Source organism: Amblyomma maculatum, chromosome 5 (assembly GCF_055883805.1).
Source record: "Amblyomma maculatum isolate TAMU_Amacu chromosome 5, ASM5588380v1, whole genome shotgun sequence".
Taxonomy (NCBI): Eukaryota; Metazoa; Arthropoda; class Arachnida; order Ixodida; family Ixodidae; genus Amblyomma; species Amblyomma maculatum.
Window position 1 is genome coordinate 79,802,025 of NC_139348.1, and position 53,312 is coordinate 79,855,336.

A 53,312-nucleotide genomic window follows, 5' to 3' on the forward strand; every position below is an offset into this window, starting at 1 on the left:
TTCCCAATTGGGAAAGTCAAGTCAGTGATATCCTTGACTGAGATGTGCACAGATATACATACCTCTATTAAGAGACAACAGTGAAAAATTTAAGTTCTTATAAAAAGTATATGCCGCTTAATCTTATTGATTATATCATGTTCACTCTAAGTGCAGGCATAATTAAATAAGTTAACTCTGAATAACAAAAATGTGTCACTGGTCCCAGCAGCACTGTTCAAAGAATGGGGTATATAAGTCTGCAACCTGTGGATATATACATTGAATCTGTATTAGTTCCGTGTGTGTAATGCTTGCTTGTTTCATATATGATTTCTGTAAAAAATTGTAATTTCATTCCACTTGTATAAGTTGGCTCCCCTATAACTTCTGGACACAAAAATTGAAATTGCATTTCCATTCTTTTTTTTTCAGCTATGTGAGTTCAAACCATTTGGGCTCAATGGGTATGCCATTTGAGTTCAATTGGTGAACCATTTGGTCTTCATGGGTGACCTATTATTTCCAATTGGGAGCACCAATTCATATCAAATGGTCAGGCCCAATGGGTGGCGAAAACACAATTGGTTTTTGACCCGTTCATTTCAATTGGGAAATTCCCAATTGGACCCATTGACTTTTTTTGACTGGGACACTCACTCACTCACTCACTCACTCACTCACTCACTCACTCACTCACTCACTCACTCACTCACTCACTCACTCACTCACTCACTCACTCACTCACTCACTCACTCACTCACTCACTTATTTTCCCAGTTAACCCGGTTCTGTGCTAGCTGCATCCAGTTGACCCCTGCGAACTTCTTAACCTCATCCGCCCACCTAACTTTCTGCCGCCCCCTGCTACGCTTTCCTTCCCTTGGAATCCCATAAGCGACCATCGGTTATCCTCTCTTCGCATGCCCATTTCGTCTTCTTAATTTTCACTAGAATGTCAGTATACGAGTTATCTCTGACTCACTCTGCACACATAGTTCTCTGAGTTGTCTTCCCCCTCGGTTAGCCTCCACGTTTCAGCCCCATAGGTGAGTAGTGCGTGTCATGGCCTAAACAATGTAATAAAAATTTTCTTGTTCATTCATTTTATTTTAAGTGCGTTTGCAAGCGCCTGTGGAAATCCAAATTCTTCAAAGCGTTTCGGAAGGTACACGACGTAGAAACAGTAGAAATTACAGTTCTCTTTCTTTTTTCCTTTTTGTTCTCTTTTTTTTTTTGTGATCCTGTGTCTTTCTTCAAAGTGGGCTTTCTTCCCTCTTCTAAAAAAAGGGCGTTCCCATGATGTGCATCAAGTTTCGATTGAAGCCTAGCGGTCCATGTTAAAAACTATATCCGGTTCCGCTTATTTTACCTGCGACATCTCGCGGCTTGTTGCGAAAGCTCATCTCCGAGTCAACATGGCGGTTAGATGTTGTACAAAATTATAGCCCGCTGCAGATGTTTCTTCGATTCCATGCTTTTCAGGTAAGGCTGTCTCATGTGAGCGCTGCCGCACAAATTGCATGAAAGTCTGTAGATGGGCGTTACTACCGCGGTGCTGTCACTAGTCCCGTCATTGCGTTTATATGGCCCGAGGAAAGAAAGTGGTTCAATGACCCAAACGTCGCGTCGCTTCTAGGTTTCATTTTCGCAATTCCTGCATCGGGATCCGTTGAATCACTAATCTGAAGCAGAACTTGAGGCAGAACACGAGTCTTCGGACCGTCCTCTGCCGGTGGTCTCTGGTTTGCGAGGTGTGCGCCTCAGCTTAAAAGCGTACAGTCTCGTTACAGTCGGCAGTGACATGGTTCGCTTTTTTCTTTTTTTCGCTGGACCGCCGACTTCGCAGTATACGTGATTCGAATGCTGTATGACTGTCGCACGGTTCGCGTCACTTGTCGCTCCACTCTGCGTCCACTGGACATCGCTACCAGAGCGTGCCGGTGCTCCGCGCCGTCACTGCTTTTTATACGTTTTTATTTCTTCAGTCCCCAAAACTCCGCACCCGTTCCAGTGAGATAACAACTCAGGGGCCGACGATGCCGCTAAACCGAAACGCGCTAAATGCCGAACCGACCTGACACAGTTTGTTGCGGCGCCTCTCACGTAATGCGCGACCTGATTGTAATTTCTTTCTCCTCGGTAAAGGGGAAGTTCGTTAAGCGTATTGGCACGACTTGATCGCCTTGAAGTGAACGAGGTTATATTCTTGTCGAGGGCGTGCTGGGCGCTCGTGAGATCCTATTTGCGCGTTAAGTCTCAGACTGCCCGGAGCTGTGTCGGTGAGACGGGGTATCGTGTCTCTTACTACTCGTGTCTCTTACCACTCGTGTCTCTTACTACTTGTTTGTTTTGCGCGCGACCCCTGCTTGGGCCACCACTTCGCATTTGCTATGTTTACATTTTTTTTTTTTTTTCATTCTGTCGTCGAGGCTGCCTTTGCAAGTTACCTTTTCCGATATAGCCTGGGCTCTCGGCGATAAAAAGAAATTGATGCGAACCGTACCGTGCGCAGCTGTTTCTGCCCGTAGCCTCGCATCTCTCAGACAAGTTGTGGTTCATGACAGGATTCAGCTGTCGGGAGACGTTCTGTATCGGGAGCCGTACTTTGATGGGGGCATGTCAGCTGCTCTCTTGACTCCCAACTCCTAGGGACCGTGCCAGATCTCCTGCGATTTTTGTTGGTTCGTAAATTTTCAGAAAAATATTGTTTGCATCATTCGTCCTCATTTGAGCCACTGCCTGCTTATTAGCAGGTGTGTGTCCAGTCATGTTTTTTTAGGCAGCCACTATCAGCACTTGAGTGAGGACTGCTTAGAAAAATTAATTAGCAATGTCCAGGGCACCCCGATGTGTCAGGAAACGCTCACAATATTCTTCATTGTCTCACGCTGGCAGTGACAGCCGTGGATATTGCGCAGCACTGGTGCCGGAATGGAGGTCACAGGATGGCACCTTTTGAAAGGCTGTCCACAGTTTTTGTTTGACAAAGGTGCAGGCGCTTGAGGCGTTACGCTGTCACGGGTTCTTTTGTGCACAATTTGCTCAGTAGGTGTGACGCAGCAATTTGAAGGATTGTTTGCAGGCTGGGGCAAAAGTAGACAGGCTTTGTTACAGTGCTGTAAATGCACTTTCGCACCTACTGGGAAAAAGGGAGGAGTTGTTCGGTGATCCAGGAAAGCTGTGTTGTCGGTGCTGTTATTGTGTGTGCCCAAACCACCCCTCTGAATTTCGACCAGGCAAGAACATATCAGCATGCCGTGTTTACTAGTGTCTGCAATTGTGTGCCCAGATGCTTTGTGTTGCTACAAGTGGATATTTGCTGACTGAACCACAGTTTGAGTTTCCCTGAATGACTTGGTTGAAGTTTAGTATGCTAAAATTTTTAGGTTTCAAATTTCAATTATAGACCCTTGTTTCTTGTATATGGCATTGCTCGATCTGTGCAATGTGAGGCAGGATTCTTCTATTTCCACTATAATTTTATAACATATCTCAGTCAACGTTCAGTCCCTTCAGTCATGTGGCTTTCACTATTTCAGACAGCGTGGTTGAAGGACTTAGGGTACGATGAAGGAAAGGACGAGAAAAGGCTTTCGTTATCAGGCCAGAATTTTTAATTTTTTTTGCACTGCAAAGTTTCTGCGAAAATTGTCTAGCTTTCCTTTGCAGAAAGTTTTACTAACATTAACTTGCCCGACTTTGGTTTCTATAAGAATTTTAGCTCCAGGATAAAATGTGTTGCGAAATGCTGTTGAGCTGCCAATAGGTCCTTTTCTTTTTTAAGATTGCTCTCATGTCAGGAGGGACAAGCATTGAAAAATTGTGAGGGACACTTAAGCTTTGCCTTTAAGGTATGATGTGATAGCGCAGGCTACCGGCTCACATGTGAAACCCTGCTCTAACCAAGCTGTATCAACGTACCTGCATGGCCTAGGGATAACTTGAATGCAAGAGTATTGGCAGGCTGATTGTGATATCCCATATGAAAGGAGAGGCCTGAGTTGGCAGCTCCTGCCAAATGTAATGTCTAGAAGCCCTATGTCCAGTTATTGCTCGGCCTTGTCAGCTGCCAGCTACTGTCTGCTGGCATCATGCTTGTGATTTCTGGCTCGCAACGGCAACGCTGGTGGATGGCTGCTGACACATGATTTTTGGGGAATGGGGCCTTTAATGCTACCACACTGAAAGTGAAAACATATGTTGGGGACTAGCATATAAATGTATTTTTTTCTTAATCTTTCAAGCTGCTTTAATGGTAAACACTTCTAACAAATGTAGGCAGCGTTGAAAGGCTGGTTAGCTATATCTTTCCTTCTGTACCTTTTTGTTACCTGGTTCACAGTCAGTTGTGAGGGGAATGTTGCCATGGACTCCTTAATTTGGCAGTGCATTTCAAATGAGATACAGCATGTGATAAAGCTGAGCAATGTATGTTGCTGGATGAGTTGGTAGAGCATAACGAAAAACAGCGCTAGTGGATGAAGGACAAGAAAAAAGACTACACACAATAGCGCAGGTGTTTGTCCTCCTTTTTCTTGTACTTCATCTGCTAGCACTGTCTTCTGTTGTGATAAAGCTTCCTCAAGTTTTTGGTTTGGGTGAGTTGGTTTAGGTGAGGAATCGAGACCCGCACAGCAGGAATGTATTTGCATACTTAGTTTAGTCTTTTCAGCAGACAGGTATCTTGGAGGGGAGTGTACAAAAGAAGGAAAAAATGTGCGCCAAATAATGCGAAAAACTTTCGTACTGATAAGACTGCTGCTATTTGGAAAATGTGAGCTGAATTTTCACAGAGAGGAGTGTATTCCCACTTTGAAAGTGTTCAAGAGCGTAAGTGATTTTCTGAAGGCTTTGCTTGCTGCGAGTTAAGGTTTCTGTAACAGTTATCGGACATGCCTGCGACAAGTGGTTATTTGTCATTTGCGAGACTTGTAGCCTGGCTCCCAGAGAGGGCCAGATCGATGTGAGACAGGAGCAACAAGTTTGGGGCAGATGCGAGTAGAAAGCCGTGAGCAGCTATCTTTTTCATGTTATCGCTGTGTGTTTGTTGCTTCTATCTTAAGCAGGGTGTGTTATCAGGAGGTGTGTTGTCAGGCGCCACGCTTGACTCATTGGGTGGATACCTCCTCACTCTAGTCGATTGTGTTCTTGCTTTCCATTGCCTGACCTGTCTGTATTGCTTAGTTAAGCATTAGTTAATGGCGTCTTTGCTGCCGAAGCCACGTTCGGATTCAAACTGGTGTCGGGAAGAGACATGCACGTGCGGAAATCGGTTTGTGCCCAAAGTGAAACGCTCCAAGCAAGGTAAATGTGAGCTCCCATCTAATCTGCTGTCAGCCTGGACGTCTGTTGTGCTAGTGGTAGAAATATTTGGAGGGTCTCCTAGAGCGACTTCTTGTGCATAGAAGTTTTGGCTCACTTATAGTCTTGGCAGTCGGCACTCCTGCTCATGTCTCGCACATTTGATTACGTGAACGTGAAACTTGAAGTCTACTTTGTCGCAGGCTCTCTGTAATGTAAGCGCAACTTGACGCTGGGATCGACATATGCTGTGGAGAAGCAGCATGCATAGTTAATATGTGGCATTGAATGTACTAGTTAGTGAAATCATGTGGTCATATGACAAAAACATGTGGCATCGAGGTCCTAGCGACGTGGGGGTGTAGGCAAACCTGCAGCGTGCATACTCTACACCAAGCGACTTCGTTTGAAACGAACTCGGATGTACAATCATTTTGGAGAGTGTGAGTCACTTTTGCTGAGAAATATTTTTGTTTCTACCTAAAGATTAGTTCTGTACTTATTCAGCTTATTCTCTGTATGGAATAACCAGGCAAAGTGCTTTATCGGCGCTGTCCTCCATGGCAACAGCAGCGCGGCTACTGGGAACTACAGTGATTGATTAAATAAAATAAAGATTAGAAAGTGCGAAGTAAGAGAAATACTAACTATCTATGCTTTTCAACTTCTGGGCCAATAGCTCGTGCATGCAAAGAGGGGGACAACACTGTGGACGATGAGAAGCAGTGTTTTTATATATGACAAATGTTTTGATGTAATTGCAGCTTTCTCCACGCATATTCACTCTAGATGCTGGAGAGCGTGGAGGATTACTGGAAACTTAAGTCAGTACAGTTACTTTGGAAAAAGAAAAAAAAAAGAAACCAAACTCTTCCTTCGTTGTAACTTCACTAAGTGCGCTGCCGACCTGCTTTATTCTTGATGAAATGGACAGAGTTGAGACAACGTTCAAGATCTTGCTCCAGAAGTACTGCATATATGGAGGGTCACAAGAATGCTTTCGTTTTGCTGCCTTGGCTTTAGATATATGAAGTTAAACATTTTTATTCAAGTGCACGTCTTATTGTGCTTATAGCCAATGTCACTTTGGGATGCTAACTCCAGTATCTCACATACCATACTTAATTTGATTGACCAGAGTAGTGGCCTTTGGCGTGTTATTTTGTGTACGCATCAGATTATGAAACACCTTTAGTGAGAAAGTTCAGGTAGTCTAGAAAATAGCACCCTGAAACTTTTTTCATGATCCTGGCTAGGTTTATCACTTTTTGGCACCAATATTGAAATTGTCACTTGTTGAATCTCTGTGAAAGGGATGGGAGGGAAAAACTATGCATCTTGCGGCTTCTCAAGTCTGATGTTGATTCAGCAACGTTGCACGTGCAGCGGCTGGGTATGACTGTCGAAAGTGACTGGACGCAGTTTCTGTGTCCTTTTCTGCGTAAACAGATGCTTAGACTGTAGGGCAGGTGAAAGAAATCTAACGGTGTCACCCCTTCATTCGACTTATGTACTAATGGATTATCGTCTTGAAAGCTTGACCAAGTGTATACGAGCCACAGGTTTTTAGTCTCCTGCTATTCATCGTGCGACTGAAGAGCAACAATGAGGATTCTGAGCCACAAATGGCAGTGAGCAGTGCCATACTTAGTCACCAGAAGTTTTACTGATCAGAACAGCAAAAGAAGCCGAGAAAAAAAGTTACAAGGGTTCAACGCTGCTGAACCAAATATTGACCGAAAGCATTAGCTGCGAGTGACCGAGTGTTCTTCCTCTTCTCTATTTCTTCTTCCTCAGCCCACATATAAAGCCCCGCTTTAAGCAAGCCGTATGAACGTGCCTTAGTGGCCTATAGGTGTAACGTGAATGCCAGGGTCCTAGCAGGCTGATTCTGACATAACCGTCCCATGTGAAACGAGAGACCCAAGTTGGCAGCTCCTGCCTGCCCATCTCTCGCTTTTGTGTCACGTGGGGTGTGACGTCACATGCTGCGCCGTAGCTGCGACCGCGCTATGCTGACTGCTTGAGTTGGTAGCCCAGCTCTCACCCTAGTGTCATGTGGAGTGTAACGTTGCAGCGTCAGGTGGGTGCGGCCGCGCCGCGCTGAAGGCTCGAAACCTAGAGTAGTATTGCTTTCGCAGTAAAAACAAAAACAGGACTTACTAAGGTAAAAGCAAAACTGATCTAACTTTTCATCATGTGAGCATGTGTGTCTGCTGAAGTGTCACCTGTTTCTTTTGGTTTGCCTTGGCTTTTGAGGCTTTTTTGAGTGCATATCACTGCCATGTGCTCCTCAGGGGCACAGGCAGTGTTAGCAGCATCCTCATGAACATTGGCACCCAAGTGGACCGGTTTGTGGTGCTGAATGTGGAGACCAATTAGGTTTGCATGCTTTGTAACATAATGGCAGGCCGTTCCCGAAGTGGGTGCCAAAGGAAACTGTAGCGAACCTGGTTCAAACTTCGTGTCTGGTATTGAAGAGCTGTGCGTACATTTCACACAGTATTTACCAAGTATTTACCAAATGTAAGCAGGGAACCTGATATTTTGAATATTTTATAGCACTAATATTTGATTAGTTGAGCGACACAGATAGTAGGGTATGCCATTAGAAAAGGTTGAACTTTGCATGTCCCTGCTCCTAATTAGCTAGTTGTGGGGAGGTCAAGATTCAAATCTTGCGGCTATGAGACCGACGCTCTCCCGACCAATCTGTTAGCCCCGTGCTGCTGTTGGAGCATGCGGTACATGTGTGACGAGGTTGTTTGCTAAATGCTTGCTGTGCTGAAGGCGGCGACAGTGGTGCACGGTAACGCAAATGAACAAGTGCCACAGGTGTCTACTCCCATTCTGTGTTGTGTTGATTGGTTTTAGCGCAAGTCTCGAGACAGGTTGTTGACCTTTCTCCCCCTCCCTTTCTTGATGCAGCAGCAGCAGCAGTGCGATCCCTGTGCAGGGAGGGTGTCCCCATGTACCAGTGTCTGAAATTTGTGGACAGATTTATCCGCAAGGACCACAAGCCCGGACTGGGCTCCACCGCTGGCTCAGGTGAGGCACTGGCGACTCTTCTTCCTTGCCTTTATCTCGGTTAATAGTTTGCTCCTACTCGCATGTCGTCATTCATGATTCTGCTTGTTAAGATTTTATAGGCCAGTGTCTAAGGGCGAATGCCGATGGCCAGTGTTTCTCTGAGATATTTTTAAGCAGGTACGAGGTCTCGAAAAGTCGTCTTTTATTTTTCAACTTATCTTGTTGGAACTTAGCATACAAGTGCAGAATAGAATGCTGATTTGAAGTTTGCACTTTTATCTCATCTCAAGGCAAAGATGTGGCAAAATAACTGTCCTAATTAGGTAGTTTCTTATGGACTCTTATGGCAATTTCTCATTGAAAGAGACCTCTTTTAGGAACATAGAGGCATTTCAAAGGTACCACCAATCATTCTAAAGCTTTCCCTTTTCCTTAACTGTGATCTACTAGCAATTAGACTAAGTTTTGGCTGATTTGCCACGTAAGGTTTTCAATCAGACTTTTGGTATTTATTTATGATAAAGAAAATGATATTAATATTATTAGCTTTAGCATGTGCAGTGGACCATTTGATATGTATGTTCCCAAAAGAGGTCTTTTTTTAATGAGTAAGTACCGCAATGGCCCGTAAAAATGGCTATATTATTTTGCCATATCTTCTCTCTTTGATGAGATATTTGAAATGTGAATGCATATTTGAAATCGGCATTCTATTTTGCACTTGCATGCTAAGTTTCTAAATATATGTTGAAAAATAAATCAAACGTTTTCGAGAGCCTCTTCCCCCCTTAAGAAGGCTACATTTGATTGAAATGTGAAACATCTACACATTTTTTTCTTGTCTGCATGTGCTCTTGCTCTGAGAGAAGGGAGAGAAAATGATTTCGAATAGACTTGTGGAAATGATTTCGTCATAACCAGTTTTCATCGCTTCTTTTATGGCTCTTAAGTCGTGTTTAAAATAGCATTTATTTACAACGGTGCGTGCCCGTACTGCCTTCCATACCTGTGTTGTCTGGTAACTTAACGCATGGGTGTTATTGTGTATTTTCTGTGCTACACGACCTTTTTTGCCATTTGCTTACCAGCTGTAAACTGGGTTGGCTTTCGACTATTTTATGCCTCATTTGGCTGGTACCACGTTTTCAGAGTAACAGTTGTGCCTGAATTAAAAGAACCTGACCTAGCAGCGGTCTATGCGAGTCTGCCTGACTGAAGGTGGGGTGAGATTGAAATGGCTTTCAGAGATTGGCTGGAGAGTGGTTTTAATGCTGTGAGACTTCCTAATGTTGGTGCAGCTTGCATTAGAGCTCAAAACTTGATTGAAATTTGATCCATTGCTTTCTTCGTTTCCACCTATGTACTTATTTTCTAATATCAACTTGATTGAAAACTCTGAAATGTATTGCATGGCAGTAGAAGTAGTCATGCTGTAGAACAACAACTAGATTTGTGAGCTTTTGCTACTCATGTAAAACTCATGGATAGGAATCTATAGACAAATTTGTTTCCTTGCGACTTACGTAGTTCTTGTGTAAAAGGCAGGTATAGCTCTAATAATTCTTTTTTTTTTTTTTTGAGAAAAATGAAAAATAGAAGTTGTTAAAACACCTGCCTTTTTGACACGACTACAGGAATAGAAAAACAGCACTTCTGAAGTCATGAGCACCTGGAAGCTAAAGACATGGTCTCAGAGAAGGTGCTGATTTTAAAAACGAGTTTTACAGAAAAAGTGGGTAGTTAAAAATGCAAATGGGAAACGCCCAATTTTGAATTTTGTTTGACCGTGAAAAAATAATAAAAACATTTTTTGTAGTTGGGAATACCCAAGGATATTGTTTTTGAAAGCTAATGAAAAGCTTCATCAGAAGACTGCAAGCTCTGAAAGCATATATTTTTGCTTTTATTTTACAAAGTAAAGTCTCGCTTCACCTTAGAAAGAAACCTTAGAGGCTGTTCTGTATACTGAGCTGGTAGCATTAACGTACATCTTTGACCTTTCCCCCCTTCCAAATCCAAATCCTTTATTCAGTATTTTGTACAAAAAATACTAGGGCAGGAACAAAAAGCTACTGTACTAGTAGCTTGATGGGGTTCCTGCCCCTGTCTTGGCATGGGTGGAAGGCAAAACCATCACACACACTCAAACACAACATCGCGTAATTATGCACTTGCTCGGAAAATAAGATTAACAACAGCAATAAAAAAAAAGGAAATACAGGACATTGAAATGCACACTTTGCACGAAATGATTGTTTGGAATTCATTGTAAAAGAAAAAAAAAACAACAAAAAAAGAAAATACAGGACATTGAAATGCACACTTTGCATGAAATGATTTTTTGGTATTCACTGTAAAAAAATAAAAGTAAAAAACAAAAGTTAGTTAGGCGTCCTAACTTATTTTCACCTTGACTGATGTGCCAGTGTTTGATGGCTTGCGTACAAGGAAGGCTGCGCGCCTTCCTAGCAACTAGGTTGGGAGTCTCATTAGATCAGCTTACACTATCTGGCCTCTCATCGTGCAGCATTTCATCATATCGCACACATTAGTCAGTTGATCATTTGCTGACACTCCTTGTTTTTCAGAATCACTTGAAATTTTCAGCAAGAAGACTCCGTTTGGTTAAAACAACCAAACATGAGTAAGCATGTGAGCAGAGAACTCTGTCGGGCTTTTCGTTTTCGTCTTGTTTTCGCTCGCCTGGTCGGCCGCCCCCGAAACCGGTGCGGCTGTTCCAGCTGAGACCTTGGCGGGACTAATGTTGCTGCTGCTGCGCAGGTGGCCTAGCAGGTGCGGGACAGGTGTACCACGAGCGGCAGGTGAAGGAGCTTTGTGCACTGCATGCGCTCAACAACCTGTTCCAGGACGGCCAGGCCTTCACCAAGGGCTCGCTCGACGACATCTGCCACAGGTTGTGCGTGACGCCCCGCTCCTAGTCGGCAACCTGTCCCCTCTCCCACATAACCCGCATGCCTTCTGCATGTCTTCCTTTTACCCTTGCATGTCAGATATGGGGAGAGCGTCTAATACCCATGTTATGCGGAGTAGTTGTAACTGCTGCCGATGCCGAGCTTTCCTAAGTAAAACGGCACGTGCTGCCATGGACGACTGAAAAGGCAGGGAATGATGCACAGCTCTAATTCGAAACGATTTCCTTCTGTACAAGGAACATTTGTGTGTATGTTTTAGCTCTTTGGGTGTCAGTGGTTGCGTGGCCTAACTAAGGAAGCGTGCAGAGCCAATTAGCGTAACACCCAGGTTGTATGGCTGTCAAGCCCCGCTTACCATTGCCTTCAGTCGTACTTGAAATGGTGATGCATGTTAGTTGCATTTTTCGGCATCACAGAGGTTACGCAGCTGCGGTTTTGAAAGACACGAACAGCTGCAAAGCAGACGCATGACACAGTGCCGACTGACATTTTTTGTAGGTACAGCAGTTTGGGGGGGGGGGGGGGGGGGATGTATTTTCTCAAGGCTCTTATTATTCTCCAGTAAATAAATATTAATAATAAATTGGTTTACAGGGAAGGAAATGCTCAATATCTGTCATACTTCCTTTCTTGGCTCATCAGTGGCGTGCGCAGAAATAGCTATCTGCAGAATGCGTGACCAAAAGGCAGATCCAAAGCCATGCCAACACAATTTACATAGACAAAAAATAAAAAATACCGAATCCAGCCATGACTACTTGGCTATAACAACAAAAAAAAAAAAAAAAAAATAATAAAAGAAGAAAACAAGGCTTTTGCCTTACTGCACCTAAGCAGTTGTGCCTCCTAGAAATATTTTTTGTGGACACCTGAACCGCGCTATAAGGGTAGGGAGGAAGGTGGGGAACATTTTTCCGGGTTATTTAACATGCACTGACATCGCAGAGTACATGGGTACTTTGCTTTTAAAACAAGATAGGCGAAAAGCAAGGCATCCATGGGCTGTGTGATGTCATTGCACGTTAAAGAACCCCAGGTAAAGCCGCATGAACCAAAGCAAACCATTTTCAGGTTTCCGTGCACGGCATGCCAAGAATCCGTAGGAAATAGTTTTGCCATGGCCAGTGAATAATTGTGCACTTTTTCCAAAGTCCTCATATTGTCACTTTGTGACTGCTTTCAGTGTGTCAATGTTGCACTTTTGGCTGGTCTCTGCGTAGGAAGTTATGTAAATAAATTGGCGCACTTTTGCCCCGCTGTGGTTGTGCAGTGGTAAGACGCCTGACTACTGTGCCGGAGTACCCATGTTAGATCCCGACCGCCGGCGGTTGCATTTCGGGGGAAGCAAAACGAACAGTTGTCCGTGTGCTGTGCGATGTCAGCGCACCTTAAAGATCCTCAAGTGGTTGAAATTACTCCGTAGCCCTCCACTATGGCTCCTCTTTCTCTCTTTCCTCTTTCACTCCCACCTTCCTCCCTTCTCTTATGGTGTGCTTCAGGTGTCCACAGAACAAGTGTGACAGATACTGTGCCTTTCTCTTCCTGTGAACCAATTATTATTATTATTATTAATAATATTTAGGCGCTCTGAACTACTCATACTTTTAAAGCAGGCTCACAAGGACATATATATATAATCGATCTGTAGCTAGGGCTGTGCCATAAAACTCAATGGTGTTTGTTAAAAGGGAAAAAAAAATTTCTTCTAAGGCTACTGCGTCCATGTAACAATACAAGATTCAGTGGCAGACCTACCTGTATGACATGGGTGTGAGGTGGTAAAACAACCTTGCATTGAGAAACAGATGCAAAGCAAAGAAAGAGAGACATAAAACAAAGCTCATGAAGTTGGTCTTGTCTTGGCTGGCTTTGTTTCTCTCATTTGTCATACTGTTTTTACCTTGGAATCTAGACTAGACTTTTGCCATGTTGTGCCCATGTTCTGTGTGATGTCGTGCACGTTTAAAGAAACGAAGCCCAAGGGTTTGAAATACTGGAACCTTTCCCTTTGTCTCTTTTTATCCCTACCCTCTTGGTGTGGTTGATGTGGCCACAGAGAGTTGCTTTGTCTTTCCTTTAACCAAGTCTCATTCTTTTTTATTTCTGTGGCATGTGAATAAAGGTTACTGTCCAGGCGTGCCTAAGAAGCAGTTTTGTTTTTGTTTCCTTTCTCTAACAAAGTTTTCTTGTGGCCGAAAGGTCCTTGCAGTGCTTTTGCAATTTTTAGTGGCTGAATTAATTTAATGCGGGCGCCTACCTGCAGTTTGTAGGACTGTTTTGACTTGTACGCTTGTGTCAAGTGAATGAGCAAAAGGAGACTTGGTGCACACAAAATCTCGCCAAGTGTATGGTAATCTTGACGCTGTGACAGTTGTTACAGAATTGTTACGCTATTCTTTGCCAAACGAGCAAGCAAAAAGTAACATAAAGGGCGCTTGTGGACGGCTCTGTGGCCACTAAAGCATAGGGTGATGCATCCGGGTGGTCCTCGGTTGCCCCTCCCCTCTTTTTTTTTTTTGTCGTGCAGCCTGTCGCCCGACCACCTCGTGAACCCGCACAAAAGCATGCTGGGCCTGGGTAACTACGACGTCAACGTCATCATGTCGGCACTCCAGTTGCGTGGCTATGAGGCCATCTGGTTCGACAAGCGCAAGTGAGTGCACCGTCTCGCCACTGCTGCCCTGTGCTGCGAAACCCCACACTGTAGTGGCGCTAATTTTTATGGGCTTCTTGGCTTCGTGATTTACTTGGGGAATGTACCGTTTGGTGTGAGGGTGGAGAGCACGATGCATTATGCCTGTCAACTTTGCGACTTTGTTCCAGAGCAGAGTAAGAAGGTCTGGGAGGTACGGCTTTTAACATAGAACACCGTTTTTCGCTTCAGGGCATACATTCCTTTATATTATATCATTGATTGCCATTTTCTGAAATTTATGGAGATAAAGTGGGTTTCGGAGGTTGTGTTTTTGAGGATTCCAATATGCTCTGAAGCATCGCATTGTTGACTTGTTGCAGGATGTCGCACGTTGCACACAGCTTTGGAATTTTCTGCTGCTGTTTCTTATTCAGGGATTTCAAAATGTGCGTGTAACCGGGCATGCACGTGTAACTATTATATGATAGCGAAGAACTAATTTTGCACTAAGGAATTGATGGTGAGGCTACGTGAAAATGGCTTTTCGGCGTTATTCACCAACACGAAACCTACACATTGAAAAAGGGGGGAAAGTGTGCTCGACCCCTCATACTTCAGGAACTTAGAGTAATCATTGGATGAATGTTCACATTGGAATTGGCCTATAAGGTGGTTTTTATCATGACGCCACAGCCAGTTAGCATTCATGAATGAATTGTAGTGTTACTTCCTGGGTACCTGACAGCCTTGAGTGGCTTTGGGACGTTAAACACTATGAAACCAACCAGTCTAGTGTTCCTTCCGTGCTGAATTTAATGTGTTGTGTACAGTACCTGCCCAGCAGAAAACTTGCTGGAAAGCTTGTGTAAAAGCTACTCCTAATTTGGTAATGTATGCTTGCTGATATGCTTTTTAAAAAATGCGGGAGTTGACGACCAATTTTTCGGACTTTCAACAGACCACGAAAATGTCCGAAAAATTGGGCAGTCCAAAAAACCAAATGTGCACCAAAAAAGCTCAATTTATTTACCTTGAGGCAGGAAAAAGTCATGAATGCTTTTCTGCAATACGCTTCGCTTCCGTGATAACAGGTCCGCCTGAATTTCAGCTAGAGTCGTAGTGTCGCCATAAGCCGACGAAAGGGTTGCAACCGCTTGCATCAACTCGGCTTGCGTCGGCTGCGCTGCTGCCGGTGAGTCATCATCGTTGTCGCTCTCCGACTCTGCAAGCACTTTGAATAAGTTCGGCATCTGTGAGCCCAGCGCACAGTTCCAACTCGTGGTCCACGTCTGTGAACTCTGAAAACGAGACGGTCGATGGAATTTCGACACCTGCAGCGCGAAGTTCGTCAACGAGCTGCTGACTGCCTGACAGCTGCTCGACGACGCTCTTCTCGTTCAAAGCAGCCGACTCGTCTTTCAGCACAAATCCCGCGTGGCGGAAGCAGTTGCGCAGCGTTGAGGATGCCACTGACTTCCATGCATCGGCGAGCATACTAAGTGCTCCAAGCAAATCGACAGAGTAGGTTTTCCCCACTGTCGAGGCACACCTCCACACGCGAGAGCAAGCGTGACCGATAGTTGACCTTGAGGTTTTGGATCACACCTTGGTCCATCGGCTGCAGGATACTTGTCATGTTAGGTGGCAAAAACTTGACGCGCACAGCCTTTAAGTTGTAAATGTGCCCGTGTGCAGCGCAGTTGTCAACGAACAACAAAACTCGGCGGACTTCTTGGCCAAACTTACGGTCCAGTTTTCGTACATACCTTTCAAAAAGCTGCCGAGTTATCCAGATCTTCTTGTTAGCCTCATACAAAACAGGCAGGGTCTTTACCCATTTGAAGCACCTTGGGGCTTTCGACATGCCAATGACGAGCATTGGCAGTTTTTCTGTTCCCGGCATGTTGCTGCCGGCCAAAACTGTAACCCGCTCCTTACTGGGTTTTCCACCATGGCAGGGATCACCAGCAAAGGCAGGGGTCTTCTCCAGCATAAGCTTAAAAAAAAGTCCGGTCTCGTTGCAGTTGAAGTGTCGTTCGGCAAGTAGTCTTGTAAGGGCGACTGCAGCTTCTCAGAGCGGTAGTCCGCGACAACACTCAAATCAACAGCTGCACTTTTGCCGCACAGTTTTTTAAAACTGAGGTCGAAACGCTTCATGAAATTTCGTAGCCAGCCGTCGCTCACCTTAAAACCTTCAATGTTCATTTGAAGTGCCATCGTCTTAGCTTTTTGTTTGAGGAGGCCACCGGAGACGGGAACCTTGCTGGCCACTGATGACTTGAGCCATATGATGAGGGCCTCCTCGAGCTTTGGGTAGGTGCCTTTGCTTACATTCTTCTGATGACACCCAGTCGACTTCTCTTCTGCTTCCAAAATCTTCTGCTTGCTCTTCCTGTAGTCCGAAATAGTTTGTCTCGAAATCTGAAACTCTTTCGCGACGTCTGCCTGTGATGTGTGTGAAGCACCTTCCACGAGCTTCACAATAGCCGCTTTCTTTGCCATCAACCTGGTGAGGTACTTGCCTCGCTTCATGGGTGCCTTCGAGGCCAACGACAACATCGATCATTGCTTCTTCATTACGAACCACTGGATCACAACACCGACTCCGTTGCCGCGTTGCACGCAAAAAAGAGAAAAAAAGCTCCTTATAAAATCCGGAACAGCTTCAGAACTGACGCCGGTTCAATTAAATGCGAGCTACAGTAGCGACCACGGTAGCGACAGAACGCAAAACGATCACGGCTAAGCCTACTCGCTACGCTCGGCAACGCATGTGAAAGGCCCAGTAAACACACAGAGGAATGGGAGGGTATTTTTGCAGGTCCTGAGTGCGCAATCACGTGACACAAAAGTGACGTAGAGCTACGTCACTTCTGCGTGTCCTGCCGATTTTTTTTTTGTCATTTTTAAAAATTATTATTATTTTATTGGGGTCGTGAGAAAAGCGCTTGGCCGTCGGAGCGCGGCTTCGAGCTGGAGGCGGGAAAGCATCTAGCCGTCTGCACTCAACAGCACGCACGCTTTATTTTTTTTCCCCCCTTATTAGGGGGGAAAGGTTGAAAGGAGGGAGCGGGCAGGCTAGCCAGAGTAGACAACGTGGTTTCAAATGAGTGACGGCTTGAAGCTGCCCTTGGCAAAGCAGTGGGCGCTTGCTTCCTTTTTTTTTTCCCCTAGCTGTAAGGTATGAACTGGTTTGGCCTGAGCGGTAGCGGAGGGAGTGTTGAAGATTTGCTGTGCACGTGTACTTGGCTCACTTGGCCGTTTTGCACCTTAAACTTTACGCCTCAATTATGTGAAACAACTATATATATATATATATATGTGTAGTGACGTAAAATCGTTTGCCCATAAGATAAGTACCATCTTGTATAATTTCACAGCTTAATTCCAAACGTCAAAATTTACACGCAAGATGCTCTCATGCAGTTAGTTATTTACTTTTTGCCACTACAAAACTGCATGCTTATGGGCGCGCATATGTGCAAATAACTCATGTGCAGGTACTCAATATATTTGCGGCCCCGCATAAGGTCAGTACTCTTGCATGTTTTCATTCTAGTGAGGAAGCAAACTCGCAATCTCTGCAGCGTGCTGCGAAGAAGCAGATTCGCGACTCGAAGTCCTTGCGTCGCTTCGAATACCAGCTCTAACCCCGCCAGACCACCGGAAGAAAGAGAACGAAAGCAAAAGACTGCGAACGCACAGAATCTGCGCTCACTCATTTCCCCGGGGGAGGAAAATTCTGTTTTTCTGCTTCCCATATATAGTCATGTTAGTCATGTCAGCACTGCTTGGAGCCATGGGGGAGGGGAGAAGACTGTGTTGGAGGAGGAGCCATGGCGTGGACAAAACAAACTGCCGCTGGCGTTTCCTCTTACAAGGAAAAAAACAAACAAAAAGACTGATACACGCACGTGACGTGTAGGGTATGTGTCAAGTGATTGCGCATCGACGACCTGCAAAAACATTCTCCCCAGAGGAACAGGCAGTCGAAGCGATCAAGCAAAAAAAAAAAAAAAAAAAAAAAAAGGAACTTTGGCAGCGATGTTGTTCCGGAAGCGGAAGCTTCTAGGCGAATAATATAGCCTCAATCCAGCGTCAGCTCAGCAGAGGAGTGGCACGCAAGGCTGGCACCGGTTTCGAGGCTATAGAAGGAAAAGTAAACAAACAAGGTGGCGGCGACACCGCTCAAAATGTGGCAGTTGGGGCCCGGCTGACGCTTGAAATGTCTGAAAAATCGAATAGCCCTCCCTAGAGTGTCCGAAAATTTGAGCCGCATAATACATTGACTTTGTAAGGTATGTCCTGGGGCTGGCAAAAAGTCCGAATAATCAAGCATGTCCGAAAAATTGGGTGTCCAAAAAATCGGTCTTCGACTGTATCCGAGAAAAATAATAACCCGAACTGCTCGATTTTGAAACCTTTAACTGCGTAAAAGTGTATATTAGCGTATGGACATCAAATATGAGCAGCTTCTTTTTTACCTTTCACAGAATTCAGTCCATATTTGAGTTGCCCGAAGTGCGGAAGAGATTTAGTTACAAATCCGGTTCGTAGAAGGCAATGAATGATAAACAGGATTGCTTCTTTGGCTTTTTCTTTATGCTTCGCCTCTTTACACCAGTGACATGTGGAGAAGCCATTGTGGTGGCGTGTAGTCACCGTGCTTTTTCTTATGGTGCGTCCCCTAGACCCGGCCCATTCATATGCAAGCAAATCATTGTAGTTATGAAATGGTTCATCCCTATTCCCCCAAGGTACTGCAAAAACACTACCTCATTTCTCCTCATGGTCATATTGGCGTCTCTGTATGTTGGCTTGTTGGCTTTTTGATGCTTCGGCCCTTTGCACCTTGGCACTGCAGGAAAGCCACTGTGGCGGGTAAATGCCGCAGATCAGTTTTTCATGTCACGAGCACTGCTTAGCACGTGTCCGGTTGATCGTAAAACAGATTATACGTCCAGAGTTTGTTGAAATTTTGAATGTAATAAATGTTGAATCACATTATTCAGGAAAATATTAACAGGAAGAAAAATTTCATAACACTATGGGAGATGTTTTACTGCCTGCGATTTTGAGCGTATGAACCGGGAAGGTATCACCGAGGCTCTGCTGTAATTTGAAAAAGGAAAGAAAATTGCCGAAGTGCAATTACTCATTACACATTTTAATTTTCCTCACATGGCATGTTGCGTTTGGATCTAACCAGATCCCTTAAATGACACCTACAAACTGTATACATAATAAGGTTTGCAATGCAGTCAAAGAAATCTAGGGGGAAAATGTGGCTTTTGTTTAAGGTCCACAGCTGGTTCAATGAAGATCTACCCTTACGTTGCTCTTCCTGATCCTGAAAATGCTTCTACCAGAGGCAGATATGTTCCCTTCCTTATTTGAGGTGCCTGTACCCTTCACTGCACCATTTCTTGCCTTCACCGGCGGTCTTTGTTGCCTATGTGTAGGGACCCGGCGTGCATCGACTTGAGCAAAATTGTGGGCTTCATCCTGAATGTGCCGAGCGAGATGAAGTTTGGCTTCCTCCAGTTTCCCCTGAGCCGCAAGCACTGGATTGCAGTGCGCGAGGTGGCCGGCACCTTCTACAATCTTGACTCCAAGCTCGAGGCACCCATCGCCATCGGCAAGGTCAGTGGGGCACCTCTTTTTCAGACTTCTATCTGCTGGTGGGTGCCCTGCCTCCGGCTGGGAACATGCTCGAATGCTGCTTGTGGAGGCGTCCAATCTTAGCATTGTAATCATTGCCGCTTGTGACTTGTCGTCAGAGAGGGATGATGCAGGCAGGTGTGAGACATGTTCTAGTCACCAGGTATTTTGCTACGTTCTAGGCCAGTGCAAGTATATTCGATAGTTTTGAACATGTGGTCAGACTCAGGTGCAGCAGAGAGCTTAAAGGGACAGAACACTGGCCAAAATATGTCATGAGATTATGGTGGAGATGAAAAGATCTTGCCTCATATAGTACAGATTGAGCACTACAGTGTCAAAGAAAAGAGGCTTTACAATTTTAATTTGCAATTAAAAATAGCATGAAAACAACCGAGGCGCTATCTAGCGGAGAAACCCTAGTACTTTCACTGTAGCCCCCCACGTGACTACATGTCAGCAAAATATTGCTGATTTCCGTAACTGCACATTGTTCTTTTTTCTTCGAGGAGTGCTTGCCATAATTTATCATATTTTGTGCTCTCTCCAGTGCGTCCTTAAATAAAAACCACCCCTGCTTTCGCACTGCGAGAGGTATGCTTTCAGGTGTTGCCACTAGATGGCGCCACAGTGTTTGCAATTTCCTGAATGAAGCAATGACAGTGCCCATTAAACTTTCGTCGACGAGGGCGTGCATTATTGTGCCGTAACAGCATTGAGTGTGAAACTGAAAAGGACGTTACTCTATGCAAAAAAATATCTGATTACTGTCTGGCGAGTGAAAGTTGTATTTTTTTTCGGTACGGCTTTTTTGTCGACCACCAGTCTTCATCGCGGTCGCTGCTCCTGGTTTCCAGCACTGGACTACATAAAAACGGGCGCACGCATTGATCGAAAAATTCCTGGTAAAAATTTTCTACAGCGTTTCTAACAAAACCTTTATGGAATTGAACATTTTAGACATCAATCTTTCCAGTGCGGCGAAAAAAAATCGAGACCTAAATTTCAGTGTTCTGTCCCTGGCGACCGCTACTGCCAGTGGTCGCACCCGCCGCGACAGTGATATCGCAGGCCGCAGATGAGCAGAAAGATAAGCTCAAAACAGAAAAAGCTTGAACTCGCGCCAACTCCAGCAACGAAGTGGTAGACGGATTGTTTTCGTGACGATGACGGCAGCACGGTGGACAGTCTGCTTGGCGAGGCGTAGTTCATGATCGTCAGATCTAAACAGTTTGCCGAGATTGGCGAAGCGTAAAACATACGGCGGCGATATTGGCATTCAAAAAAGTGAACAGGGATAAGAAATCACCGTCAAACTTATTTATTCTCCAATGTGTAAACTGCGGGACATGTCGTCTTCGTAGAGCTCGCCGTCCATTTGCGTCGATCGGACCTCGTTCATAGTCCTTAGTGAATGCACTTGCTTCCAGTGTATTGCAGAGCACTGGGGAGCAGCAAACAGCTCCATATTACATTTCTTTTCCGCAATAAACGTTCCTCACCGCGGTCTTGATGCGAGGACGTAGCAAAGCGACTTACTTAAAAAAAAAACAAAAAACGCTGCCTGCATGTGACTCGCACAGCCGAAAAGTGACAACTGAATGTGCTGCAACTGCAAGTCAAAATGAAAAAGGCGACACTTGGACGTTGGAAAGCAAAGAGACTACATTCCTGAAGGTTTCTAGCCGTTTTAAATTGTAAATGTGTGCATTGCACCAGTGAATGTCTGTTAAATAATCCCGTTTCTTTTTTGCTCTTTTCTCAAAACATGCACTGTCGACCACTTGCAGTTTTGCGGCCTTAATATGTCGGCACCTATTGCAGATAGAGTAATAATTCTTTTTTCAGCATGAAGCCAAATATGTAGAGCACACAATGTTGCAAGTAGAGTTTTTAATTGCTTGTTCAGAATTTTTAAAATGGCTTTTATTTGTGACCATTATATGCTATATTTTGAACTTTCAACTTTGTTATGCAATAAAACAAGAAATAATTGCTTAATCAAAAATTTGCTTGCAACATTGTGTTCCTCATTCTTTCTAGTGTCCAGCAATGTGTTTATCTGAAGTTTTTCTTCAGTGGTCATTTTGTAATTGTTCTTGTAAGAATTAGACTAATTGGTGTAATTATCTCATGAAATAATTGGAACACAAAAGAAATAATTGCAGTTTTGGAATCTGCACAAAAAGCTACACAAACCCACCAAGTTGCATCAATTTCGATTTATAAATAACAAAAATAGTTTTAAAAACAGTGTCCCCCCTTAACATCGCCTGTCTACATACCGCAGAGAAGCTATGTTAAAGGAGTATAGACACCTAATTTTTATGATTGCTTTTTATCGTTTCTAATGATGCCTAAGGTAGTACTGTTCACCGATCGCCACGTCACATTCGCCTACAACTGATGAATAATTTATCCTCAAATTTCTTTTCCCAACAGCCAATCGAGGGCTGCAACGTCACAATCAAGTCTAGGTCGCGTGAGGGATGAAAATACAGCGATGTAATCATTCCTGTGTCATTTGACTTCACTGCAGGGATTAAGCCAGCCTGCCTCAAGAACAGGAGTCAGTACAAATGGAGAATGGATGATTATACAGTCGAACCTCACTATAACGAGCGCTGTTATAGTGAATTATCGGATAAAATGAACTAAAATTATAGTTTAGCTGGTCTGCTTCATTTTTATGGGAGTTCTTTCTGTATAACGAAATGAAAAGTTCAAAATTTGATGCTAGATCGGTTGTAACTAAGCAGTTTTCTTTTTGTACTAAAACGGCAATATAGCGTAAAGAAGCCAGAAAAACACCAAGAAATGCAAATTTTTCAATAGATTGAATACCCCGCCACAGAAGTGTGTTTAAATCATTCGCGCGCCGCGTCATCTAGTGGCGGCGACAAAAACTAGCGACAACGGCCCAGCCCATGGTCTCAGAGATCACACTCCCGCACCCGGTGATCTCGAAAGTCATGAACAGCCAGGGCTGGATTCAAGCATCGCTGCCGCCGCCGCCGGCAACTGCTGGCAGTCATGTGACTGGCATGTCATCATCACTGTCATGTTATTCCGTGAACCTCTGCCACTCCGATTGACCCGTGCATGCACGCTGCACTCTCGGAGTCCACTGGCTCTGTCACGCTAATTGTGCGCAGACAGCATACCTTCTTGAGTATTCATTTTTGCTCTCCGGCACGGAAAGAAGGGCAAGGTTTTATGTTTTTTTCCAACCTTTTAACAAAAAAATTTGCGCGTTTTCGCACCTTTGTGTTGTTCATATTAGTGCACATTTTGTTTTTTTATTAGCAGACGTATTTATCAAATTTGGGCGTGCACTTTTAAAACGAACATCGGATATAATGAACAAATTTTTGCGCTCCATACTGCTTCGTTATAATGATGTTCAACTGTATCAACGTCTTTTCCCGCGCGCCTCAAGATTTGATTGTGACGTCGCAGCCATCTCTTGGCTGCTGAAACCGAAACTGCTGAAAAAAGAAAATTGTTATATATTACTTGGCGGTTGTAGGCAAAAACTACACCCGGATCGATATACAGGAATGGATAATGCATCATTAACAAGAAAGAAAATTACAAGGGTTCAATGCTGCTGAACCAAATATTGAGCGAAAGCATTAGCTGTGGGTGACCGAGCGTTTTTCTTCTTTTCTTTTTCTTCTTCCTCAGCCCACACATAAAGCCTCGCTTTAACCAAGCCGTATGAACGTGCCTTAGTGGCCTATAGGGGTAACGTGAATGTCAGGGTCCTAGGATTCTGATTCTGACATAACCGTCCCATGTGAAACGAGAGACCCAAGTTGGCAGCTCCTGACAGCCCACGTGGGTAAGACGTGGCTACCGGCCGCGCTAAGCTGAAGGCTCGAAACCTAGAGTATTATTGATTTCGCAATAAAAAAATGCCGCCAAAATTTGGTGTCTATAGTTGTTTAATGCTATTGCATCTTACCCTTAATGTTGAAGCCTAAGGGCCAAATTTTAGAAGGCTGCTTACCTCGGGGAATTTCACCTCACGAAGCGCTCCTTAGTTAGGGTGTATTTAAAAATTATACTAAGAAGGGTGGGCTGCTCTTGAGACATTCCTTCTGAGGTAAGTAGCCTCCTAAAATCTGGCCCAAAGTGCCCCCCCCCCCCCCCCCCCTGCCTCTTTTTTTTACAGCACTAAAGAAGTTTTTCCACAAATGCCGAGGGCAAAATCAAAATGGGGCAGCTGAGCATGGGTTACAGGACTTAACGAACAAACTATAGGCACCTGGTACATGCATTCAACGTTACTTGCGGTGCTTTTTGAGTTTCATTTCACTTAATATTTATGATGTGTTCCAAAGTGCTTGGATTTTATGAAGCACAGGATTTCCCAAAAGCACTCACTTGATTGTATTTTATATCTTTGATTCTGGTTGCAACATTTTGTGTGTGCATGCTGTGAAATTTGTCATCGGCATGCGTTCATCTTGTATGTCCAAACGTCTGTTGCCAAAGAAAATTAAATTATAAATTATTTGGTGGTTGTAGGCAAAAACTATGTCCGTATCGATATACAGGAATGACTAACGCATCTGTTATCTGCTAGAGGTACGTATTCCACACACACACACGAAAAAATGGCCGAGGTTTAACTTCGGTTAAACCTAGTGCGAAGTGAAAGCTGAAGCATGGGGACGCAAATGCGGCGGCGCCTCCTCGTACAATGCACTGGTGGCCTGACGTGCTGCCTTTCGGGCAGCCTCACTCTTACGCCTATTCTCTAGGTGAACGGTACATTTTTCTTTGGTTTCTTGAGCTTACTAAAATGTCTTAGTCGCATTCCATCGTTAATCACGGGCCGTCTTCAGTGAAGCAGGACTCGAGTCTCTCCTCCAGCTGCTGTCGCTGCTGCTAGCGATCGACACTAACGTCCGGACACTACGGACGTTAAACGTGCCTGTCTCACGACGGCATATTCACGGTGTTTAGCCAGTTGTTTGGCGCTCTGTTACTCTGTTTCCTGGGTAATTCATTTCCTTTTCATCTCGTTCCGATGTTAATTCCAGGCCTCCTCCTGCTTAGCACTTGTCGCCGTCCATACTGCTGCCTCAACTGTGGTTGCGGCGCACGCGAGCTCTACTTCTCAATCCTCCGACATACTATCAGGCATGCGACACAGCTGGCGAAGCGAGCGAAGGCGAGCGCAACGATCAGGCAAGCGGTGTGACGTCATACGAAACTGCGGCGGCGGCGAGCGCGCAGCGTCCGCCAGCTATGCCGGTTGCTATGGAATGGCTCAAGGCCTTTCTGTGCCTCCTCGGAGCACCAGCACAGTGAAATCGCAAGTTCGTGGCCAATGTAGCTTTCACTACAAAAGTGAATTTGGCCAACGAAGTAGCATATGAGAGAGTGGTCCTTGAATGACATGGAGGCGGCTGATGTGAATGGTTGCATCGGGCCGAGATGACACCGTATGCGCACATGAAGTATTATTGTAATGCGGAGACATGATTAAGTGAAATGGAAAACACGGAATGACGGCATATTCATGTGTTGCAGTAAATAACCACTCATTGAAGCAAACCACTCTGCAACCGGCTGCAGGAGGTGCCAGGCACATATATGTGTTAGTTTGTCCAGATGGTTGCAGCTTCATAGACATTGTCACTTCCTGGCAAGGGAGCCTTTTCTGCGGCAGGCCACAATGGAAGAAATTGTCAAAAGCCAAGGGCATGTGCAAACATCGACTAACCTTTTAGCGATGGATGAATGGCACGAGCTCGTCTCCCATGCATTCTTTCAAAAATGACCACTCGGCAGCTTTCAATGCTGTTTCTAAAGCTTTACATGGTCAGGAGTGATCAAGAGGGATCAGGTAGCTCATCTTGGATGGGTGGCATTCTGTGCATCACCATGGTGCCCACCGAAATCATTCTGTCTGGTACCTCCGATATCGAGAGCTGTTGTCACAATGTGCGAGAAACAGGGTCAGAAGTATCCCCAGCTCTCTCAGCTTGTATGTGCTTTATTTGTTCCTCCCATGTGGAAATGCTTGTTGCAAACATGGTTTCAGTGAGACCAAACACCAAATACACTCGTGCACGTTCAGGCTGCTCTTGAAATTGTGACCATCAACAGCATTTTCCAAGTGACAGCATAAATGAAACGCTTCAACAGTGATTCATGTGCAGTACCTCTGAGGGGGAATATGCTGAGGGCAGTAAAGTATTCACACTTGGCTTTTCTCGGCCGTCAACGGCAGGAGGCAGAGGCCAGTGTTAGGACAGGTGAAAAAGGTAACTGTGCCAGACAATGCAGCTGCTGAGAAGAAAGTGAAAGAGAGAGGAGAAAAAGCTGTGGTCGGAAATGGTCCTGGAATTGTTCTAGGCAGTGTTGGAACCGAGATCCTCATCAAAGCAGGAGTGGCTGGATTTCAGCAACATACTATAAACTGAAGCTAATCTCATAAAAATCATATTAACCCCGCCGTTTTAGTGCAGTGGTCAAGGCACTCAACTTCTGTGGCCGAGGGTGCGGGATGTCTGCGGTGACTGCTTTTCGATGGAGGCGAAAAGCAAGGTGCTCGTATGCTGTGCGATGTCAGTGTGCACTAAAGAACCCCAGGTGGTGGAAACTTCCAGAGCCATCCACCACAGCATCTCTGATAACCTTGCGTCACTTTATTGGGGCATTCAATCCCACTAACGAAATCAAACCCAAAATCCATAATAATGAATTTCTTTTGTGTGCACATTCTTCTCGTACTACCATGTGACAATTATGTTACAATGTTACAACAACGAAGGGTTCACATGATCGCTAGGGAATGGGTTGTTGAAAAGTTTTGGTGCGACTTGCAATTTTGAGTGCAATACTATTGGATTTGTGCACCGATCTCTGGTGGCGCATCTAAAGCCTGCCTCTTCGTCTCTCTCTGCACAGTCTCAGGAGTTGCTGCAGTATCTCCGGGAGCAGATCAAGTGCAAGGACCGCGAAATCTTCATCGTGGTCACGCAGGACATCGGACGGGTTAAGGGCTGCTACGTCGAAGCCAGGGCAACGCCACCTCCGCGGCAGCCTTCACAGCAGAACATGGTACAGGCGCGCGACCACACGTCACGGACGAGCTTGCGGCACAGAGACTCCTCCTACCAGTGAAAGCGCGCTCGGCAAGACTTTCCAAGTGCGCGTCCACAATGTTCCGGAACTGCGAAACGTCAAAAGAATTTCGACCGATCACCTCTGCTGCAGTCATCGCCTCGAACCGCGGGCACGAAACGCCGCATTCCTGCTGTGGCGTCTGTGCTGACAGAGAGTGCCCGATGGTGGATGACTAACTGGTTCTTTCAGCTGCGGCGACGAGGGGCACCCCCTGTCTGGCGCCTCTGTTGCCAGACGGCGCGAGCTTCTTCAGCCGTTCTCTGCCCTTGTGTCGCTGAAGTGAAGTTGGCTCTCAAAGTTTTGTGCGCAGGTGAAGCTGTGAGCAGCTCGTCCGCTTCTTCGTCCGCCACTTCTCCGCACTCACGTGCCTGCTACCTGGAGTGATTCGCCGCTCTGCCTTGCTGTTTTCTCCCATCATCGTGCGTCAAAGCGCCGATAGCCCGATCAAATGGACAAAGTTTTTCTTTTTCGAGCAGTGCCTCTATCTGTGCGTGCAGCAACGAATCTCTGTCGGTGTTGTCAATTCGTCCCGGGTGGCTTGGCTTGAAGACGTGTGGCATTGGGGGTGAAGGGCTGATTCTTCTCGCCTGTCGCGGCCTGTCCTTGGTGTTTACAAATTGAGTGGGCTTCTCAACTGCATCAGGCCCCCTGTTATCTCTCCTTGGTTCGCTGAAGTGGATTTGGTCCGAGGCCCTAGCTTGAGTATTTTGTTTCTTATTTCTAGCTTTCTGACGTTTTGTTGTGCCATAAGGGCTGTAGCATCCTTGGCTGTAGTACAGCTGCGAAAAGGGATCTGCTGTGAAATCTTTGTTGAGAAGTGGTATCTTTACTTTTTTTACTTACCTCTCGAAGTTTTAAAATGCCCGGTTTTGTAGCAGCGCAGTCTCCTAGACTTTAAAGCAAAGCATGAAATTCTTTTACCATGCTTGTATAACCCTGCAGTCATTTGCAATAGATAAAAGACTACTGGGAACAGCTCTACAAACCATATCGAGGGCCTTGGATCTGTCTCACAAGTCAAGGCATGTAGTCAACAGAACAAAATGTAAATGTCGAGTCAGATGCTTCGAGCTTTTTCTTTTTCTTTATATACGATTGCATTGTTAGAAAAGCTATGCAAAACCAATTTGAGCATGCTCATTTAATTTCAGCATTGTATTTGCGATCTTCGTTGACAAATGTTACGGGCACCAGAATGCAAATGTCATCCCTTTGAGGCGTTTTATTTGCAGGTATGCGGCATTCTTTCAGACGTTAAATTACACCGACCCTTGACCACACTACCACACCCTGTTCGCTTGCCGAGGAATATTCTGGACAGTTGCTGTTGCTGCTTGTGTGTGCCATAATGCTGGCAGGATGTGAATACTCTCGCTTCGTTGGAAAGCAGCTGGGGGTCGACCTCTTTTTATTCTTTTATTTAATGACATTTTTGCAGCGTTACACAGTGCAAACCGTACTTTGAAACCTCTTGCTCTTCAGGGGCCTTTCAGAGTTCTCCTTCCTGGAATTGGGTCGAAGTAACGTCTTGGGTTTTTTGTTGCATGTCCTTCTTAAAGTGGCCTTTGATCTTGATCTTGTGTGCGTACCTTGCCTTTGAGTAAGATGCCAGAAAGGAAGAGCTGTCTGAAGTGTAAAGATACACTCCGAGCTTAGGTCGTGAATTCGGTGGAAAAGTGAAGATGATTGTAACGTCAGTAGGTGTCACCAGTCATGTTTCCATATTTGCTTAGGCAGAGGCTGTTCAGGTCGACTTAGGCAATCCTTCCACTTATTGCATGTGCTTTGTTATTTATTTGCTTCTGTTTGCATGGGTGTGAGCAGTTAAGTATGTTCCATGTAGCTGTCAGAGAAGACAGGTTATGCAGTTATAACTCTGGTGCAGTAATGTCATAATTTTAGCTAGTTGGAATGTAATCATTGTTAATAAGCGGAAAATGATTGGTACCTATGTTGTACTGCCTTCTTTGTTGTCATTATCTTTCTGTGCTCGTTAACGAGTAGCACTGATAACTAGTTCTTCCAGTGCTCTGTCGCCTGCATTGGCTAGCTTGTATTTACATGACTGAATTCTCATAATTACTTTGCATATGGGAGTTTTTTAAGCCACTAGACAGCTTCACATTGTTCAGTAATGTTTCTCAATGGATTGCAAGCATGGTTGTTTCATTTAAGCACGACAAGCACGGTTACTAAACTTTTTTACCGGCTTCTGTTTTATTGAATATACTGTTCGTAGGCTTGATGCATCCACAAACGTACCCATGCGGCCAGTTGTCGTCGATTTGAACAACAGCAATGGAAGAAGCAAAGACCTGTGACAAATAATTCCGGTGTGAGAACATGCGGCTGCTGTTGATGGATGTGTCCCCCCTTTTCTTTCTGTGTCGCCCATTTTTATGTAGCAAAGAACTCCCGAGTGGTCTGCATCTTCGAGTAATCCCCATTTTTTGCACATCTCATCATCAGCCTGGCAGTATTTGTCTAGCTGAACTAGACTTGGGGTACTTGCTTGCATTCGATGTTGTAGACAGGACACTTTACACTCTTGTGTGGACACCACAGATTTTTTTTTGTGTCCTTTGAAATGCACCTTTATGCACTGAATGCCTTAAATTTGTTTTCTTGATGTCCTGCTTGCCCCCCCCCCCCCTTTTTTTATATTTACAGCGCTTCGTTCATTCAAGAGAGTGTTTTGCATACAATTTTTAAACATCTCGTGGAAGTAGCAAAGATCTGTTTAAAACCGGTGCCACACGTCAGGCGGGAGCATCGCCGTGTTGGAAAATAAGAAAAGCGTGACACGTTTGAAATATGTTGTGTTTGTTTCTGCGGAAAAGGTGATCACCGCACAAGGAAGGAGCCAAGTAGCACCATCTTTTTTTTTTTTAACTTTGCTTGTCTACGGGTGACAGGAAACAAAGGCGTTTGCTATCTCAACAAGACATTGTACATATGCTTATGCGCGTTTCTTTCTTGTGGACTTGCAGGGAGTGTTAAGGTGGAGATTTATAGCTTTTTCCACTGCTCTGATCATGAGCTTCATGTCTCTCCTTTGCCGCCGCAGATGTGTGTGTATATGTGTATATATATATAGCCGGAACAGATGTACAGAAAAGATCCTATTTGTCCGAAATATTTGAAAGTATTTTGCCTAATTAAATCTCTTCTCATGTTCTTTTAACTTGTTTATCGAGGTCACTGTTAGGAGCCAGTGCGAGTTTTTCTGCTCTCCTGCTGACGGCTTATGCTGTGCAACATCCTGGCTTGATATTAATGCGTGCAATAGGTTGACAAGGGACATTGTAGGCAGAGGCCATTTAAGTCAAACTAGGACTGGGAGATAGAGGCTTTCGCTTTGTATAGATCGTTTTCTCTATTTTTTTTAACGCAACGGAGTTGTCGGTGTTTTCATCTTTGCATGATGTGTTGTTTGATTCTCAGGCCGCTGTAAGGAAAAAATTGGTGGTTGGTGTTCTTGCTCTCTTGCTTCATTGCGCTGATTTGTGCCAGTCTGCTGTGGGTGCAGCAAAAATTATTCATGTTGGTTTTTTTGCTCAGTCTTGTCATGATGGTGCTACAGTCGAAAGTGTCTGTTTGTTGACATCCAGTTGTGTAGAAATGATGTTAGTCCACCTTTATTTACGGCCTGCTTGGCTTGTTGCTGAACAACTTTTAAGTTCTTAGATAACTGCTATTAATGCTAGTTATGTATAGGTGCGGTCAAAAGTGAATCCAAGGCAGTAATAGTGATCAATTCAATTTTATTGCCCTCAATTCAAGCATCCTAGACTAGATATTTGCAGCCTCATTGTGATATTGTGAAATACACTCTCCACTAATAAGTCTCAACTGTTAAGCTCTGGATAAAAAAGAAAAAATATTCAACGGCATCACTTTTTGTTTACTTTTGACAGCACCCGTACATTCCTCATTATAGCATGTTGTGTACTACTCAGCGTGCAGAGCTAACAGAACAGGGCAGAATCAAACATCCTGGCTGTTCATCGTGATTGAATGCCAGATAAGCTGCTATTTTCATTGGGTATTTACTGACAAAGGAAGACTGGGAAAGTGTTAAGGGGCAGATAAATCTTTCCTCCGGACACAGCGAGATTGCTTGCATCACTAATCTGATGTGGCTCGATAATCACTCGAGATATTCCTCAAATGGCTTAAGCATACCTTGAGCAGAGTTTGGTGGACATTGGAAGAAATATTTAGAGGAAAAAAAAAAAAAAAAAAAAAGACGCACTTCTACCATCAAGTCTTGCACTGCAGGGTATGCATGTCTTTGGTGTTTGCTTCATTAACGTCTCGAGATGAATCACACACAACCCGCTGGTAAATGTTGCCTCAGGCGCCCAATGCACGTTTAAGGCTGCGAGAAGTTGTGCAATATTCCGAACGGTATACTTTATATCACTTGAGGCTTTACTCAGAAATCAGCAATATTTCGGCTGCTGCTTCTCTTGTTAGCATATAGTTCTCAGTCCTTGGTTATCCCAGTGTGTATGAAGCAGAGGAGTAGGTTCAAGTCACTGCTGCAATTATTGATTAAACGTCCACCTTATTGCAGCCGTATGTAAAAAGAGAAAAGACTGCAAATTTCTTATTCACAATGGAACCTTTGAAGCAGATGGTACTGCAACATCTATTAGATAGTGTAACCAAGATGGCAAACATACAAAAAAAATTCCTTCACATTTGGTTAGTGTTGATTAGAGGATATTGACTTTTAGAAGTATTAATATGTAATGTATTTTGCACTTTAGTTTCGGGTTGAAACATTGTATAACAAGTGAAATATGTTGCCCTTTGTTGCCTTTTGTTAGTCTTATCACAACCCTATCATTTCTGTACTGAAGTTGTTATCTCACTAATTTGATAGCATGACCATTGTAAGTGTGATGCAAGTTGTTGTAGACTGAACTACCTCGGGAAAGCATTGTACCGATTTAAAAAGATCCACACCTTGCAGCCATGTTATCCTTGTTTTGACATTCTTGTAAAGTTTGCATTGCATTGGCATGACTCCTGCTGTAGTGTGTTGCTACTGAGCCCATGTTTTAAGAGGGCAAGCGACAGTATGTGATTTTCGATCTCCATTTTTGGCTCTGTATTATGGAAAAGTGAGACAACTGAACCCTGACAAACTAATTGAGCTCGTGGCTCACTCTTCAAACTTCTACTCATTCTGTAAAAAGGATTTAAGCAGGCTCTGCATTAAAATGCTTTCTTTTTTCTTCGCATATGTCTTCGTGCATTGGTAGTTTTACTGGCCAAGTTGAATAAGTTTGGTACCTGCAGCCTACTGGTCCTACTGCAGCCACAGTCATAGTAGGACTCTTGTGAGGTCACGCAACCACCGAGAACACAGGCGCGAGAGAGATGTGCATCCTTACTTGTAAGTGTTCGGCGGGACAGAAGGGATGAAGACCCCGCCGGGGTGGCGCAGTGGTTTCGGCGCTCGACTACTGTTCCCAAGGACGCGGGATCGAATCCCGGCCTCGGCGGCAGCTTTTCAATGGAGGCGAAAAGCAAGGCGCCCGTGTGCTGTGCGATGTCAGTGCACGTTAAAGAACCCCAGGTGGTCGAAATTTCCGGAGTCCTCCACTACAGCGTCTCTCATAGCCTGAGTTGCTTTGGGACATTAAACCCCCCAAACCAAACCAACCAAGGGATGAAGGTCTACATCCGAAATTCAGACGCCTAGGCCTGGCTGATGCCATGGCTACTGCTAATTTATGGCAATTATGGGCATATTCGATTTTATGTCCCGGCCTCCGGTTTGGCTGGTAACAGCGTCAACTTCGCATTGCCAAACTTCCTGTGGCTTCTGGCGGGCTCCTATTTTCCCACCATGCATTCACAGGTTGGACCGTTGGCATGTGGACCAAACTTAACGTACGGGACGTGCTTCTGCGGCTAGCCCATGTATGCAGTAAGCCACACCCAAATCTAGTTCTAATGTTTCCTCTCTCGACCTTCGCCTTCACAGGACGTGATAATACGAATAGACGTGGCGATAATATGATTAGATAGTACAATTAGACCGCGCTCATAGGCTCCCCCATATCCAAGTGTAAGTGAGGGAACGGGAATTTACGACCGCCTCGACCTCTGTTAGGACTGTGCGCAGGCCGTCAAAATCGAGGCAGCTTCTTCCAAGGGTTTTGCGAAGACAGGCTTTCACAGTACGTACCATCCTTTCCCAACAGCCGCCCACCACTTTCTCTAAAATGAATTTTCATGATGTTCCATTTTATCCAATGTAAGTGAGGACTTCTGCTCCCCACGCCGCTTGGAACATCTTTTAGAGGTCCTTTGATGCTTTCTTGATTGTTAAAGCGTTATCTGAATACATGACTTGGATCATTCCCCGGCGGGAGGCAAATCTTCCGAGTGACATGAGAAATGAGTTTGAAGTGAGGTCGCCGACAAGTTCGAGATGGATTGCTCTGGTTACTGCGCATGTAGTTCCTCTGTCACTAAAAAATAAAGGTCCCGCAAAATCGCCACGTGATCTGAAAAGGGTAGCCCTTGTGACACGGTCTGATGGAAGGGTGGCCACAGGCTCTGCAGCAGGTCGGCAGCGTTGTTTCTGACACTGAAGGCCGGGCTGGATTATAGATTTTACAGTCTGCCTCGCTCTAAGTATCCAGTAGCGCTCACGAAGGTGGCATAGCATGTCTCGCACTCCCGCATGCAGCAACCGTTTGCGCTCTCGTGTCATGAGCAACATCGAACTGATGTGCTGAGGAGAGCTATAGCGGGGTGTTTTGTCCCCTCTTCTTCAGTGCTATGTTGAAGTTTGTCGCCAACTCTCAGTATGCCGTCAGCGTTGAGAAAAGGGTTGAGAGCTAGGATGGGTAATTGTCCAGGGGAGCTGATGACTGAGGGGATCTACTTCTTCCGGGAAGCTTGTCATTTGTGACATTCGAAGCCAATACTTCTCGGCCTGTGCCAGCTCTGTCGCAGTGAACTCTCCTTATTGTTTCTGGGAAGGGTTTCGAGAGTTATTCAGGAAGCGCTGAACCCATGTGGTTACCCGAATAACTCTCTAATCTTCTCAATATTCAATAGTGGCTCCAGTGCACTGCAGGTTATTTAGCACTTGCACAACCCTTTCCTCCTCTGCGTAAGAGCTGCTCTCAATTTTCGGGAGAAACGCAGGGTGCTCGGTGGTCGTCCTCAGCCATGCCGGCCTATTCCCAGTGCTCCTTGGTAATAGATCAGCGGGGTTTGTCTTTCCAGGGCAATCATTCCAAACTGCTGGATCTGTCAGAGATTGAATCTCCTGCACTCTGTTCGGAACGAAAGGTTTCCACTTGAAATCAATGTTTTTTATCCAGCTGAGGGCAAGTGTTGAGTCACTCCAGCAGTGGATCGAAATAGCTCTCACTTTCAGCTGCTGAAGAAGCATTTTGCCCAACTGAGCTCCTATCAGGCCCCCCCATTAGTTCCAACCGCGGCAATGAAAAGCGCTTTAGCTGAGCCAACCTTGGCATAGCCATCAAAAAAGATAGTGAAGCTCCTATCTTCATTTTTTTTTTTGTCCGGACGTAACCCTTTTCTCGGACTCAGGCTCGGCATGCTCTCCTTTCAAGGCTAGTTTACGAGCTACGGAGATGTGGCGAAGCTCAGGAAGCTGTTGGCACCAAATGTCGATCCATTTATCAAGTACGTCTGAAGGCAGTTTCTCACCCCAGTCTGTACCTCGCCCCCAAAGGGTTTTAAACAAAATCTTCACTATGGTGGAAATTGGTGCAAGAAACCCAAAGGGGTCGAAAATACGCGCTGATGCTTGCAGCAAAAATCTCTTCATACGTCTTGCTGTAAACTCAAAAAATTCTATTTGGGTGTTCATTCCAAACACGAAGTTGCCTTTATGAGGCCGCCACTCGATACCGAGAATCTTGGTCATGCTGAGTTCCGGCAATTTGCTTCTTGCATTCTCACTTTCGAACATCATCGAAAGTTGTGCCGCATTCGAGGTCCACTTGCGCAGGTGCATGCCAGCCTTGCGCATAATACGCTGTGATTCTTCGTAGATGCGGTCCGCCTTCTCCATGGTGTCAGCGACTGTTACTAAATCATCGACATATAAGTCATTTTTTAGGATATTGGCTGTGCTCGGATAAAGGTCTTGCATTGGCCCTATATGGTACTTCAGAGTTGCAGCCAGCAAAAAGGAGTTTGATGTTGCAAAACCCCTTCACCATGGCGGCCAAACCGGTTTTGGGGGCAGGAATTAGGGGCAGTGAAGGACGCGTCTATTGTGGCAATAATGGCCACAATCATTTCCTGCACCCCTTTTCTTCTTGTCGCAATTATGGGATTAAGAACCCCTCCGTTTGTGAGTGCCATTCATAATGCCTCCCGCTCCCCTACCTCCTCCAGGCTCTCAATAGGGAAGGAATTCTGCTCAACAGGTTTGTGCATGACATCAGGTTGGACATAGAAGTATTCTGCGCTGCACCCAACTTCTGTCCCCAAAACATGTTTGGCTGCCATGGTGAAGGGGTTTTTGCTCTGCAGAGAAGCTGACTTCTAGGTTTCTTAGCTTCTGACTACTTGGGGGCTCGCTCGTAACAAAGAAAATTGAAAGCGTCACGGTCATTCTCCATGAGCAGCACCTGGAGGAGTGCCTTTTCAATGTCGGACATGATAGCTATACTGGGGGTTCTGAACCTGATCAGAATGTCTGCGAGGCTTAGATTCAAATTTTGCCCAGCTGAGAGATCATTTAACGAGAGCTCACCTCTTGCGCTTGAAGAGGCATCGAAACAATCCTCAGCTTAGTGGTCTCGCTAGTTGGTCTGAGAATGCCTCGATGCGGGAGGTAATAAATACAATAAATAGCTAGGTCTCTTTGGGGACTCACCATTTTCATCCACTTCCTTAGCGTGCCCAGCAATCGGGTATTCTCTCAGCACTTGGTCATAAGCTTGCATGTCGTCTTTGTTTCTCATCAGCTTTGTTGTTAATGACTGAAGCCTCTGAGCAGCTATGGCCTTGTCAGCTAAATCTGAGGCATTCTCCTCCCAGGGCAGGGCGACCTGATAACGGCCGTCTATATAAGTAATGCTTTCTTGGAAGCTTCCCAGAACACCGTCTTCCTTTCCTGTGACTTTGTGTCAACTATTCCAAAATGCTTCAGTTCCCATAATGACTTCAGCTGATTGGAGAGGTCATCATCTTGCTCGGTGCACGGTCACCAACACTCGCATGACTCCGGTCGTTGTGAGACAGGTCGTCGCTGTATTTTTTGCCAATGTGCTTTGCAGTGTCCATCAAAAGATGGTCTCCACGGCGACAAGTCTGCTGGTGACCCGCTTAATATCCTGTAGTAACGCCCCAATAGTGGTCAGCGCCAATCAGGAGACAGACTCATGGTGTCCTGTCGATAGTCGTCCGGGACTAGGTCAGCGAGTTGGATCCCTTGGTCTGCAACCAGGCGAGTAGCGGAAGCACCAGGAGGTGGCACAAAGTCCCCAGAAATCTCTAGAACCTCAAGGGCCTCGACTCGAATTACATGGTCATTATACAGGCTCCGTAACCACACCTCGACTCTGTTGCATGTTTTTACATTTGGCTTCGTGGCCCCGAAGGTTTGTATAGAGAGACTTTCTTCTCCAACCACTCAAAGCTTGAGATGCTGAGAAACACTGCTTTACGAACGTTCTCTGGCTGTCAGAATCGTGCTTCTCGGTCTGTAGAAGCACGCGAGGCGTACAGTCAGTTTATGCAACCTGTAACGATGAATGCATGGTAGTTTCATGAGGTGCAGAATCGTTTCTTTTAGGAGGTTGCGTCGACTTGCCGATTTTGCAGACGCCTGTCGCGTGCCGGGCGGAGCATTTCGCGCACCTGAGCCAGTGACTGTTCTGCACTCGGCTGCACGATGGTTCTTTTTCGTGCTTGAAGCACAGTCTCTCTTTGGCCATTATTTCTCTCTTGACGTCTAGGGAACCGAAGGCCACGCAGTCTGCTGTAAGGTCATCTTCTGCTCTACAAAATAAACATTGTGACTCGTGGTTTTTTACAATGAAGATTGTTAATGTAGTTGATGGTCTTCCCTTTAGGCTTGACTATGGTGGCTAGCTTGCTTGACTCTCTCGGTTTAAGGTCCTTGTTCAGGGACTGTCGGCTGCTGCACTGTGCTTGTTCTGTGCTTTCCACTTCCATTCTTAAGAACTCGAGGAAATCTTGGAGCTCGTCTTGGGGAACGGTTGCAGTACTGGCCTTCTTTCGGTATTATTCAAGGCAAAAGCTGATCTGGAGTGCTTTTCTAAAGCACAGTCAGCAACAACATGCCACACATGCTCGATGTCACGCCCATTGCCTGGAGGCTTCAGATTCCAGACTGTACCTCATCATAGAGGGTCCTGAGCCATTCTGTGTCACAGAGGCTGTTTACCGGACGAACACCGAGCAAGCGAGACACGTGTTCCTCGATGATGACGTCCTCCTTGCAAATTTTTTCTGCTAGGGTCTTGATGGCAACTGCATAGTTCTCATTGTTTAACGACAAACCCTTGATAGCCGCGGCAGCCTTCCCTGTTAGATAGCTTGTTTGGTGCTGAAACTTATCGATTGGTGAGAGCTCCATTTTCCTGAATAGTTGCCTCAAATTGGTTCCAAAATCTCAGCCATGATCGCAAGTCCCCATTGAATTTGAGAATTTCGAGCTTCGGCAGCTCTGTTGTTGTCGAGGGAAGCTGGCCTGTATATTGTGGTAACGTGGGCGTGGACTGACGGCTGAGAAAAGTGGCCCCGTTACCAATGGAGTAGTCAATCGGTATTCGCTTGAGGCCTGATCACGCAGAGCTTTTTTGATACACGTTTTAGTGACGGTTATTCTCATTGTAGGCAGAGTTTGCGGATAATTTTGCGTCAGGTTTCTGAAGATCTATTCTCTTTTGAATGCTGTCGTTAAATATTTTAACTTCTTTGACTGCTCGTCAAGTCAAAATTGTTCTTCCAGCTCACCGCTTTCAACTGCAGACTGTTGTAGGTGGTTGGAGGCTGCTGCGACGATCTTGTCAATGGCCTGTCGTAGTACGGCTTGCTTCTTTTGAAGTCTCTCCATTTCGCCGTTGAGGACAGTTGAGTGACACTTTCCGGGTTTCGGCCCCAATATTGTTTATTTCCTAGTTTTCTAGGTTAGTTAAAAGTCCAGGGAACGATGCTAGCAGGGTCGCGCTACGATTCCTTTTTTAATGCGCGTGACTCGTTCGGGCGGCAGTGCTGTGCACGCAGGAGCCTCAAAAAGATCGAAGCACACACGTTGGGTAATGGTTACGAGGCTGTTTATTTTACAAGCGTTGGACAGCACTGGCACGGCCGCTCGATGGAAGCGCGGCTGTGGCACTGGAAAGGAAACATGAAAGGAGGAAAGGGGGTAGAGGAAGAGGGCTGTCTGCTAGCTGTGCCTTCGGCATGTTCAGGACACATCAGACATCACGTCTTCCCGGGGTAGAAGTGGGCCATCTGCAGCTTCGGCTCGGGTTTCGTTTGCGCGTTCAAAGTGCGGACCATAATTCCTGGAAGCCTTTTTGTGTTCTCGTTTTTTTTCTTCCTTCGCTCGTCTGGTACCTCTTATGTGCAGCGTTTTAGAAGACACGTGCATCTGCTATTTTCTACAGGGGGGGCTCCATTCTTGAGTACCATATGGTACTTTTGTTTGACGCGTGCCGGGCCGTGGATTACCTCCGGATACTCCGACACTTCATCGTCGCAGATGACTGCAGAAACGAGGTTGACAAATCCATAGAGCTCACAGGCATGAAAACACAGGATGGGAGTACGGGATTTCTTGACTATGAAGAACTCGACAACCTGCTCCGTTCCATTGCAGGCCACTGCCAACTGCGTTTTCCCAACATGAGCAATTACCCCTCCATAGTAGCTGCGCAAAATTGTCGAGCTCTTCCGAAGCGGCGTTTGTGCCCCATTAGTTTCTCACACGACAATGGCAAAAGGTTCGCTAGTGCCCCAGTATCAATCTTTAACTCAATGTCGATACCTCCCACCTTCGCTGGTGCTAGCCACTGAGCCTTGGCTCCCGCGTTGTGGCTCTCTACCTCCAGACCGAAAAATTAAAAAATAACACATGCACTGCATGCGGTGAAGTCTCGGACATCATTCTCATGATATGGAACTGCAAAGAGCAATTAGAGAAATATTGTTGGGCTCGACTGGTCAGGAATTTGGACAGTTGGCGCCAAACCGACTAAGTTATGGGAAAAGCGACCTGTTGCTGCAGAACAGAGTGTGTGTGCGTGTTTACTCGCCGGCATCCAGTTCAGAGAAGTGTTTTTGTCGTGCGCATGTGTTCCCGAACGATGGCCCGTTTCTTTGAGGTCCAGACGCCGTCTGCGCGCCCCCTTAATTCTTGCGGTCAGGAAGTGGCCGGCGCCTCCTTTGCGGCGAAGAGACCGCCGCCACCTGATCGGGAGAGACTGCTCGCGGACCGCACCATCACCACCACCGCTGCTTGGGAAAACGGCGGCGGCGTAAAAAGAAGTGGGCGACAGGACCGCGAGGCCGGAGGCCCATAAATTGACAGTCTGCCGAGAAGCGGCCGTTTGAACGCTCAAGTTCACACTAGGCTTTCAGCGGGTTGACAGTGGAGGATCATGAATCTTCTTCGCCGGCTCCGAAGAGCTTGCCAGTCCAAGGAGTGATGTTCCATCAATCGATTGGTGGGAGGACCGGCGAGAGTGTAAAGGCACCGCCTTATCGTGGGCGGGTTTTCGTCAACGGATGTGATTGGTTGACTACAATACAACCAAATTTTCCCTCGCAATTCGGAAGCCTTAAAAGGAACCTCTGGAAAGTCTTCAGTCATCTTCATTCTTGTCTTGATCCTCGATTCTGATCCTCGATCTGGATCCCGACTAGTAATTATGTAAATAAATTGTGTCTATCTCGTCTAACCTTGGTGAACCGGTTGCATCTTATTCGGCACTTCATTGGGGAACCGGCAAACTTCGGAAACCATCAGAAGTACGAACCATCAACATCTTAACTAATATGAAACTCGAGCAATCAGCCAACCGGAGTGGGAGCTAGGCGGAGCTGGCCCACACGGGTCTCTCTGAGCAGCGCAGCCATGCTCACCAGGGCCCGAGAGGCAGTCCAAGCCAATGGTATCCTGGACTGAGGAAATCACCCGCGCAATTCCGTTAACCAAATAAAGTTTACTCTCTCTCTCTCCAGACTGTCATATTCGTCCCAGTTGTTTGCTCCTCGTGAAGTTTGTGGATGGGTGATTGTGTGCAACACTCTGCAAAATGACCCCTTTTTGCATTTGCGGCACTCCACCTGCTGCCGAGCAAGCATGGTTCCTTGTGTACATAGGCACTTGTCGCAGCGTTTCTGGTCACCGCTCATGGCTGCGACCCCTGTTTCTTGGAGCCTTTGTTCATGTAGTGAATCGTTCATGTAGTGAATAGTGAATCGTTGTTCGTTCCACAGCTCATGGTCGATAACATTGCACATGTCGACCGCTTTCTCGAGGGTTAAGTCCTATTCGCGCAGGAGCCTTTGTCGGAGTTCTTTATTTGCGGTCCATATATGATTTGGTCTCAAATCACGGAATCAGCCAGACTGGTGAATTCACATGTTTGGGCTTTCAGCAGCAGATCCCGAAAAAAACTGCTCGAACGACTCTCCTCAGCCTGTTCTCGCATGCGAAAGGCGAAACACTCGTAGCTCCCAGCTTTCTTCGGCGAACATTAGTCATGAAACTTGCTCAGCACCGCTTCGAAGGTAGGCTGGCCTTCCAGTCTGAACGTGTTATATTCGTAGACGGCATGTTCACCAGCCACGTGCAAATGCCGTCTTCTGTGCGTCGCTTCCGACCACCGTCGGTTCTGTCGCTGTTATGATTTCCAGGCGTTGATTGAAACGTCTCCAGTTCTCGGCAACGTTTCCGGCCGGAGAACTGGAGCAGCTCCAGGGCTTTTTGTCCTTCCATGTTAGTGGCGCCTTTGTCACATCTGACACCATGTGTAGTCAGGTCAGCCATACGCAACGAGCGTGGAGGATGCATGAAAAGCGCGGTTTATTGAGCACTCGCCGTATACATCTCTGTGGGAGCGCTCACGTTGCGCCCTTGTTGCCGGCTCAACTACTACAAAGTAAGCCAAATACCGATACAGAAACTAAACGGAGGTGCGAGATAGGGCTCGTGGCTGGGCAGCCGAAATAGCGCATGAAATGCTATAGGACGAGGCTCGAGTGCAAGACTATATACAAATTCCTTTTTCAGCTTGTTTGCAAGGCCTGTCTTGCAACCAAAGGCTATCGTTCTGAGACTTCTTACGTACATTTTTTTGTGGGAAGGAAGAGCCAATGAGGTTTGGTTTTGTTTATGTGGTTTAACGTCCGAAAGCTGCTCTAGATATGAGAGACGCCGTAGGACTCCGGAAAGTTTGACCACCTGGGGTTCTTTAGCGTGCACTGTCAACGCACAGCACTAGGCTACCTTGCTTTTCGCATTCGTGGATCTTCTGGCTTTCACTTGCTTACAATGAATGCTTAGTCTTGCGATTAACATGCACTACGAGGAATTCACGCTGAAGCTGCAGCGCACTGAAAAACCAAAAGTTCTAAGGGAAAATAACCTCATAAAATCTCATCTAATCGCACAGACTCTCATACGGTGCACATTATTATCTGAAAATATCATACATAATTTATGATAATGTGTAAGAAACCATGAGATCCTATGCAATTATATGCGACGTGTATGTGATTTCTTATGTGAATTGAGTGAGATTGTGTGAGAAAATACGAGGTTATTGCCTCATACAATTTTTTTAGTATGGACGCGTCCTCGGCTTCAGTGGGAAGCTCCATTGTGCTTTCGACGTATCCTCTTTGCTACGGCTTCGGCAGAATGCACCACGTGGTCTTGATGCCGACGCCTCTTGGTCTTGTACTTTAGAATGAAGCGCGGCATTCGGACGTACATACTAGCGGCATATTTTTTGGGCGGCCGTCAGGCGCCGAGCAAGTTGCGCTACTAGAAGAGTTTTGAAATGAAAATCCAAGGTGCTTGCTTTCACGTGCGCCTGGCGGGGAGCAAATGGTAACAGCGCCTTGCCTTTGTCGCCCCCCCCCCCCCACCCCCCTAAATGTTTCCTTTCCCCTGAGCGTTTTCGTCCTCCGATTAAGATGTCGCTAGTGAAAAAGCACCAAAGCGTTCCCGCCAACTATCAGAATGCAACTTAATTTCCGCACGTGCTGTTCTTAGTAGTCATTCCAATGAGGCTAATTTTCGTCTCTGCGGAAAAGTTCATTCGACAGTCTTTATTCGACTAGTCATTCTCAGCAAAACATTGTTTTCAAATATGGTCTTCATTTCTGTTCGCTAAAGGCCATGTTTTAACCTGTGCGTGCAGTTTTAACCTCCCTCGCTATATTTCATGGGATGATATAATGTAAGCGGGTAGGATGTGTGGCGTCCGATTTCGCGCTCTTCGAGCGCTCTGCACAACAATACTCGCTGAACGCTCACTTTTGACTGGCACCGTGAAGCTGCGCTCTTCGTTGGAATAACTTGCATTTTGAATACCAGTACACAGCTCCCGTAGATAAAACGATTTGCAAAGTAGTTGCTTTTCTTTCGTTTGGAGTGTTAGCACAGGGAGATATGGCACAGATATCGAAACCTTGGTCTGGTTTTCCCCGCGAATTCGAATCTTCGTTGGCGACGCTTCGTTGAGCTAGAGAGAAGCAAAAACAAGGCAACATTTTCCGCTGTTTAAAATGCGGCTATTTCTCTTTATATAATGTGGCGAATCCGCAAATGTCGCATTTGCCGCAGCTTGCTAACGCACAGAAGTGCGTAACGGTTTTCGCGATCGTAACGCCTAAATTAATGCCAGAAAATCTGATCTCAGATTGCAACTGCCTCAAAAATATTTGGCAATAGCGAAATAGTGATATAAATGTTCCCTAGCATATTTTCCCCCAAGAACGCCTTGCTACTACGAAGGGGGCCTACGAATAAGCTTATATTGGCAATGAAACTTCCTCTGAAGCTTCACCCTGTTGCGGCCAGGGGGTTGCGGGAGTCTTAGGTTTGTGAGCTTGATCTTGCGTCGCACTTGAAGGTTCCATTACAGCATCTTATTTATCGAGTTACTGATGCCATCACCCTGCCACTGGGCACAAAACTACCAATCAGGTAATAGCGAGTAACATAAAAATAGTTCGCAGTTCAAATTCCGTGCCTCAGGTTTTCTCCATTTCCAGAAAATATTGCTGGTGGGTTGGTGAAATAATGTTCCCGCAAAAAAAAAAAAAAAAAACGAAAAAAAAAACAAACGAGGTGGCACTTATTGAGAAAATAGGCGATGTATGTTTGAGGTGGGAGAATAACATTTTATGCAGTTCGCTCATCAAACGAAGAGATTGACGGAGGTTAATGCATGAACCAACGTGATAAAAATTACGCACTTTTCGTGCGCTATCAAATAGCGCGAAATACGGTATGTAGCACGAGGGCCACTTGAAACAGCAGCAAATCTTTTATTTTTCTCTCATGTAGATTAACAAAGAGTCGCAACAATTGCGGTTATCACAACAGACGACTAGGAACCGCAGGACAAAGCGCATCGAGTTTTGGAAATCCATTGCTTTCCTTACTTTCCCGACAGCCCAAACAAGCAGAATTGCATGTCTTTGCCCATTCATTGCAACTACGGGAGAACTGTACTGATAAAAAATTAAAGAGCACTGCAGAATCTGCATTGGAGTAATGAGAAAGTATGGATGCTGGTGTTGGTTGCTTCTGGTTGCTTTTAGTTACTTAGTTAACGCCTTGTTTACCCATTTTAGTCTTTGGTACTTTCGAATTGAGCATCCCTATGCCCTTTTTCGGCTCTACTTCCGGTTGCATGACGTCACATCCTCCAAGTCACAATGGTTCACTTCTTTATTCATTTTAGTCTTTGGTACTTTCAAATTGCGCGCCAATTCCTTCCTATTGAAATGTGGATTTAATAGTTGATTGGAATGTTTAGCGCTGGCAGTAATTCGGGCACAGCAGGATCGGAATACCAGCCGCAGGGCACAGCTTCAGCGCGAGAGAGATGGGCGCCGGAGACCAGCGATGGTGATGGCGATGCCGCAGCGTTGTTTCTTCTTCATCTTCTTTACATTTCCCCCGCGTGAAGAAGTCGCCATCCTGGCGACTCACGGAGAAGAGACAACCAGAGGGTTGTAATACGGCTTGAGGCGGCTAACATGGACAACCTCACGGCCGCGGCGGCGGTGGTCGGAAGAAGGGGTGACTGGCTCGATGATGTAGTTAACAGGGGATGTGCGTTCCAAGACGCGATAAGGTCCGTGGTATTTCGTTTCTAGTTTGCTGGTGGCAGGAACGCATAGCCAAACGAAGCTGTCGGCCAGGAACGTCGGAGCAGGGGTATCGCTATCATGCTGATCTTTGCGATAGCCTTGAGTGTTGGAGGTAAACGTGCGAGCTAGCTGACGGCATTCCTCAGCCTTTTGTACAATATCGGACAAAGCACTGTACTCAGAGGCATCTGGATGGTATGGCAAAATTGTGTCCGGAGTACAAGATGGTTCACGGCCGTATAAGAGAAAGAAGGGCGAAAAACCAGTTGTTGCTTGGGTCGCAGTGTTGAACGCGAATGTTACGAATGGCAGTACCTGGTCCCAGTTGGAGCTCCCAGATTCAGATGTAACATACATTGCGAGCATGTCCCCAAGCGTACGGTTGAAACGCTCCGTGAGGCCGTTGGTTTGCGGGTGGTACGCGGTTGTAGCCCGATGTATCGATTTGCAAGACGACAAGAGCTCTTGGACTACTTCGGAAAGAAAGACACGACCTCTATCGCTCAGTAGTTCGCGAGGGGCGCCGTGTCGAAGAATGAAGTGGTGCAGGAGAAAATGGGCTACCTCTCGGGCTGTCGCCGCGGGAAGTGCAGCAGTCTCCGCATAACGGGTCAGGTGGTCGACGGCGGAGATGACCCATCGATTACCGGCGGCACTGCATGGTGGCGGGCCATAGAGGTCGATTCCCACGCGATCAAACGGGCGAGCTGGACACGATAAAGGCTGGAGAGGGCCAGTGGGGTGGCGAGAAATCTTGCATTGTTGACAGGCGGTACAAGAGCGAATGTAACGACGTACGAAATTGTACATTCCCCGCCAGTAATACCTCTGACGAATTCGATCATAGGTTTTCAGGACGCTGGCATGAGCGCTTTGCGGCTCAGTGTGATGGTGGGCACAAACCTCAAAGCGGAGGTGGCGCGGAATGACAAGAAGCCATTTTCTGCCATCTGAGTTGTAGTTCTTTCGGTAGAGCAGGCCGTCCCGAATGGTAAAATGGGAGGCCTGTCGGCGGAGTGCCCGAGGATGCATAGCCGCGGAAGTAGTGCCAAGGACATCTAGCAGGTTAGAAACCCAAGGATCTTGTCGTTGCTCGAAAGGCATATACTCAATGATGAGTGCTGACAAAGAGGCTTCAGGAGGGGATGATGGGTTAGGCGAACGCACCGGTGACCGAGAAAGAGCATCGGCGTCAGAGTGCTTGCGGCCAGAGCGGTACACTACACGGATGTCGTATTCCTGAAGCCTGAGAGCCCAGCGCCCGAGACGGCCAGACGGATCCTTGAGAGACGCGAGCCAGCAGAGAGCGTGATGATCTGTAACTACATCGAAGGAGGGGCCATATAAGTAAGGGCGGAACTTCGTTGTAGCCCGCATGATTGCTAAGCACTCCTTTTCGGTAACGGAGCAGTTGGTCTCGGCTTTGGTAAGAGCACGGCTTGCGTAGGCGACAACGTATTCGGAGAAGCCAGGCTTGCGCTGGGCGAGGACGGCGCCGAGGCCGACACCACTGGCATCGGTGTGAAGTTCTGTAGGTGCAGTAGGGTCGTAATGGCGAAGGATTGGCGGTGACGTCAGAACATTGCGCAGCGTTGCGAATGCATCATCGCAGGCTGGCGACCAAGAGGGGAGGTTAGGGGCGCCTTTCAAGAGCTGTGTAAGGGGGGCTATGATGGTCGCGAAATTGCGAACAAAACGACGAAAGTACGAGCAGAGGCCCACGAAGCTTCGCAGTTGTTTCAAAGTGGTCGGTTTCGGAAAGTCAGCAACGGCGCGGAGCTTCTCAGGATCAGGCAGAACTCCATCTTTACAGACATGTCCGAGTATTGTAAGCTGGCGGGCACCGAAGCGGCACTTTATGAAGTTCAGTTGAAGACCAGCGCGGGTTAGGCAGGTGAAGACCTGGCAAAGTCGAGTCAGGTGGGTCGGGAAGTCGGTTGAAAAGACGACGATATCATCGAGGTAGCACAAACAGATGTTCCATTTCAGGCCATGCAGTACAGTGTCCATCATTCTTTCAAATGTGGCTGGGGCGTTACAGAGTCCGAACGGCATAACATTAAATTCGTATAGTCCGTCTGGAGTAATAAAGGCGGTCTTAGCGCGATGCTCCTCTGCCATGGGCACCTGCCAATATCCAGAGCGCAAATCGAGTGAGGAAAAGAATTCTGCGCCTTGCAAGCAGTCTAGAGCATCGTCGATTCTTGGGAGGGGATACACATCACGACGAGTAATTTTGTTTAGGCGGCGATAATCAACACAAAATCGTATGGATCCATCTTTATTCTTAACTAGGACTACAGGAGACGACCATGGACTACAGGATTCTCTAATTACTCCGCGTTGCAGCATGTCATCAACTTGTTGGGCAATAACACGGCGCTCAGTCGGGGACACCCGATACGGCCGCTGATGGAGAGGTGGGTGAGCGCCAGTGTCAATGAGGTGAGAAACGGTCGTCGTGCGGCCCAAGGAAGATTGCGGGATGTCGAAGGAGGAGCGGAATTGGTGTAGAAGGTCAAGAAGTTGCTCGCGGTGGCGCGGCTCTAGAGCGCTGTCCACAGAATGGTCAAAAAGATCCCGCTGTAGCGGATCTGAAGCCACACGAGTTGGAGTCAAGGCGTCAACTTGGCAAACAGGGAATGACAAATCATCAAAGGCGAACAGAAGGTCCACGGGCTCGACGCGGCCGAGGCACTCCCCTTCGACCAACATAACGGGAGACGCAAGAGGATTGGCTACCAGAAGTGTGCAAGCGCCGTTGTTCATGTCAAGGACGGCATGCAAACGGCAGCGGTAAGTGGCGGCGACTGCAGACAACGTTAGAGGGCACAAAGAAGACTGTTGCGGCTGTGGTAAAAGGTGCAGTGAGGGGAACCAGAACAGCGCTAACGGGTGGGATGGTTGTGTCATGAGCTACAAGGAGTTTGGCCGCAAAACGAGGACACGACTCGCGGAGCAGGGCATCAGACGGTGCATCACTTGGTTCAATGAGCTCTACTTGAGGATTGGCGCAGTCAATGATAGCATGATGCTGGGACAGGAAATCCCAGCCGAGAATGACGTTATGAGAACATGTGGGAAGAACGACGAATTCGATTATGTACAAGTCTGAAGCAATGACGACGCGAGCAGTGCAGACAGCTGTCGGCTGTATACTGTGAGCGGATGCGGTACGAAGCGATGGTCCCTCGAGAGGCGTAGTCACCTTTCGGAGGGAGCGGCAGAGTTTTTGGCTGATAACTGATACAGCGGCACCGGTGTCGACGAGCGCAAGAGTATAAACACCTTCAACGATGACAGCAGTAACATTCGCGGGATTAAGACGAGGACTTCGAAATTCTGTCGAATACGCAGTTCGTGCCTCGCGAACTGCGGCGGTAAGTTTTCCGGCTGAGTAGCGGGTCGTCGGCGCATTGGCGAAATGAAGCGGCGACGTGGTGATGGCGAACGACGAGGCAGGAAGTCCGGAGGATCGGGGGGTGCTGTTGGAGGACCCAATGGGACGGGGAACTGGGGGGCCAAATAAGGTGGCGCAGGCCGTGCAGCAAAGGCCATATTTATTCGGCGCCGGCAGTAGCGTGTAGTGTGTCCAGCGATGCCGCAGTGGTAGCAAATAGGCCTGTTGTCTGCAGTGCGCCATGGAGATAGTGTCTGACGCAAGGGGGGAGCAAAAGCTGTTGATGCCGAACGCATAGGGGGCGAAGCATAGGCGTATGCTGACTCAGAAGGTGGACTTGAAGTAACTTCGGCATGCGTGCGACGCAATACCTGAGGAGGAGCCGGCGCGAATGCTGGAGCGTAGCTCAGTGGCGCAACGCCGGACGATGAAATTGTGGGCGTGGGGAACGGCATTGAGGGTGCGACCGGAGCTGATTGAGGAGCAAGATTAGGGACGACTTCAGATACATGTTGCTGGATTGCACGGCGAAGCTCCGGAACAAGGCCAGTTGGTGACGACTCCTTAACATATGGCTGGAGGGACAGTTGTCGTGCGACCTCCTGACCTACCAAAGCCTTGATGTCTTCAGAGAGGCAAGATGACTCCCTCTCCGCGGCTAGTCCAGCGAGTGATGCATGAGGCTGGCGAATCAAAACACGCTCCTTGCGGAGCGTGTTTCGCTTTCACATAGGTCGTAGATTTCCTTGACCGTAGTGGGGCCTTTGGCGATAAGCATGTTGAAAGCGCCGTCATCAATTCCTGTGAGGACATGACGTATCTTAACGGCCTCGGTCATGGTCGGGTCAACGCGGCGACACAAATCAACAATGTCCTCAATATAACTGGTGAACGTTTCACCGGGCAGCTGTAGTCGCGATCGAAGACGCTGTTCCGCGCGGAGTTTTCGGACGGTGGGGCGGCCAAAGACATCGGAAAATTTGGTCTTGAAATTCGCCCAGGTGGTAAAGTCCGACTCGTGGTTTCGAATCCACAGATTAGCAACATCGCTCAAGTAAAAGATGACATTATTGAGCTTACGGTTGTCGCCTCAGTTATTGTGACGGCTGACCCGTTCGTAAGTGGACAGCCAATCGTAGACGTCGTCATCGCTGCTTCCACTGAAGGTAGCGGGGTCCCGTTGACGAAGGGCACCTGTGCAGGTGACTGGTGAAGGTAGATGCGATGAAGTAGGCTCCGTCATTGGGGTAGTTAACGTTCTGCTGCGAAAATCGGGGCGAGATGGGTACAGGGGACCTCAGCTTGACCTCCACTGAGTGAAATGTGGATTTAATAGTTGATTGGAATGTCTAGCGCTGGCAGTAATTCGGGCACAGCAGGATCGGAATATCAGCCTCAGGACACAGCTTCAGCGCGAGAGAGATGGGCGCCGAAGACCAGCGATGGTGATGGCGATGCCGCAGCGTTGTTTCTTCATCTTCTTTACACTATGCCCTTTTTCGGCACTACTTCCGGTTGCGTGACGTCACATCCTTGACGCCACCTTATTTGGCTGCCTTAATTAACTACTTTAGTCTCTGGTACTTCCAAATTGTGCGCCAATCCCTGCCTATGTCCTTTTTCGGCTCAACTTCCGATTGCGTGACGTCACGTCACCATAATTGACTGCCTTAGTTAACTATTTTAGTCTTTGGTGCTTTCAAATTGCGCGTCAATCAACTCCTATGCTCTTTTTTGGCTCTACTTCCGGTTGCGTGACGCCACGTCCATTACGTCACATTAATTCACTTCTTTATTTATTTTAGTCTTTGGTACTTTCAAATTGCGCGCTAATCCCTTCCTATGCCCTTTTTTGGTTCGATAAGAGGTTGCGTATATGACGCTAATTGACCGATTTAATTAACTATTTTAGCATTTGATACATTCAAATGTGGCGCCAAGCCATTCGCTAATGAGACCATTTTCGCCTTTACTTTTTCGTTTTCTGCCTCTAACTAATTACCTAATTAACCTATTGGCTGATTTATTTTTTCGCACACAACGTTACATCACCCTATATCGATTGACACCACTCATTTACCTCTACGACTTCTCAATTACAACTGCTGTGGACACGATTTTGCTTGTATTGCCTCTAATTAATTACCTGATCACCCTATTGGCCAAATTATTATTTCGGATACAACAATACGTCACCCTCTATCGATTGGCACCACTCGTTAACCTCTACTACTTCTCAATTATTCCCAACTGCTGCGGACAGTTTTTACATTTTTTGCCTGTAATTAATTACCTAATTACTTATTGGCCTAATTATTTTTATTGCAGCAACTTTATGTCAGTTCAGTTCAGTTCAGGCGTTCAGTCGTGTCCGACTCTTCGTGACCCTACGGACCATGTCACGCCGCGCTTTCCGGTCTCTCACTATCTTCTTAACATCACATAGCTTCATCTGCAATGCCTCGAGAATGCCATCTAACCATCGCGTTCGCTGCCTACCCCTTCTCCGGCGACCCTCAACCTTTCCCAACATCAAATCTTTCTCCAGCGACTCCTCTCTTCTCATCAGATGACCAAAGTAGCTGAGCTTTAACTTTAGAATTTGACCCTCCAATGAGCAGTCAGGGTTTATGGTCGACAATATCGACTGATTTGATCTTCTGGCAGTCCATGGAACTCTTAAGAGTCTTCGCCAGCACCACAATTCAAACGCGTCAATTCTTCGGCGGTCAGCCTTTTTCACAGTCCAACTCTCGCATCCATACAACCCAACTGGAAAGACCACAGCACGGGTTATACGGATCTTGGTTGGTAGACTAATGTCTCTGCTCTTTACTAGGCGGTCAAGGCTAACCATTGCTCTCTTTCCCAGAAGCAGGCGTCTCCTAATTTCATGGCTGCAGTCTCCTTCCGAGGTAATCTTGGCGCCCAAGAACAGAAAATCTGTCACAGCTTTCACTTCTTGTCCATTAATGCTCCAGGACTTGATAGGGCAAGACGCCATGATCTTCGTCTTTTTAATGTTCAGTTTAAGCCCAAACTTCTCACTCTCTTCTTGTACGCGCATCAGAAGTCTCTTGAGTTCCACTTCACTTTCTGCCATTAAAGTGGTATCATCCGCATATCTAAGGTTGTTGATACGTTTTCCAGCAATCTTCACTCCAGCTGAAGACTCGTCCAGACCGGCCTTCCTCATGATGCACTCTGCATATAGGTTAAATAGGCAGGGCGACAGTATGCAGCCTTGCCTCACCCCTTTCTCAATCGGAAACCAATCAGTAAGGCCATGCCCAGTTCTGACTGTGGCCTCTTGCCCTTCATAAAGGTTCCTGAGGAGACAGATGAGGTGAATTGGTACTCCCATCTCTTGGAGAGCTTGCCACAATCTGCTGTGATCTACGCAGTCAAACGCTTTAGCATAATCAATAAAGCAGAAGTAAATGGGTTTCTGGAACTCTCTTGCTTTTTCCATGATCCAGCGAAGGTTGGCAATTTGGTCTCTAGTTCCTCTGCCCTTGCGAAACCCAGCTTGCACGTCCGGAAGCTCCCGATCCACATACTGCTGCAGCCTACCTTGCAGGATTTTTAACATCACCTTGCTAGCATGCGAAATAAGCGCGATCGTGCGGTAGTTGGAACAATCTTTGGCACTGCCTTTCTTTGAAATGGGGATGTAAACTGACCTCCTCCAATCCTGTGGCCACTGCAGGGTTGTCCAAATCTTTTGACATAATGTATGCAGTGTGTTAACAGCGTCGTGGTTGAGGTTTTGAAGCAACTCAGCTGGAATACCATCAATTCCGCTAGCTTTGTCCTTAGCAAGGCTGGCTAAGGCCCATTCAACTTCATTCTTCAGGATGCCCGGCTCGAGATCAGTAATCACAACTGTCCTATGTTGGGTTTGCACATCCGGGTCCTTCTTGTACAGTTCTTCTGTGTATTCCTGCCACCTCTTCTTTATCTCTGAGGCTTCAGTGAGGTCCTTGCCTTGTCTGTCCTTTATCACGCCCAGCTTAGCACAGAAGCTTCCTTTGATATCTTTGATTGTCTTATACAGAGCTCTTGTGTTCCTTAATTGGCTGTTGTCCTCAACTGCTTGACACTGTATGTTCAGGAAGGCATTTTTATCTCTCCTTGCTATTTTCTGAAAATCCGCATTGAGAGCCTTGTATCTTTCTCTTTCCCCCATACCTTTTGCCATCCTCCTTTCCTCAGCTATTTGCAAAGCCTCTTCAGATAACCAGTTTGCTTTTTTGCATTTCTTTTGCTTTGGAACTACCTTAGTAGCAACTTCTTGTATTATATCACGAACATCAGTCCACATCTCTTCGGGCTCTTTGTCTTCTAGATCTGATTCTTGAAATCGATTCCTCACTTGCACAGCATATCCTAATGGAATCTGATCCAGATCATACCTGAAAGGCCTTCTAGTTTTGTGCGTTTTCCTCAATCGAAGCTTAATTTTGGCAACAAGAAGCTGATGATCGGTGCCACAATCGGCCCCAGGCTTTGTTTTTACTGCTTGTATCGCGCTTCTCCATCTCTGCCGGCAAATAATATAATCGATCTGATTCCTGTACAGACCGTCCGGTGAAATCCATGTGTACAGGCGCCTCCTGTGCTGTTGAAAATGAGTATTCGCTATGGTCAGGTTGTTTTCTTGACAGAACTCTACTAGCCTCTGCCCAGCTTCATTTGGCTCACCAAGACCGAACTTGCCTGTAATTCCGGATATTTCTTCACTCCCGACCTTCGCATTCCAGTCTCCTATGAGAAAAACGACGTCTGATGATGGGGTGCGGTCTAAAAGGCATTGTAGGTCCGCATAAAATCTCTCAACGTCAGCTTCTTCAGCAGCAATGGTCGGTGCATAGACTTCCCTACTGAAAAAACTGTAAGGGGCAATAACCTCACAGTTTCTCACACAATCTCACTCAATTCACATAAGAAATCACGTACAAATCGCATATAATTGCATAAGTTCTCATAGTTTCTTGTACATTATCATAAATTATGTACGATATTTTATGATAATGTTGTGCACCGTATGAGACTCTATGCGATTAAATGAGATTTTATGAGGTTATTGCCCCTTAGAACTTTTGGTTTTTCAGTAGGGTTGGATAACTGTTATGTTGAAAGGGTGACCTTGGATCCGAAGTGAAATCATTCGGTCGTTTTTGGGGTTGTACCCTAGCACTGCTTTGCCCATTCTTCTGTTTACTATGAGAGCGACCCCATTCCTTCTCTTGGATTCGTGCCCACAATAAAAGACATAATGGTCGCCGGAGTTAAATTCTCCCATTCCGGTCCACTTGAGCTCGCTGATACCCAAGATATCAATGTTCAATCTGTCCATTTCTCGCTTGACGATATCCAGTTTACCTTGCGTCATAGATCTTACATTCCATGTTGCTATGTGATATATCTCCTTGCAACATCGGACTTTCCGGTCGCTTCCCGACACATCCACAACTGAGCGTCCTTTTGGCTTTAGCCCAGGACGCAGTCTCTATCAATTGACACCGCTCATTGACCTCTACCACTTGTCAATTACTCGCAATGCTGCGGACATGGTTTACGGACACGGTCTGCGGACAGAAATCTGTGAAATAGCGTTAATAAACGCGAATGCATTCTAACGAAGAGCGCAGCTTTATAGCGCCAGTCAAAAGAAGGCGCAAAACCAGATGCCGCATATGATACGAATGGGAAACATGAAGAGGGGGGTTTACGCAGCATATGATATTCGCTTATTCTTTATCATCCCAAGAGGGAGAGCGACGAAGCATGCTTAGACTCGCCGCCGGAGAGCAGCGGCGAGCGACGGCGACGGTAGCGCCGC

The 53,312-nt window shown here is 46.4% G+C and overlaps 1 protein-coding gene across 4 annotated transcripts; it reads left to right on the forward strand.

Annotated features, from left to right (window-relative positions):
- The first annotated feature begins 1,359 nt into the window (after nt 1-1,359).
- On the forward strand, nt 1,360-31,942 carry LOC146188570 (josephin-1-like). Of its 4 annotated transcripts, none has more exons than XM_084603846.1 (6): nt 1,360-1,464; nt 8,212-8,331; nt 11,095-11,230; nt 13,774-13,899; nt 19,344-19,524; nt 26,470-31,942. In XM_084603846.1, exons 2-6 carry the CDS (start codon nt 8,253-8,255, stop codon nt 26,683-26,685), a joined length of 738 nt encoding a protein of 245 aa, XP_084459972.1. In that variant the 5' UTR covers nt 1,360-1,464; nt 8,212-8,252; the 3' UTR covers nt 26,686-31,942. The 4 variants fall into 4 exon arrangements, with proteins under 4 accessions (XP_084459972.1, XP_084459974.1, XP_084459975.1 ...); XM_084603848.1 differs by having other exon boundaries at nt 11,095-11,227; XM_084603849.1 differs by lacking the exon at nt 26,470-31,942 and adding an exon at nt 23,230-23,459.
- Nucleotides 31,943-53,312: the final 21,370 nt, after the last annotated feature.

Excerpts from the sequence above, each read along its gene's own strand:
- LOC146188570 (XM_084603846.1), top strand. The coding sequence starts at position 8,253 with ATGTACCAGTGTCTGAAATTTGTGGACAGATTTATCCGCAAGGACCAC. Across the intron at positions 11,231-13,773 it reads GACGACATCTGCCACAGGTT|CCTGTCGCCCGACCACCTCG; the intron begins GTGCGTGACGCC and ends TTTGTCGTGCAG. Across the intron at positions 19,525-26,469 it reads CACCCATCGCCATCGGCAAG|TCTCAGGAGTTGCTGCAGTA; the intron begins GTCAGTGGGGCA and ends CTCTCTGCACAG.